Here is a 60,948-nt window from a genome sequence, read left to right on the forward strand (position 1 = left end):
CTTCCCCTCTCTTCCGATACGCGCAGAGCGCAATAACAGATGTAACGCCTCGAACTGCCCCCCTCCTCCGGGGCAACTTATCATTTGTGGCTCAGTAGCGACGCCTGGAGTTCGGTCGCGGAAGTGCAGGCGCATCAGCGCCTCCGACGACGCAAACGGCCGTTTATGCATTATTCATTATGTGAAATAAATGTGATTCTTGAGCATGGATTTATCTCCAGTCAAAGTACTGCTCGTATAGCTCAATAAAATGGCACAGTCTGGACGGTCTCTCTGGAATACACAGGCTGCCATGTCCCACACTGCCTCCTTTACAGGGATCTATTTTTATCGCTGCTATACACCAATTAGGAGCCGCTCTGGTGCAAAGCAAAGACATCTAAGATATGGGCTGATAGATACTGTGGCCCTTTAAGCGCCGCAAGCCCAGTGCCCTTTGGAGGCCTTTGGATGGCCCATCTGCGCGGCGGGCGCCCGTCCTCTGCTGTCACAGTAGACTCTGCGTTGAGCCGCACGCACCTGCGCGCCTCGGGCCCCGTTACCGGTGCCGAGTCAAACGTAGCTGCATCGCAGATTAATTTTCACTGAGCGTAATTACTTTAACCGAGACCCAAAAGCCCGTGAATAATGAGGTACACAGAAAGTTAGAGGTAAGGAAAGAAATGATACATAACAACTGTCTTAGAACATCTGGATACGCTCAAAGGTGATTGAATCTCAGAGAGGTGCAACGGGACATGTGTGTGGAGTAGTTACGCTCTTCTCGTCTATCGGTGTGTTTGGTTTGACCAGTACTGGCGGTCAATGCGTTGTTTGTAGGAGTTGGCTGTGGTGCGATGATGAAGATGTGTAAGTGGCTCACAGACGGTCAGTTGTTTATGGTCAGAGTGATTTTTTTTGGATCGACAACCAGCTGAACTTAATGAAAAATGGAAAATGTCTTGTGTGACGATTGACCGCTGATCAGTGAGCATTTTCTGTGTCCAATGACTGACCACTGGTCAGTGAGTATTTTCTGTGTCTGATGGCTGACCGCTGGTCAGTGAGTATTTTCTGTGTGCGATGAATAACTGCTGGTCATTGAGTATTTTCTGTGTGTAATGACTGATTGCCGGTCAGTGAGCATTTTCTGTTTCTGATGGCTGACCGCTGGTCAGTGAGTATTTTCTGTTTCTGATGGCTGACCGCTGGTCAGTGAGCATTTTCTGTGTGTGCGTGACGGTTGATGAGGAACCGCAATGAGATGCAGCAGAAGGAGGAAGATTCTTGTGCAGTATTTTCATCCGCCTTAAAAATGTCAACAAATAGAAAAGGTGTCCATTTACCCATTTTCTGCTACACACCACATTCCTTTGGCGTTCGCACTCATGTGACCTCATTCTACCCCGGTTGGACCTGTTGTTGCCAAACCAGACTCACTGAAACCTTTCATTTCCAGAACTCAACTCGCCGCACCAGCATGCCGGTCAAGTAAGAGAGACAATTTCCGCGATTTCCATCTGCTTCTGTGACATCGCAGGCGAAAAGCCTCCATGACGGAACTGTGATGCACACGTCCGAAATACGTCCACGCAACTGCAAATCATCGTCAAAAACATCCCTTTGTTCTTCATGACTTTTATTGTCAGTAATGATCATTTCCCAGCCAGGTCTTTACAGTATTTACAGTAGCTGTCATGATGGATAAAAGGAGCACGGCTCTGTAGTTCGCAGAAACGCACCTCGTCTTCGCCTGACTGGAGCCGTGCCTGAAACAGCTGTATTCTCACAAAGCTATTTTAATCCCTGACCGCTGATCAATATGACCGCAGAGTGACCACAGTGTGCAAACCAGCAGCTGCCGGTTGATGATGAGGGTGGCTTCCTTTTAACGGATTAAGAGCATGCAAATTGGATGTGTGTGGACCCCCGCTGTGTTTGCGGGGTCCTTTATGTCTCTTCACATCCCTTCATGTCCCTTCACGTCCCTTCATGTCCCTTCATGTCCCTTCTTGAGTTGACACAGCTGTTATGCCCATGAACTCCCCCTCTCCCCAAAAGGGTATCCTCCCACACTGTCCTCAGCAGTCCAAGCTTGGACCCTTACTGAGCAGTGACTGTCTACATCCACTGCGACAACGAATATGTAACTCCACCCTAATTATATTTACATGTATTCATTTATCAGACGCTTTTCTCCAAAGCGACGTCCGAATCAGGAAATATGTGTTCATTACATTAGGAGAAAGAGACACTTAGATGAAGACGTGTGATTCTTAAGTGCAGTTAGTTTCTTCCCACCGTATGAACCAATGTTCATCACACGAGTAGCTCCATAAAACTCAGAACATCGACGATTCCTGATCACCTTCCTATAATTTTTTATTTTTTTGAGATGCCCAAATATTAACTTGACATTACAGGTGTAGCTCCCTAAAGGTTTATCCGGGCATTATCTTAAAGTCATAGAGCATGAACATTTACACCTTACATGAACTTAAGAGGTGATGGGCAAAGTGAATCTGGAAGAGATGAGTTTTCAGACCCCTTTAAATGTGGACAGAGATTCAGCAGTTCTGAGTGAGAGGGGGAGCTCGTTCCACCACAACGGAACCAGAACCGAGAACCTCTGCGCTTTACCTTTCGTGGGTGGGACCACCAAACGAGCAGATGTGGAAGAGTGTAGTGGTCTGGTTGAGGTGTAGCGGTTGATCAAGTCTTGTAGATAGGTCCTCAAGAGTCCAAATCAGTTTGAGAACACGTTTTGGAAATAACGCAAATGAAAAAAAAAAATCACAACATGCAGTCATGAAGATCAAATACTTCTTTATAATCTCAGAAATACTCTTAAGTCCATATGGAGTTTTACTGCCGTTTTCAATAGTGAGATTTTGGGAGAAGATCACAGAGAAGGTACAAAATCCTGAAGAAGCCTTTTTGTCCGCATTACAAATATGCGAATATATAAAGGACACACACCAAGGTGAGCAAACAGCTGAGCGTCCAGAACGTGATCACGTTCTCTGGATTTCGGCCTGTCACGTGCAATGAATCCATCCATCTTGCCACGTCGACCGGATCTGAACGTTGGAAACACCAAAAACCCCACGTCCTGCAGTGACCGTTCGGAGAAAATGTGTAGAAGCAACAGCTTCCGCCTCTGGTTCGTGCTTCTCGGCCATTAAAATTGCCAGATGTTACTGAGGTGTTTTACTTTATGCTTTCATCTGTTTTTTACTACGATTTTACGAGTGGCAGAAAACATTTCCGGTGGCGTTTCGAGCCAACCGCTACTTTTACAACCCTCAAGTATCTCATACAAGTGATTATCTCTTACACCCCCCCGAGAGGGTGCTAAACTCCTCAAATTGTTTTTCCAACAAGGAAAAAATGGGCAATAATCTTTGCTTCGTTCGGATCCGGCCGAAGGCTTCCTTTCCGTTTCAATTTCCTTTACTTCTGATCAGCCTCCTTTCTCTGCTCTTTTGCTCTGCATCTCGAGGGGCCACCAGCACCGGGACGTTGTCTTCCCTTCTTTTGAATGCGTTTGAATAAAAGCGATCGCCTTCAGCGCTTCTTTTCCCCACGGGTTTATCAAGAGACGCTTCTCCGACACTAAGTGACGGCGAGATGTACAGCTGTTAGGTCAAGACGAGGAGGAGAGTGATCGAGGCCTAAATTTAGGTTTTCGACTGGAACCTTGCCGAAGACTGCCTCTCGCACCCCTTCCCTTATCTTCGCCTGCTTACCTTTTCACGTCGACTCCCGTCTCCCTCTATGTATCTATAAATGTCCATTGTGACATTGTTTACATCTCTACTCTCAGTGCAGTTCCACAGCTCTAGGTCAGACACCAAACATCTCATCCATCATTTCTCCTCTCTGAAGCTACACCCGTTATGCAAAACATAGGGAGCCGGGACGGCTGGACCCGAGCGCAGAGTCGTTCGTCCGGAGACGAAGGGTCAGTCGATCGGCGGTCAGGGTCAGGGCGAAGATCCATGAGCGAAGGCAGGGGACTTAGCGAAGGGTCGGTCGAGCGGCGAATAGGACGGGAACGAGGATCCGTGGACGTGGTCGGGAAACGAAGCGAGGAGTCGAAAACCGGAGAACGTGAACCGAGAGCGAGCGAAGCGTCACGAAAAAGGGCGGTTGTCCCTGACGAGATTCCGCAAAGGTATGGGAACTGAGGAGGGTCTTTTAAAGGGTGAGTGATCAATCAGGTGTAGGAGCATCATCGGGTGCTGTCGGTTGCGTTGTGGGCGTGGACGTGACAACACCTACTCTCTGCTCTGCTTTTTCCACCCCTCCCTGGGCACCCTAGGAGCTGATGGGTATCGGACCCACACCGGGGACGGGGTTAGACTTGATGGTCGGCGACTCACGGTCTCCCCGCAGGTCTAACTGTTGACGACCAGCTGCTGTCAGTCAGGACATAGTCAGCATGGACTTTTAAGCAGCTGGTCTGAAAACACAGGGAGGAACATGGGGAGTGTGTTGGCTGGGAGTAGCTACCCCCCCCCCCCCCCCAAGCAGGAGTAGGCCAGCGTTGGTGTTATTCTTGCTGTTTCTGTTACTTTTGTCTGGTTTTTTCTTCTGCGTTAAAGGGGCCACGTCCCCATTTTGTCTGGTTGTCCTCTTCCTTTGCCCCGCCCACGCAGCTACCTGCACCCCACACCGGGCCCCAACCGTTACCCCACCTTTACGCGCACTGCTCCCGTTTTCTCGCACCTCGTCCTCACTCAGCTTATGAATAAATGCAGCGCGCCATTTTTAGAACGGACAGAATCTAGAGAGGAGAAAGGAAGTCCGTGTAGAAACGCACCGCGCTCCCGTCTCCTGGCGCCGCTCATTTAGATGCTGCTATGCCTGCATGCTCCCTTTCCAGGGTCATGGTTTGGGTCACTTGTTCTGAACATTGTTATAACCAGCCTGCGCTTTGCCTTCCCGCTGCTGCTGCTGCAGGCCGCCTCATCAACACAGTATCTCTTTTTCCATGTGCCGCTGGAAGCTGAAATGCTTGACATCACAGCTTTTCTACAATCCGGCGAACGTCGGCGTGGCAGTGGACCGGTGGCACGTCCCGCTTTTCTTCCCTTGCTTCTCTTCCCCCGCCTCCCATTGCGCCATCCTTGTTTGCCTGTGTGTGCGCGCTCACCCCCGTGTGTGTTACACCGTCACGCCGTGAGTACCGGTCCTCGTTTTCCCGTCGTACATCAGTGACCGGTCACCAGCGTTCTGTGTATGTGTGTGTGTGTGTGTGTGTGTGTGTGTGTGTGTGTGTGTGTGTGTGTGTGTGTGGGGGTGTGGACATCGCAGCGTATTTACATGCCCCACGCGATGGGTTTGTGTGTGAACGCACTGGGCTGGAACAAATTCACCCGTCAACACATACACACTCACACACGGAGCGTTAGTGGAAGTCCAGCTGGTCTCTTGACCTCCCTGTGGCTTTCTCAGCCACATCTACCTCCATGGGTCTCCATAAATATCCTCATCTTCTCCTCTCAAAAAACCCAATTCCCATTGATTTAGTGACCTATATACACATCAGGCATCTCTCTCCCACCCTCTCACCGAGCTCTCCGCCTCTCCCTCCCTCCCTCCCTCCCCACCCCCCCCCCACTCCCTACACTGAGAGAGGCTAATAATAGCCTCGAGAGGAGGCTGAGGGAGAGTCTTTGGGAAGACGTGAGACATGGAGAATGAGGACAGAGACCGAGACAGGATAGGAGAAGAAGAAAGTACCTTCTTCGAGAGATCACCGTGAATTCAAAGGTGTTCCGTCACAGTTTGCCGCGTTACGTATTGAATCCGAAGGGCGTACGTACATGAGGACGGGATGCCGTCTGTGCTTTCCAGTCCCGTTGACTCGACAGTCACATTATCGAAAGCCTGTATCTTCAATGTCCTCCTACGTTGTGGTTCCTTGGGAAGGAATTGAAATGCGATGGATATTCGAATTTGGGGAAGGGAAACGAAGATCTCGAGCACGAGCTTTGACGCGACGCGTTTTCGGAACGGAACGGCCAGGATAGCAGGCGGCCTTTGGGTCGGTGCTGCACGGCTGTTTTAAAAGACAAACGCGGCGGACGAGGCTTTGCGGTGCATGGCGAACAAGTGCGTGGCGAGGTTTCTCGTCGATGTCGGCAGGAGCTGCAGTGGCCGTAGGAGGCTCCGCTTCCTCGATGTTCGATGAAACGCTTCCTGAGTGTCACGGTTCCTGTCGAGCCAGTTCTGGCGTCACTTTCCAGAAGCCTTCTGTTTTCCCACAGCATATATACAGTAGTGTCCAGTTACAGGTTGGATGACTTGTTGGGGGGGGGGGTCTCCCGAGGCAGCACCTAATGCCCGCAGTAAATCCCACTTGGCGCGAGCCCACGGGGGACTCTGTGAACGAGCTCTCTGTGATCCAGCCTTTCGAACCACCCAGGCTTTCTCCCTCAGCAGCTTGCTAAAGGCTCCTAGAGCTGGGCCTCCGAAGCTGGGCTCAGAAGATGCCACGAGAGGGGTGAGATGTGTTCTGCGGTGTGTTCACCCTCTAATCCTCCAGGAGAACAGGCCCTGTACCTGCACATACCTACGTAAACGCAGACAAACACGAGAAGGTGCTCCCCTTGTTCCGTCGGTAAACGTGAAAGCTCTGTTAGCTGTTAGTGTGAGTGCCACTAACTGCCAGATCTTAATAGTTCTGCCAGTGTCAGTGTCAGTGCCCCAGTATTCATGTTACTGAGCCTTGGTGCTTCCAGTAGCCATGTTACCATCACTGACCTAGTACGTATGTCACTAAGTGTCAGTGCTCCAAGTTCCTGTTACCATCACTGACCTAGTACCTACGTCACTAAGTGTCAGTGCTCCTAGTTCCTGTTACTATCAGTTATCTCGTACCTATGTCACTGTCAGTGCTCCTAGTTCCTGTTACTATCAATGCCTTAGTAGCTATGTCACTAAGCGTCAGTGCTCCAAGTTCCTGTTACCATCACTGACCTAGTACCTATGTCACTAAGTGTCAGTGCTCCTAGTTCCTGTTACTATTAATGACATAGTACCTATGTTACTGTAGCAGTGCCCTGGTACCTATGCAGCTAAGTGTCAGTGCCCCGGTCTAGTGTTACTGAGCTTTGTAGCATCGGTATGTCTTTTACTGAGTGTTAGTGTCCCGATTTGTCAGTTACTAAATGTCAGTGTCCTGGTAGTGCAGTTGCTAAGCATATGCCATGGAAACACTTACCCCAACAAATATGACATTGAGGAATTGTTACCAGATGTCCCATCGTATTGGTTCTCATCGCATTTTTGGAACTTATGAAGCCCAGAAGCTTAAGGGCAGTTGGAAAACAATGTAGAGTAATCTGACGAACATTACTGCACACACATTATGGCCACTCCCTTTCCAGGAACTCATTTGGAGCCCTGGACCTTTCATGTGGAGAAGTAAAGCCTGAGGCACCTTTTTACCCACTGGGGGGGAGGAGGACAGGAGACAAACCTGCTGTGGGACCTGCACGGGCCATTTACCTCGTCACCAAGGCAACGTGCGCACAATTATGTTTACAAACAGCGCCTGCCGCAGTCTGCTGCGCACACATGCGTTTAGCCGCTGATGGGAATGATCTCGAGCTGCGACAAGGTCACGGCGGAAATTTTGACACGTGCAACAACCGCGGCTGCAGCAGCGTTCCGGGGAGAGGCCTCACCGCCCCGTTAACGCAGCTGCTCCGCACACACAGGGTCCCAAATTAAAGAGAGCACTCAGTACAGACACTCAGCCGGGCACCAAACGCAGCAGAGCAGCACTAAACTCCTGTAACCAAGTGCTCTGTGCATAGAAACCGTTTTATTAGCGAAAGGTGAGGTCGCAGCTGCATTTCGGCTGTGCGGGAGCATGGCCCTGGGGAAGGTGAAGCTTGCGGAGGTCTGCTATCAAACCAGTATTCTGGGTGCTGCCATAAGTATCCTTGACTTGACATCGTACAAGAAGGCACTTTCATCAGTCACCTCTTCCAGACTCACTTCGCCCATGATCTCTTAAGTTCATGTAAGGTGTAAATGTTCATGCACCATAACCCTAAGATCATGTCCAGATAAACCTTAGCAAAAAGCTTACAAAGCTACTACTGTAATGTAAATTTTATATATAATCTCAGAAAAAAATTACTAGGAATGTGACTTGGAATTGGGGGGTGCGGTGGCGCAGTGAGTTGGACTGGGTCCTGCTCTCTGGTGGGTCTGGGGTTGGAGTCTCGCTTGGGGTGCCTTGGGATGGGCTGGCATCCCGTCCTGGGTGTGTCCCCTCCCCTTCCGCCCTGAGTTGCCGGGTTAGACTCTGGTTCCCAGCGACCCCGTATGGGACATGCGGTTCAGAAAATGTGTGTGTGTGTGCGTGTGAGTGACTTGGAATTGCGGACAGTTGGATAAAATTTTGTGCAGCTACTCGTGCGATGAATGTTGGTTCATATGGTGGAAAGAAACAAATCAACTGCCTCTCTTTCTCCTAATGTAGTGAACGCGTTGTATTTTCTATGAGATGTGTGTCGCTTTGGAGAAAAGAGTCTGCTAAATGAAAAAAATACAAATGTAAAAATTAAAAATTCAAATACACACACACACTTTCTGAACCACTTCACCCATACAGGGTTGCAGGGAGCCAGAGCCTAACCCAGCAACACAGGGTGTAAGGCTGGAGGGGGAGAGGACACACCCAGGACAGGATGCCAGTCTGTCACAAGGCACCCCCAGCAGGGCTCGAACCCCAGACCCACCGGAGAGCAGGACCCGGTCCAACCCACTGCTCCACCGCACCCCCCCCCAAGTCAAATACAAAGCGCAAAAATGTTAATTTGGACCCGAAACAAAAGTGAGGTATTCCATTACGCATCTCATTAATTTCACATGGGATGGGGTTCCTTTATTCACTCGCCTCCAAGTCCGTGCCAATTATGTCTCCATTAATGATGACCAGCTGCCCCTGAATAGGAAGGGATTTCATGACAGTACAGGAGGCAGCTTGTCAGAAGACTGAGGAGAGGACTGAGTAATGAGAGCTTCCCATGAAGTTTTTATGCGGCAATATGGCTACATTAAGCCGAGCAACATCCATCATGATTTTGGAGGATAATGCAGTTTTGTGTGCGTAAATCAGGACACTCGGCACAGGGCATGTATTCCAATGTCAGACTGATGAAAGTATGTCATTGTGAACATATTATAATATGTTAACATATCACACCTACGCAGAGGCAGCGTGACTGTAACGAGAAGCATTATCAGAAGTGGTGACACAATGTCCGGAGTCTCAACTGCTCCCGATGAGCTTGTGATGAATATCCATGTTTTCGCTCTGCCTGGGTGTTAGGAAGATGGAGCATTTACATATCTTTATTTAAATAATTTCTCACCTGGACAAGGGCATGATGGTCTAGGTAGGTAATTCTAACATGCATTTCTGAGGCCAAATGAGAACGAGAGGAGAGCGCAGATGTCGCCCAGAAATTTTAACCAGTGATGGGAAGAGGATTTAGTGCATGTGGAAGTTGGAGTTCGCTGACGTCAATCTGCAAATCTAGAGCTTGCATAGCGTGATATCATTATGATTGCACGATGGACTCGGTTTCGGTGCAGAAATGTGGCTGATTATTGGTGCATGTTGAACAAGAGACCAGAGAAATGACCACATATGAAGTGCTGTAAGAAAATGGCACAGCTGCCTATAGGTAACAGAGAATACTTTACTCTGACTCCTTGATTGCTGTTGGATCCATGTACAGTACATGAATATACACACACTGACTGAAACCCCTTGTCCCTAGTGAGGTCACAGTAAGCTGGAGCCTAACCTCGCAACACAGGGTAGAGGGCTGGAGGGGGACACACCCAGGACGGGATGCCACAACTGGGACTCGAACCCTAGACTCACCAGAAAGCAAGCATGGGCTAAACCCACTGCACCACCTCACCCCCAGTACCTGAATACAATAAAAAAAGAAGGTATTTTCTAGTTTTACTCCTGCCTGTTGAAAGACACACACGCTTTCTGAACCGCTTGTCCCATATGGGGTCACGGGGAACCGGAGTCTAACCTGGAAACTCAGGGCGTAAGGCTGGAGTGGGAGGGGACACACCCAGGACAGGACACCAGTCCATCGCAAGGCACCCCAAACGGGATTTGAACCCCAGACCTACCAGAGAGCGGGACCCGGTCCAGCCCACATGCCCCCACATGCCCCCACATGCCCCCACATGCCCCCACATGCCCCCACATGCCCCCACATGCCCCCACATGCCCCCACTGAAACACACACACTAAAACCAAATCTGTTTGTAGACAAAGATTCACATCAAGACAACAAAACCGCACAGAACCCCGGAGCCATAAAAATAGACATGTGCCATTACTAAATCAGTACAAATGTGCCATAATCAGAATTAATGGCAACAATGATGACAAGAGAAAATATCACGTATTCAATTATGTGTAACAATCAAACACAATCAAATAAATACAAGATTTCCCGCAGAGCTACATAAATGCATTTCAGTTGTTTCGCACTGTTTGGGAGTAGCTGTGTCTTAGGTCCAAAAATAATATAACCTATCGTTCGTTATACTGTAACACGTGAGTATCATATTTCTCCACAGATCTGAACATTTGGATAATGTGAGCAAATCACAATGAATATACATCCCAGGCTGCACACACGAGGTATTTCAAGTTCATTTCTAAATGTGCACAACTCCCCTAGTACCGACATCAGAGGTTTCGCACACCAAAAGCAAGGAATACAAGAACACAAAGGATATGAATATTATTAACAAGCTAAGCAGACAAAAAAGCTAATCTCACTATGGATTACATTTACACTTTGAATGAAAACATGGCAAGAATTGGCTCAGACTTTTAGCAGGTACCAAGAAATGTATTAATGGCAACTGCAGTAATAATACCCATTAAAATTACAGGACAAAAAATCTCTTCTTTTTATTGAATAAGACGTGGAGTAGCAACATAAGTGTGATATGAAATGACTAGTCGGGCAGTTATATTGCCAGTACCAGCATAAAAAAAAAAATATTCTTTTCTACTAAATATATTAAATATATTCCATTTATGGCTGCATCTTCTGCTTGGCACTAACATTTAGTAGTATCACAAAAGGTATTTATAGTAACTTGCAGATACCAGCGGCAACGTTCCTCCCTGTAAGTCATGAAATAAATATTTACATGTATTCATTTAGCGGGTGCTTTTCTCCAAAGCGACGTACATCTCATAGAAAATACAACGCTTGCAAAAAAAGGCATTTTTGTACAAAAAAAAAACAAAACGATTGTTCTGTTTTTGGTCTTGCACACACCAGACATCTGTGGAAATGCATATACTGTATTTTGAAAAATCAGTAATACTAACTGGTGGGATATAAATGGATTTAGGCTTACATGTTCCCTTTACAGGTAGGATAATAATTATCAAGAAAATGTACAATATTGGGCATAAACACAGCAAACGACCTGTATTTTATAACTGTAACACGTCACATTCAAATCTATTCGGGTTATTATAATCGCATCAAAGAAATCACATTAATGACCTTTCAAGTAAATGGGTTTACATAAAGAACTGCCTTCATACCATTAGCACAGGGGTTTTAAGATGAAAGGCACAATTGGTTTTGCACCATAATAATACATTTTGGCACCTCTTCTCTTAGCCAGTTACTCTTTTTCAGTGTCTGTGCCTCTGGATAATTCGCCCCAGAAAAAAAGAATGAGCTGCCGAGGGGCGAGTGAAATTTCCTCCCGTCTGAGAGCTTGTAGGTATTGGGCTCTTCAGCCATTATAGTTATCAGCTGAAGGTCAGTTTTCCCTACAGGTGCTTTTGTGCGTGGGTGCATTTTAACAGGTAAATGACCCCTCTGCGGAACACGCCGTTACAGCCTGCGCCCGCCTCCCGTTCCGGGACACGGAAACGTCAACCTCTATCCGGGTTCTCGAGATGTTTGGCATGGTCTGTCCCGTAATACACCAGCAACTCCCGGACTGCTCATTCGCACCTCCTTTCTTGCAAAGGTACTCACGTTGGCTAAATTTGCTTTCTTCCCAGTGAGCCAGAACCCAACCTGGCAACACAGGGCAGAGGGCAGGGAGACACACCTGGGACAGGACACCAGTCTGTCACAAGGCAGCCCAAGCAGGGCTTGAACCCCAGACCTGCCAGAGAAATATATATATATACACACACACACACACACACATCTTCAGAACCGCTTGTCCCTCATACATTTTGCCTAAACTAAACTGGATAGTTATTGTTTCCTTGGAATAATAGACTCGCTCTTCTTGACTGAAACCAAATGGAAAATGGAAAAACATAATGAACTCCATATATTTAATTTCATTATTATTAATAGGACTCTAATTTCAGTATTGTTATTTATATGTATCGGGGGTGCGGTAGCGCAGTGGGTTGGACCACAGTCCTGCTCTCCGGTGGGTCTGGGTTTCGCGTCCCGCTTGGGGTGCCTTGCGATGGACTGGCGTCCCATCCTGGGTGTGTCCCCTCCCCCTCCGGCCTTACCTCCTATGTTACCAGGTAGGCTGCGACTCCGTCTGGGACAAGCGGTTCTGAAAATGTGTGTGTGTTATTTATATAAATTATTATTACGTGGACTATATAGATCTAATTTCATAATTGTTTTTGTTGTTGAACTGATGCCTTTGTTCAAGGCAACTTAGTCTTGATGAGTTAAGGCTGCAACAACCTCCTATTTTTTTTAAACTGTTCTGTCCAGCTCATACGTAGTCAAAAGCATTTTTGTGTTGTACTGTATATGCATATGAACCAACAGCAGAACAATGCGTATAAACGGGAAGGACGAAAAGTTAGAAATCACAGTATGATTACAATGTGGCGTACATTGTATCCACAACTGCATATGAAATGCAATAAAAGCAATTATGCCTCCAACGGAAGCTCAGCTGGCATTTTCACATGTACTCAGACCTATTTAAAAACCAGAAGGTTGGGCACAGAAACTCTTTTGTATTAGTCACAGTTTCCTGTGGCTTCCGACGGTGACGGGTGGCAGAGCTACCCTGACACGACGTCACTCCAGGAACTCCAAAATAGCATGTAGACCTGCTTTTTACTTTGCCACCAAAAGAGGAGTGAGCCACACAAAAGTTATGTAATTTTTATGATGCATTATGATGTAAAACATAGAAATAACGATAAACTTTAACTTGTACTTCTCTCAATCATTAGCTTCTTCTTAAACTTATTCTTTATCAACAGTATCTGTTTTATCCTGTTCCTCTCTTTATATAATGACAATATACAGTATATTGTCATTATATAATCGGGGGTGGAGTTTAGTGTAGTGGTTAGAACACTCCTTTTAGCTCTAAAGGCCTCAGGTTCGAACACTGCCTGCTAGTGTAGTACCCTTCAGTGCGATACCGATCTAGTAAAAATTACCCAGCTGTATAAACAGGGTAGGGGTGTGGTGGCACAGTGGGTTGGACCGGGTCCTGCTTTCCAGTAGGTCTGGGGTTCGAGTCCTGCTTGGGGTGCCTTGCGACAGCCTGGCGTCCCGTCCTGAGTGTGTCCCCTCTCCCTCTGGCCTTACGTCCTGAGTTGCCGGGTTAGGCTCCGGTTGCCTATGACCCCGTATGGGACAAGTGGTTCAGAAAGTGTGTGTGTGTAAACGGGTAAATAATTGCAGATATTTTAACGCTGTAAGTTGCTAGAGAGAAAAGTGTCAGCTAAATAAATGTAATAATTCATAATTATCACCATCCAATTATCTTCCCAATGAACTGTTAAAAAAAGGAGGATGCAACAAATTTAGGCAGATGCTTTTCTCCAGAGCGACTTCCAATGAACTCTATGTAATGTTATCACCCCATAAACCTTATTCATCGCGGTGATTTACAGTGCTAGATACACTGCTTACATTGGGTCACTCATCCATACATCAGTGGAACACACACACTCTCTCTCTCTGTCACTCACACACTATGGGTGAACCTCAACAGCATGTCTTTGGAGTGTGGGAGGAAACCAGAGCACCCGGAGGAAACCCACACAGACACAGGGAGAACATGCAAACTCCACACAGACTGAGCGGGGATCAAACCCATATCTTCTCACACCACCCAGGTGCTGTGAGACAGCAGCGCTACTCGCTGTGCCTCCAGGTTAAGAAAAACAAAGAACATAATATGAAGAGAAGCTCCCCACCCCTTGAATGGTCTGTTATTTTTGGGTTTGCACACATCCAGACACCCTGTGGGGTGAAGTTGTCCCTCTAATCTCACAAAACTGCTGAGCTCTGCATCTTCTGAGCTCTCAGCACGTCCTTAATGGACACAGCAGAATCTTTTCTGCCATTCAACCGCCATCTGATAGGAAGTGCTCTGATTCCTACACCACTGGTACCTAGTGGCCCGTTACAGAATTCCACTGGTGTGACAGCATCTTCTGAGGAAGTCAACCCTGGTGTCCATCTGTGTCCAACTGCTGGGTGAGCAGTGTCCACATAAGACAACTACCTCCAAGCTCTATTAAGCTGGTAGTGTAGTGACCCAAAGGCCACAGGTTTGAATCCCATCTCCAGCTGTAGTACCCTTGAGCAAGGTACTTTCCCTAAATTGCTCCCGTAAAAAAAATTATTGCCCAACTGTATAAAGAATTGTAAGTCGCTTCAGAGAAAAGTGTAAGATAAATGAATAAATGTTAATGTAATCCCACAGAGACAGATGAACGGGGGTGGATCCAAAATGGGAAAGGAAAGAGGAAGATCAGAGGGTGAATCTGAATGTCTGAAAAGCTGACTGTGATGGTTGGAATATGCAGAGTGTGATGAACCAGGTCGAGGGATGTGTGGAAGTGCTGAGGGCGACATGCATAAATGGTGGAGGCCAGGGGCTGGATGGTGCAAAAAGGGATCCAATGACTCAGCTCTTGCTTCGGGCAGCCGGAGAAGAATATGGGTCTGAGTGAAGGAAGCAAGACTGAAAATGGGTGGATGGTTAAGAGTAGGTGGACTAAAAAAAGCCGAGATGGTACCACTGATGCCTCCAGCTCTGTCACTTAGGAAAGGTAATGCATTCTGCTGAGAAAATCTAAAAGATGAGAAGGGGATCTGTAGTGCGGAAGTATGGATGTGAAGGAACAATGAGATGGATTGAGTTTCAAAGGGCAGAAGAGTGGCAATTTCATACAGACATTGATGTGTGGAGACAGCAGGAGGGTTGAAGGTGGAGGACAGTTTGATGTCCTTCGAAGCTGGAGGGATCTGAGGATTTTAGAGTGCTCTTTCTGGCTTTTTCTGAGTGCAAGGATCGAGGAGAGGAAGGGAACAGAAGGAGCAGGCAAGGCGCTCTGAGCTGAGGTGAGGAGACAAGACGAGAGAGGACGGCGGTTAATGTTAATGAGTGACTGGGGCTGGAGAAAAAACATGAGGGAAGGAGGGAAAGGAGACACAAAAGTGTCATGAATCTGGAGCTACGTGACAGACGCGGCAGCTGGGAGGCAGCTCGGCGTTAACACGGCCCCGCTTTGTGGAAATGCGAAAGGTAAAGGGTGGAGAAGCGAGTAAACAGAGGGGTGAGGTGGCTTCGGGGTAGGTGCTAGAGTCACCAAGGAGATAGATGATGCCCTCGTCAGGTCTGTGGGGCCTAAATGACCTTGTACAGGAGCCTGTTCTGGAAACCCCATGAGAAATGATATTAATTCAAATCGTAAACATTCCTAGATTTGATTACCGTCATTCACAGTATATGAACTCTGCTTCATTGCATAAATATATGCAATATATGCAATATATATACAGAGGTGGTCCCCGACTTACAACGGGGTTACGTTTCACAAAACCCATCGTATGCTGAAAATGCATTTAATACACCTAATACACACCTCTTCGTGACAGACTTGGAGATGCGGATCGCTGCCGCTGCCCAGCATCGCGAAAGAGTATCACTCCGCATATTGCTTGTCTAGGAAAAAATAAATAAATAAATAAAAATTCAACATTTGAAGTACAGTTTCTACTGAATGTTTATCGCCAGCTCACTATCATAATGTTTAAAAAATTGTAAGTCGGGGAGCACTTGTGTATATATATATATATATATATATATAGGGGGGCGCAGTGGCGCAGACCGCAGTCCTGCTCTCCGGTGGGTCTGGGGTTCGAATCCCGCTTGGGGTGCCTTGCGATGGACTGGAGTCCCGTCCTGGGTGTGTCCCCTCTCCCTCCGGCCTTGCGCCCTGTGTTACCGGGTAGGCTCCGGTTCCCCGCTACCCCATATGGGACAAGCGGTTCTGAAAATGTGTGTGTGTGTGTGTGTGTGTATATATATATTTCACAATGCATATACAGCTATATCACACAATGTCCACACCCACTTGTCCTGAGTGGGGGTCGCAGCAAATCGGAGCCTAACCCAGCAACACAGGGTGCAAGGCTGGAGGGGGAGGGGACACACCCAGGGCGGGATGCCAGTCCATCGCAAGACACCCCAAGCAGGACTGGAGCCCCAGACCCGCCACACAGCAAGCCCTGTAGAGAGGGTCGACAGCTTCAGATTCCTAGGGGTCACCCGCATGGACTGAGCACACAGCATCAACCATCAAAAAGGCCCATCAACGTCTCCACTTCCTCAGGCGTCTGAAGAAAGCCCGGATGTCCACTACAGTCCTCACCACTTTCCACAGGTGTGCTGTGAAGTCCGTCCTCACAGGGTGTGTTACATCCTGGGGTGGCAGCTGCTCCATACAGGACAAGAAAGCCCTACAGAGGGTGGTCAAAACAGCTCAGGGAATCACCGGCACACAACTCCCAGCAGTCCAGGACACCTACACCACACGCTGCTTCAGAAAGACGATGCGCATCATGGAAGATCATAGTCACCCCGCACGGGCACTTTTCTGTCGTCTGGAAAGCGGCTGAGGTCTATTCGAACCCGCACTGCTAGGTACAGTGCCAGCTTTCATCCCACTGCTGTAACAGCGTACAACACTCGCCAGTGTGCCACCTTCTGCAACTAGAGTTGGACTGCTCCACCCAAGCACATCGGCACATTACTTGCATTGTCACTTTAAGTATTCTCAGTTTTAAGTACTCTGGCTGCCTGTTGTTATTTATTGTTACTGTTATTTATTGTCACTGTTACTGACATTATTTATTGTTTTGTTTTTGTGCAGTACTATCTATTGTTTTTTGTTCACAGTCTGTGGAGAAGCACTCAAACAAGAATTTCATGGTACTTGTACACGGTACTTGTACTTACGACAATAAACCTTGAACCTTGAACCTTAAACCCGCAGTGCCACCGTGCTCACCTATAGCGCTGTATATAGATTTTAAAAGAGAACTTTAGGTTTAGCACCTTGCACTGGGCTGCAGTCAGGATTCATACTTGCAACCAGCGGGTTATGCACCGATATTCTCAATGTCAGTGTCACTTGCTTTAAAGAGATTAAAGTATTTGGTTAAAGTGAAGGTTAGGGGTAAGATAAGGATAGGGTTAGATAAAAGTGCAGGGTTAAAGTTAGGGTTACAGATAGGAATAGGGTAAAGTCGAGGTTAGGAGAGGGTGTGGTGCCACAGCAGGCTTGGCTGGGTCCTTCTCTCTGGCAGGTTTTGGGTTTCAGTCCTGTTTAGGGTGCCTTGTGATGGACTGGCGTCCTGTCCTGGGTGTGTCCCCTCCCCTTGCAGCCTTATGCCCTGTGTTGCTGGGTTAGGCTTCAGTTTACCGTGACCCCGCTTGGGACTAGGGGTTTCGGCCAATGTGTGTGTTAGGGATAGGGAAAGGAATAGGGTTGAAGTTAGGGCGAGGGACAGACAAAGGGATAGCAAGAAGGTTAAGGTAAGGATTTGGAATAGGGATAAAGACAGGGTTAGGGAAAGCAGTAGTGTTAGGGTTAGGGAAAGGGATAGCAATGGGGTTAAAGTTAAGGTTAGGGTTAGGGATTACTGTGCCTGAGTCAGATTAACCAACAGTAATGGAAACTATCTGAGATGACTAATTTCATAACATAAATTTAGTCTTCACAAATTTCAATTGTGAAAAACAACGTGAACACCCTCAACAAAGCGGCGACCCCCTCCAGAGCGTACCCTCCTCAGCCTTGCACCCTCCGTCTGGACCGATTGGGACGAGCGCTTGCTGACAGCCAGGACGTACCGTATTAACAGTACAAGTATAAGACAGACGGTAGTGTGAGATCAGAACCTAAGGATTAAAGAACAGTAATGTACGATCCATTTTAACGAGTCCTACTTATTGCGTAATGATCGGCAGCTTGTTAACAAAAATAGAATTAATTGGACGCACAGCTGATGCAAATACAAAGGAAAAGGAAGATAATAAAAAAGTAATGAGTTCAGTCGTCTTCGGTAACACTTCGACAATTCAGAATTGGCGCCGGAGAATTGCAGCTTTCAATGTTGTCTTTAGTAAGTGCAGTTCAGTCAAGATTTAGGGAGCGATTTCTTTCAACGGTCGCTCTCCGAAAGACGAAGGGACGTTCGGGGAAAGTCGAATTTCCGACTCCGGATACTTCGACGATGCCCATGTTGCTGGCGTTCTCACTTCTGCGAACCCCTCTGTCATCCACTTCCTCGGCAAATTCGCTTTGCACTTTTTCTCTGGGAACCGATTTCAGTAAAAGATGCTCTTGGCAAAGAATAAGTAAAGTATATAGTCGACTACTGGAACTGAGCAATTTCCAGAGAGTCTCAGCTCGCGCTGAGTCTGTGAGATTCCTCTCTCGTAAGGTCAAAGGTCATGCAGGCCTTGCACATGACTCAGTCAGGACTATTGGCAAGAAATATTGCCCTTCTTCTGTCTCTTCCTGCAAGAGGACAAACAGATATAAAACCATCTGACATGTGTTGGGCATTTTGGGTAAGGGTTGGGGTTACAGTTAGGGTTAGGGTTAGGATTAGGGGGTTTAGGGGTTTGGGTTGGGAGTTAGGTAGTTAGGGTTAGATTTATAGTTACAGTTAGGAGATTACGGGGTTGGGATTAGGGTTAGGAGGTTAGTTTAAAAGTTGGGGTTAGGTTTTTAGGGTCAAGGTTAGACTTACATTACTATTTAGGAGGTTACAGGGTTGGGAGTTAGGGTTAGGTGGTTAGGATATTGTTAAGGTTACAGTTAAGAGGTTAGGGAGTTAAGGTTAGGAGCTTAGTTTTAGGGTTAGGGTTAGGAGGTTACAGGGTTAGGAGGTTAGGGTTACAGCTAGGAGGTTAGGCTTAAGGCTAGAGTTAGGGTTACAGAAGATATTTTGAACTCCTGTTTCCTGAAATTCTACTGGCTGATATTATATTTTATGAACACAAGCTTAAACGTCCCTTTATACTCCTAACGTCCTAATGAGACTTGGCTACATATAGAACCATTCTTGGCTTTATGAGCCCAGATTTTTCATGTCATTAATTCTGTCTACATAAAAGTATGGTGACACTATGTACTGTCCTGTGTGTTAGGGTTAGGGTTAGGGTTTGGGTTACAGTTAGGGTCATACTTCCCTGACTGCCACTACAGAAAAGAGATTTTCACTCTTGTTCAGCTTAGACGCTGAATATGACGAGTACAGTTTAGCTCCAAAATGTTGTGATAAACCTTCGATATTTCTCACATTTATGTCTCAGATTCATGGAAGAAATCAAGGAAATGGTTTTAAATTCGATGCATTCGGTTAGCAGAAAGTTTTCTCGGAAAAAAACACACTTTCGTAATATTGCCAGAAATTTGACTTGAACTCTTGTTTGTAACCATTGCGGCTGATGCATTGCGGCAAGTGACATTTTATAATTTTCTGGAGATACTTATTCTTCTAGAACTTCCTCCCTTTCCCTGCTCTCATTCGTCTTGGCTTTTCTGCAGCATTTAATACTGTCCAGCAGCAGATCACACTTGCCTCATTAGAACAGCTTGGAACACTCTTTTCTATTTATACCACTTCTCTTAGCTCTGTCATTGTCCCGCTCGCCTTCTCCTATCACTGCTGTGCCGAAGATGCACAGCTCTTCCTCTGTTTCACCCCAGCTGGCACAGATGTGTCTTCTCGCATTGCCATCTCCTGCTGGATGACCAATTACCATGTACTATGCAGCCTTTCGAAGAACAAGATCCTCTATCTCCTTGCTGGCCCAGACTCCTGTCAAGAGCTCTCTGTCAAACTGGACAACTTGCTCAGCTCATCCGCTTCATTAGCGAAGATCTCGGACGTCACGGTTGACTAAAGTCTCTGATTCTCCCAGCAAACTGAAGGCATAACGCACAGCGTTCATGGAATTCACCCATACGCCACGCCGCACCGCACTCTACCCGGGTGCTGGTGCAGGTTTACCGCGTTCTTTGGCTTCCGCCATCAAGACTGTGCAACTAATCCAAAGAGGCACGGCATGAGATGTTTTGGACCTGCTCGAGTGTTCCCATGTGTCTTCCATCCTTGTCTGTCTTCAGGAGCTCCCTGTAGCTGCCCGTGTCAAGTTCAGGTTATGTTCTGATTAACATCTACAAAACGTCCAAAGGGTCAGGTCCCCAATACCAGCAAGACCTGATGGTTCCTGCGCCCCAGCGAGACCATTGCATTTCTCCACCTCTCACCGCCTGGAAGTCCCAATCACAAAGGGTGCAAAATCAGACATCTGTTGTTTCTAGGTTTTAGCCCCAGCATTGCTGGAATGAGCTCCCTCTCCTCCTCAGAACTGCTGATTCCTCCCCAGCATCCAAAAGGGTCTCAGAACCTTCTTTCAGACCCATTTTCTCTCTCTCTCCTACATAAGTTTGTTCAAGACCAACTGTTCTATGTATTTACTGTCTGATTCTCACTTTTGTAGGCAACCGCTTAGGTAATGTGTACCTGCAGAGTGGAGGTACGAGACCAACAACCTGTGCTTTGGTTATCAAGTGCCTGCATATAAAGCTCTTACCCTGCTGCTGAAGGCACTGCAGTTTACTCTAAATTGTGTGTCGCTTTGAAGAAAACCATTTGCTTAGTGAATCAATGTAAACTCATAGTTGCACACAGTCGCATAGTGCAGTTTCAATTTAAAAAAGCCTTTTCTTTATTGTAAAAATTGTATGCTGCATATATCCATATCAAAATACATTTCATTGTTTAAATTAAGGGTGCGGATGCAATTCTCTGCAAAAAAAGATGTTATTTTCATTTTGGAACCAAACATTTTCTTACCGTTGTGTCTGTACAAACACTATATTTATAATTCTGGAAATTATCTTTGGGTGCTGCTTCCAAACTGTGAATATTCCTATTAGACCAGCTGACCATGTGACAATGTTTCAACACTGGTAGAAAAACATATAACGGTTTTCCTAGTCGACCAGAAGACTTAAGACATATCAGAACACATTGATTTATGGTTTTCTCCTCATCTGCCTGCCTTCCTTCACTTTAGAGTATCGTTAACCTTATAAAAGGTATTAATTTAGGTGACATGTTTCTCCAAAGCAACTTACAATGTTAATCTACCTACAATTACTTACTCATTAATACAGCTGGGTAGTTTTACTGGAGTACTTTGCTCAAGGGTACTACAGCTAGAGGTGGGATTCAAACCTGCAACCTTGAGCCCCAAGAGAACAGCGCTGACCCTTACACTACCATTGTTCCATAGTCACCAATACTGAAAATGAAATTTCTGTTTTAGAAGATAAGAAGACCGTCTGCTCCTGATTTTACTTTGCATCACTGTGTTTTGCACTCTGGTTGTCTTCACTGTCTACTCACACACTGAACCACTGGTAGATCCACAATGAATCATCCAGAGTCGTACACGTTCCCCTTCTCGATTCCTCAGCCCAGCGGTACGTACAGCGATTCGCCTCCACGTCACAATTATTTTTATATTCCATAAAACTGATTTTTTTTTTCGAAGAAATAGGTTTAACTGCTCATTTGGCTTTGGGTGATCTGAAGCGTCGAGAAGTTTCGTTCAAAGCTTTGCGAGATCTTTTTGTTCGCTCACCCACTTGATGTCCTTGTGTTGTGAGGCTGGTTTCGCACTCATTATTTCCAGGCGTAACAAGAAGCGAGCAGCGCTGAAGTAAGTCGGCTCTTCCGTACTGACTCACTTTGTTAAAACAGCCATCAATCCGAACTGACATTTGATTTGCATAACAATCCTAACGAATTTCGAAATATGTGGACACCCTTCCGGAAGTTACTAGAAAGTGCTACATGATCATACCTGTGATAATCTTTAACCTCTTGACCCCAAGTCCTCGCTCCATGAATGTGGACATATTTACTTTTTCTCAGTGTACTGTTTTCGTACGCTGTTTTCACCATGTGCTGTGCATAAAACTAAGACACACACACACACACACACACACACACACACACACACACACACACACACACACACACATTTTCAGAACCGCTTGTCCCATACGGGGTCACGGGGAACCGGAGCCTACCCGGTAACACAGGGCGTAAGGCCGGAGGGGGAGGAGACACACCCAGGACGGGACGCCAGTCCGTCGCAAGGCACCCCAAGCGGGACTCGAACCCCAGACCCACCAGAAAGCAGGACTGTGGTTCAACCCACTGCGCCACCGCACCCCCCTCATAAAACTAATATTTTATTTTTAAAAAAATCTAAGAAAAAAACATCCATCCCACATGCTGGGCTCTAATCATCATGATACTCTGTTATACTTGGCACATTAAATGCAAAGGCGGGTTGTAACGAGGTAAATTTGTTCTGCTGCTTGCACATACCTAAATTCCTGGAGAAATTGTACTTGTCACAGTAATATTTGGTACTGACAATGTTTACTTTAACTCAGGTACATCTGTGAAGAAAAATGTGCTTTTAGTGCTTTTTCGCACACCGAAGCCGTAACCAAGTCTTCCAGACACTCCTCCGGGATACTCACGAGAGGTCAAAATTCTGCAGATTTTCAGGTTTTGGACCAATGTGGTGGAATGAGCATCTTATCTCCTTCAGAACTGCTGAATCCCTTTGAGTTTTGAAGGAGGGGTCTGAAAAGAGACCACTTTCGAAGCCCCTTTGGACACACTCCTCTGCTGATCTCCTGGATACATTCCTATCATATCAGTGGTCATGATCTCCGCTGTATTTCCTGTCAGACTCAGTTCTGTCGGCAGTTACTTGTGCAATATGTGTCAGAAAAACTGCTGAGTCATACAAACTTTCTGTTTTTCCCACAATTGTAGCTCTTCCTCTAAAGCCTCGTTGCAAAACTCACAAGTTCAACTCAATGTCTAATTTTAATAGCACCACATATTTAATGTACTGAAAAACATAAATAGGTACTTTTCATTGAGTCCAGACTGTATGGACTAACCTACTCTACCCTACCCTACCCTACTCTTCCCTACCCTGCTCTACGCTACCCTACCCTACTTTACCCAACCCTTCCCTACTCTACTCTACCCTACTCTACCCTTCCCAACCCTTCCCTACTCTACCCAACCCTTCCCTACTCTATCCTTCCCTACCCAACCCTTCCCTACTCTACCCTTCCCTACCCAACCCTTCCCTACCCTGCTCTATGCTACCCTACCCTACTCTACTTTACCCAACCTTTCCCTACCCCACTCTACCCTATCCTACCCTTCTCTACCCTGCTCTACGCTACCCTACTCTACCCTACCCTACCCTACTCCACTCTACCCTACCCTACCCTACTCTACTCTACCCTACCCTACTCTATCCTACTCTAATCACTTTTGATTAAGTAACATTAAGCCAAATTTTATTTTTGACTGAAGCTGTGAGGGTGGTGCTGGTGTCTCATAGTACAAGGGTGGCTTGGGCACAGGTTCAAATCCCCTCTTAGTCTACGTACTGTTTCTGCTTGACTGCTGACTCTGAATTGTGTTTCTGGCTACCCTGTGATGGACTGGCATCCTGTCCAGGGTGGACACCCACCTCCTGTGCTTCTAGGATAGACTCCAGACTTGGATGAGCGGTTAAGGAAAGCGGGTGAGTTAGTTAAAGCTTCAGTTGCTTAAATCCTTTACAACTATTGCAAAATTAAGATAAAAATGTAACTCCCACTTTGCAAAAGTTCCCGAATTAATTTCTCCAAGATCTCTATATGAAAATATGGTTTTCCTGGTCAAATAGTTCATGCATTTCTGTGGGTTTGATATTTAGTGTTCGGTATGTTTTACTGGGGGGGCTGTTCTGTGATGGGTCTGAGGTTCGAGTCCTGCTTGGGGTGCCGACCCCGCTTTGAACAAGTGGTTGTAGACATTGTGTGTGTGTGTGTGTGTGTGTGTGTGTGTGTGTGTGTGTGTGTGTGTGTGTGTGTGTATCTTTCACCATAAAGAAGAAAGAAAAGGCTCCCTTGGAGTTTAGGAAAAATAAACGCAAATTGTCACCAAGTTTTATTGGAACAATTTTATTCCAATCATCTTGTGTTTAAGTGGAGTTTGTTAGAGTTTTGGGAGATTAGTACTAGACCGAACCCCAGGCCAGGCTCAGCTGTCAATCACACACAAGACGTATGAATCAACCTGCACGGCCCATGTGCGCTGTTTCCCGCAAACCCATCTTTACACCGCCGTCTCTTTTCGAACAACGGTTCCCATTGTGCGGCCCCCAGCAGGCTCTCCGCCCACACGGAAAAAACACCAAGCGCCTGTCCAACAGAGAATTGGGTGAAGCAGACGCAAACACTGCCTCTACTTTCCAACCCCTGCTAAGAGGAAAAAGTGATGGAAGCAAGTCATTGCCCTTGACATGATTTTATTCATTTTCACCATGAAAATAATTGCTACACTTTGTACCCAAAAGGGATTTAAATTGGTTTTAAAGAGGTCGGAGACACTGTACGCAGTGCATTGCAATGAATCAAGGGGCTGCAGATGAAGGAAATGTATGACCTGCAAATTCGACCACTTTGTTTTTCCTACCAAAACTGCCTTCAACGATTGATGTTAAAGCACAAAATTCTGGCCGAGCTGAATGCAGAGGAGGGTAACAGCAGTGGCAGCAATGGAGAAACGGTTAAGGACGTGGACTTGAATGCTGCCAGTTAATGCAAGAAAATGGGAAAGGAAGCCAACAAGGGGTTAAAAAGTTTGAGGGATGCACCTTTGGCATTTTGCAGCGGAGGAGAAAAACACACAACTTATGTGGTCGCGTTGCAGAGGAATATTTTTCGCTCGGCTGCATCGGGGGCCTGAGAGCAGGAAAGGTTCATAATACGTGTACGTGTATTCATTTAGGAGACGCTTTTCTCCAAAGCGACGTACATCTCACAGAAAATATAATGTGTTCATTACATTAGGAGAAAGAGACACTTAGATGCAGACGTGTGATTCGAAAGTACAGTTAGTTTCCATCATATGAACCAATCTTCATCACATGAGTAGCTGCATAAAACTATCAGAATATCAATGATTCCTTATAACCTTCCTAGTAACGTAAACGGTTATGTTACATTACAGGAGTAGCTGTGTAAAGGTTTATCTGGACATGATCTTAAAGTTAGGGTGCATGAACTTAAGAAATCATGGGTGAAGTGAGTCTGGAAGAGGTGAGATTTCAGACCCTTTTTGAATATGGACAGAGATTCAGCAGTTCTGAGTGAGAGGGGGAGGTCGTTCCACCACAGCAGAACCAGAACCGAGAACCTCTTTCAAAGCAGTTTAAATTCCTTCAAAACCCTGGTTACTGTGGACAAATGCATCAATAGAACTGCTCCCGGCTATTTACAAGACTTAATCAACCGCTACACCCCAGCCAGGCCCCTTCGCTTGTCTACTTCAGCTCGCATGGTGGTCCCGCGCACGAAAGGCAAAGTTCGGAGGTTCTCGGTTCTGGGTCCGTTGTTGTGAAATGACCTTCTCTTCTCACTCAGAACTGCGGAAATTCTGTATATTTTCAAGAAGGGTCTGAAAACCCACCTTTTCCAGATCCACTTCACCCAAGATCTGTCCTGCTCATCGATGATGTAACTGTCCACGCATCATAATTCCAGAAGCATCCCCAGATACAACCTTCATTCAGCCACTACTCTGGCACTGTACTTGCTTATTTGTGTATCTTATAACATTTCAAAAAAAAAAAAAAATTGGTGGGAGGGTATCAGGAGTCGTCTATCCTATGTTTTACGCACCTAATCGAACGATGAACCTCGGTGCGGCAAGTGGTAGGGAACAAACCAGGTTTGCCTGAGACTTTATGTCTGCAGCTATGTCTCCTTCTCTTAATGTAATGCATAAATTGTACTTTTGCTGAGATCTACGTCGCTTTGGACAAAAGCATCTGCTAAATGAATAAACGTAAATGTAAATGTAACCTTTGTGCTTTACCTTTCGTGCCTGGGACCACCAAGCTGGCAGAAGTACAGGAGCGTAGTAGTCTGGTCGGGGTGTAGCAGATGATCAAGTCCTCTAGATATCTGGGAGCAGTACTAGTGATGCATTTGTAGGCCATAACCAGGGTTTTAAATTTGATCTGGGCAGCTATAGGAAGCCAATAATAATAGGCTGGCACGAATGGACAGCGCGCTTCGTGTCCTCGCACACCGTCTCGCCGCCTTTCTCTTCCCTCTGCAAAGTGACTTTACGTAAACATTACACATTATGCGCTTTCTCTCTTGACGCCAGCGGGAAAAAAGGTGCAAAGAGTGTGGTTAGGGGAGATTAAACACCCGAGTATAAATAACAGGTTACATAACATACAGCTTTTATCGCTGTGTTTCCAGGCACGGCCCTCGCGATCGCTAAAGTCCTCGGACACGGCAATTACGCTGTGAGCTAGGCGCTTTTTTAGAAACGGCGCTCACCACGCTCATACACCATCCAGGCTTGAAGCTGAACACACACACAGTCAGAAACCGCTCGTCCTAAGCAGGGTCACGAAAAGCCGGAGCCTAACCCGGCAACACGGGGCGCAAGGCTGGAGGAGGAGGGGACACACCCAGGATGGGATGCCAGTCCATCACAAGGCACCCCAGGTGGGACTTGAACCCCAGACCCACCAAAAAACAGGCACAGGCCACACCCCTGAGGGCAAACAATTACATTTATCTATTTATTTATCAAAGGGGGGGGGCACGGTGGCGCAGTGGGTTGGACCGGGTCCTGCTCTCCGGTGGACTGGGGTTCGAGTCCTGCTTGCACATTACTTACACTGGGTCACTCATCTAAATACATCAGTGGAACACACTCCCTCTGTCACTCACACACTATGGGTGAACCTGAGCAGCATGTCTTTGGAGTCTGGGAGGAAACCAGAGCAACCAGAGGAAACCCACACAGACTCGGGGAGAACATGCAACCTCCACACAGGCTGAGCGGGGATCGAACCCATGCCCTCTCGCACCACCCAGGTGCAGTGAGACAGCCGGGCCGAACAAAAAAACCATTGTGCCCTTTGGGTTTCGCCAAAGTCGCGTGCAGCACGTGGTGCTGGAGGAGCGTGAGACGATCGAGACACATTGGTCTTGCGTGGGCCGTGTTGCCCGAACGCTGCTGTCAAGTTTAAATTCAACGCTCAATAACCATCAACTGTATTAGAGCAATATTTTACCTCTTTAAACGAAAAGGCTGCAGCGTAACAGCGTATTTCCTTTGTGTCGAGTCATTTTGTGAAGGAACCCGTGTGTTGGTTCAAATACGGGGACAGCTGGTGGCGTAGCGCTCAGCGCTGTTGGCTTTGGACCCGAAGGTCACAGGTTTGAATCCAACCTCCAGCTGTAGAACCCTTGTGCAAAGTACTTACCCTGAATTGCTCCACTAAAAAAATTGCCCAGCTGTATAAACAGGTAAAAAAATTGCAAGTATCACAACATTATAAGTCACTTTGGAGAAAAGCATCACCTAAATGAATAAATACAAATGAAGAGTAAGTGCTTTGGGGTCTGGCAAATTTATGATCTATTCCAACTCCACGGCCCTATTGCCAAGGATTAAATGACGTCAGAGAAACATCCTGTATTAAAGTAAATCCCAAAACGTATATTGGAGTCATTGTAGGTGTCCAACTGAACGAAGGGCCCCCGACCTGGAGCATGAGCACCAGGAGCAGTCAGTGAAACCCGGAGCTGGGCTTCTTAACCGCTTCTATGCCAAGGACCCCTTCGGCAGTCTGCTGAGGCCTATGGACCTCTTAGAATAATGTATTTAAACGCATAACACAAAACACATGGGAAAACAAAGGAACCTAATTACTACAGTTATCAAAATACTTTTTTCTTGAAGGAAATCCTCAATTCTAATTAGAGGTCAGCTGAGATAAAAGATTTAAATTTTTTTCCCCCATCCAAGTTGACGGATCCCCTGAAATCCGGATCCCAGGGTACGAAGCCCTGCTCTAGAGGATGCCGTCGTGTTTAACGTATGACATAAATGTTATTGTTTATAATGAAGGGGGCGCAGTGGGTTTGGCCGGGTCCTGCTCTCCGGCGGGTCTGGGGTTCGAGTCCCATCCCATCGTGAGTGTGCCCCTCCCCCTCCAACCTTACACCCTGTGCTGCCGGGTTGGGCTCTGGCTCCCTGCGACCCCGCATGGGACAGGCGGTTTCAGACTCTGTGCGCGTGTGTGTTTATAATCACAGTTGTAGTTCATCACCGGCAGGGGAGGAAATGTGAGCGTGCGCTGAACTTGGAACTCCGAACTGAAACGATGATTCCTCGGGGCGGAATGAGGCGGACGAGCGGTCCAATAAAGACACGACGACGCCGAGCAGCACGGTCGTTAAATTTTATTGAACATAAATGCGTGTCCAGGGATCACCACTGTTATTTGTGTTCCATTTCCACTCTTTGCACGGTAAACATTGACGGCACGAGTGCAGTGCTCCCGATTCACACACAACTGCCGAGGGCCCCCTCCCCCACACAGACACACACACACACACACACACACACACACACACACACACACCTGGCTGGGAGGGGGCGGGGCTGTGTTTTAAAGTGCTCTGATGCACAGCTCCACTTTTGGTCTTCGCTGGTGCGAATAAGACGGCCAACGGCGAAGCGATGATACGTCGTTACCCGGGAAACATCCAACCAAACCCGATCGACGAGATTCTCACTACCGACTAGCCTAACGTTGGTCATCGTAGCAGAGGGGAGTACATTCTCTCATCTAACTTATCGTTTCGAAAAACACGGCCGTCACACAGAGGTCGATATCGATATAATACAGTATATATTCTACAGAAAAAGCGCCCGGTGAAAATGCCGACAAAAATGACCGTAGTGCAGTGCGGTGAGCTGGCGTCCGACAGGTGGCGACAGGTAGAGGCCGCGAACCGGCTCTCCGCACCGCGGTACCGCGTCCCGCCCCGACTCGCGCCGAACCGCTCCTTGTGCTTCTTCTTCTCCGACTTCATTTTCCCTGCGTTTCTGTGGATTTTTCCCACCGCCGTTCGGGTGTTGGGTTTTTTTTTTTTTTGTTGTTTCGCTCAGAGAACGCCGGAGCGAGACGGAGGAGCTGGAGAGACCCAAGGACGAACAGAGCAAGGACGTCCACCTCCTTTGTCGAGCCCAGAGCACAGAATTATATAGCAGCACACGCACGGGCGCGCACACGGCACTCACAAATACACCCATGTAGAGCGACACCTTCACAAATTCTGTTCACGTTCACAGGCCGGAAAACGAAGAAAAATGTTCGTCACAATATTGGGCCACGGCCCTGATGTATAAAGAGCTCTACGAAGAATAGCGATACCGACGATGAGGTGAGATCGTAAGCGGAATGTTGAGGGAGGAGGAAACGGACGAGGTCACTCGGAGGTCCCGGCCGTTGTCCGATTCTTGTTGCGATCCCGGGGACCATAGGAGGGATGCGAGCAGCGCCACCCCCCCCCGCACACACACCCCACCGCATGACCGGAAGAAGAGAGCGGCTGGTTCGCGTTCGCAGCTCGGCCGCCCAAAGCAAGGGGACGAAACCGAAGCCGCTTTGTAGCCGCTCGGCCTGAAGGCCTAAAACCATCCCTCAAACTCTGTGTACGGGTGGGGGGCGGCATGGTGAGAGCGAGTAGTGCTGCTGTCTCACGGCACCTGGGTGGTGCGCGAGGACGTGGGTTCGATCCCTTCTCAGTCTGTGTGGAGTTTGCATGTTCTCCCCGTTTGTGTGTGTGGGTTTTCTCTGGGTGCTCTGGTTTCCTCCCATACTCCAAAGACATGCTGTTCAGGTTCACCCGTAGTGTGTGAGTGTCAGAGAGAGTGTGTTCCACTGTTGTATGGATGAGCGACCCAGTGTAAGTAGTGTATCTAGCAGTGTAAGTCACCACGGTGAATAAGGTGTGTGGGCTCATAACACTACATAGAGTTCACTGGAAGTCGCTTTGGAGAAAAGCATCTGATAAATATGTAGATGGGGCTAAACTGGTCAGCGGCCACGGCCAGTCATGCGGCAGACGTTTCGTGTCGCGGCGTCTGAGGTAATGGTGGAGGGCGACGGGGGAAGGGGACCGGGGCCCCGCGCTTCTCCTTGGGGTGCGCAATCGAGAGGACGGAACGACAGCGGCTGTGGACGACACGCCGACAGCTCTCTGGACACACTCTTAGTCCAGGAAACAGAAGGGCATCCTGTCCGACGCGCACCGCCTTGGGACGTTACCCGGGAGAGGGAGCAGTGGGACACTAAACAGACAACAAGGAACCGCGGTAACGCCGACGTCAGTCCGCACCGTCTCCATGCACATTGGACACAGGGGACACGCGGAGAAAGGCGGTCGACACCGATACATAACGATATAGAGGAGAACTAAGAGGCCGATTGGTGGAGGAACTGATTTTGCTCCGCGTGGTGACGGGGGGTTGCAGAATTGCACTTCTTCATAACCACAATATTACGGTAAAAGCGGCGTCTCCTCCAGCTGCCGGAGCAGGACGTGGGTGTGACTGGACTCGCGGTGACAGCAGCAAGCGTGCAGCACAACGAGCCACAGCAGCTTCCCTTCGGAAAGATGGAGGCATCCTGTCGCCGCGCGGAACGCCAGTTCGGTCGAAACGGAAGGAGCGAACGCTCACGTCTGCCATCGAGCCCCCCCCTACAGGCCAGCGGCACCGTCGTCTCACCCGGTGGACCAAAGACCGGTGAAATCGCAGCGGCGTTTCTACCGCCGCGGTTACGCTCACCTCCCTGAAGGGCTTTCGTTGCCGGGCGCTCGCAACCAGGTCGCCACGCGGCTCACGGTCGAGGTGTGGCAGTTCGCTTTGGTCTGAGCAGAGTTCACCCTCGCGTGGTGAAGGCGGTCCACGGAGGACCGCAGAGAGACCTGCATAAACCATAACCCTACGGTCTCATTGCACATGTGCTTTGACTGCTCCGCAGGCTTGCTGCGTTCATCATCATCATCATTATTATTATTATTATTAATTAGTTCCTTAGCCATCTCTTTTATCCAAAGTCACTTAGAGTATTTAGCCCATTCACGCTGCTCTGAATTGCACTGATTTTATGGTAAAGTACCCCGCTCCATGGTATTACAGTACAGAAGTAGCAGGGAGCGGGGGCTCGAAGGAGCATCAGTAGACGACCGGTCATCTACAGAGACCCTTCCGAAAGAGCTGGGCGGGTTCGAACTTCTACACGCTGCAGACCAGAGGCGGAGTTACGCAGCGGCGGTGATAACAATACACACTTGATGGCTTACGGGAATAAGGTGATGGGGTAGAAGGGGGGCAGAGGGCAGGTTTGCAGACGCTGCAGGCTCCTCCCCCCCCAGGAGCCCCAGCCCCCACCTGCAGATATTCCACTAGAGTCACTCGAAAAAAACACAACATTAAAAAATACACTGTTACACGGATCTGAGCTGGTCTTCGGTGCGCTGGGCCCTCTGAGGCCTCCTGGGAAAGGGGACCCAGCTGGTGCATTGCATGATGGGACCGGGGAGGTACGGGTTAGTTCTGCCTTTTGGGTAGGAGGCCCAGGAGGAACTCTCCCACGCCCAGGAAGTAGACGACCTGCGCGATGCCGAAGAGGGGCGCGATGACCAGCGCCCGGCAGTACGCCCCCTTCAGGAAGGCCGTGGGTCCTTCGTGCCGCAGGATCTTCCTGCGGGGAGGACAGGAGAGAGGGCGGTCGCAGCGTTCGCACTTTACACTTTCGGAGCGCGCTCTCTCTCGTCCGTTTTTACGGTCGCCGTGGAGGAGCGCCCCGACACGCCGCACGGACGCGGGTACGAGGCAGGCGGGCTTACCTGATGCAGTCCGTCACCCCGCTGTAGGTGTCCTCGTGAGTCCCGCGAGTCAGAGACTGCAGTCTGGTCTTTATCACTGCGGAGGCAGATCAACGCGTCCGCGTTCACGTTCACGCGCAAACGCGTACGGTGCAAACGCACACAAATGACACACATATGTATTCAAATACATTAATGCGGCTAAACGTTCATATTGCTGCTGCCTCGTGGAACCTGGGCTGTTCCGGGATGGGTTCGAATCTGGCTCAGTTTGTGTGGAGTTTGCAAGTTCTCCCTGTGTCTGTGTGGGTTTCCTCCAGGTGCTCTGGTTTCCTCCCACAGTCCAAAGACATATGGTTCAGGTGAACTGGTCTTTCTCACTTGCCCATTGTGTGTGTGTGTGTGTGTGTGTGTGTGTGTGTGTGTGTGTGTGTGGGGCTACCCTTTCAATGGACTGGCGTCCCATCCAGGGTGTACCCCCCCCTCCCCCAGGCTAGCTCCCAGTGATTGCGGGATAGGCTCCAGACCACCGCCGCCCTGACCATGAGAAGCAGTTAGGGAAAGTGAGTGTGAGTAAAAGCCCATTTTTACAAAAAGCAGCCTTGGCAGAAATGTGTGTGAGCGCCCATGTTTGCACGCGCACAGACACACGGCAAGCATACTGGCGCACGTGCGTAAAGAGGACACGGCGCAGAGCAGTAACAGCAGCGCGCGCGCACACGGGGGTGCACAGGGAGCAGTGTGTGTCCATAGCAGAGCGTCACGCCCAGCTCACCGTCCACGGGGTTCACCGCCACGGCCGCCGTGCTGCCCGCAATGCAACCCGAGACAAAGGACACGTAGAAGGGGGCGGTGCCCTCGTCTCCGCGGCGACCCAGGTTATTGAGGTTGGCGAAGAGAGGGAAGTAGATGATGGAAAAGGGCACGTCCCTGAAGGGCAGGAACAGTTAAAGAGAGTCCCGTTAGACTGCCAACCCCCCCTCGACAAAGGATCGGGCTTATGCTGCTGCGAGGGTTCGACTGCAGGAACGACACAGCGAAATCCAGAAAGCGCCACAAGCACACACACACACACACACACACACTCGTCCGTCACACAAACACCTACGAACAGTGGCCAGACAGCCAGTGTGACTGATTATAATCAATAAATAATACTGTTTAAAGATAAATATTAATATATAATACTATACATTCTTAAAATAGTATACATTAATATTTGATATATATAAAATATTAATGTAAACATATACATATTGTTTTATATAAGACTAATAAATAAAATTTAATTAATTATTATAAATAATTATTTACCAACAAGGAAAAAATAATGTGACAAAACTGAAATACATAACAGGGTTCGTTTGTACTGTGAAATCACCCCATTAGGCAAATTCCCATTGTCGGGGGGGCAGTGATCATTAGTTCTGATTGGAAAAAAAACGAAAAATTTGTCAGCTAAAATTTAAATTTAAAAATTAAATTTGTCAACTGTGAATTTCAACACAAAATGAAATGACCTTTTTTAAACTGAGAGTAATAACACCAATATAATTTTTTACATGTTGGTCTTGTGGAAAAAAAAGAAAACACTCTCATTTTAACGGTACATTTTACTCATTCATTTACTTTCAGAAGCTGGTAGCCTTGCGGTCAGTGGTATTGATTTCGGGCCAAAAGGTTGTTGGTTTGAATCCCCCCTCCCGCTGTAGTATTCTTGAACAAGGTACTTACCTTATATTACCCAGGTGAACAAATACATAAATAACTGTAAAGTAGCTTAACATTGTGAATTACACACACACACACATTTTCAGAACCGCTTGTCCCATACGGGGTCACGGGGAACCGGAGCCTACCCGGCAACACAGGGCGTAAGGCTGGAGAGAGGGAGGGGACACACCCAGGACGGGACGCCAGTCCGTCGCAAGGCACCCCAAGCGGGACTTGAACCCCAGACCCACCGGAGAGCAGGACTGCGGTCCAACCCACTGCGCCACCGCGCCCCTCTACATTGTGAATTATTTAATAAAAAACTTCTTAATGACAAGATAAATGCGAAATAACATAAAATGCGAAAGAATGTAAAACGCTGGTAGGAATGGAGTGTCGCGGAGGTCCAGAGCCTAACCTGGAAGTGCAGGGTATGAGACGGGATGTGGACGCTTGGACAATGTGGCTCACTGCTCTCGATGAGCTAGAGGGCGGCACAGTGGTGCAGCAGGTAGTGATGTTGCTTCACAGTGCCTGGGTGACCCAACACATTGTGGCTTTCATCCCTGCTCAGTCTGTGTGCAGGTTAACATTCTCCCTGTGTCCGTGTAGCGCTGCTCTGGTTTCCTCCCACAGCCCAAAGACATTCTGTTCAGGTGAATAGGACACCCTAAATTGTCCTTAGTGTGTGAATGAGTGAGAGACCAGTGTGTGTGAAGCTGCTCTGCAATTTAAATGTTCGTATTCTTAAAAAAGTGGTGTGCTGACCGGTGTGTATCCTGCCTCACGTGCTGTGCTTCCAGAACAGGCTCCAGACCGTGGCGACCCTGCTCTGGACAAGTATTTTGTGGGAATGAATGAATGAATGAATGAATGGGCAGCACAGTGGCACAGCAAGTAGCTCTGCTGTCTCACAGCACCTGAGTGGTGCGAGAGGGTGTGGGTTTGATCCCTGCTCAGTCTGTGTGGAGTTTGCATGTTCTCCCTGTGTCTGTGTGGGTTTCCTCTGGGTGCTCTGGTTTCCTCCCACAGTCCAAAGACATGCTGTTCAGGTTCCCCCATAGTGTGTGAGTGACAGAGAGAGTGTGTTCCACTGATGTATTGATGAGTGACCTATTTTAAGTAGTGTATCTAGCAGTGTAAGTCTTTGGGTGCTCTGGTTTCCTCCCACACTCCACAGACATGCTTTTGAGGTTCATGCATAGAGTGTGAGTGACACAGAGAGAGAGTGTGTGTTCCACTGATGTATGGATGAGTGACCCAGTGTAAGTGGTGTATCTAGCAGTGTAAGTCACCGCGGTGAATAAGGTGTGTGGGCTCATAACACTACACAGAGTTCATTGGACGTCGCTTTGGAGAAAAGTATCTGATAAATAAACAAATGTAATGATGGATGGATGGATGGATGTGGAGGATCTGTACCTGAGTAGCGTGGCCCCCAGCCCCTTATAGAGCCCTGCAATGCCTTTGCTCTTCAGCAGATCACGCGTCAACTGCATGGCTGTGGGTGACTTCTCCACCGCTGGTCCACCTGCCACCTGTGGCATCAGCTTCCTCTGGGCAGCTAAGGGTGACAACGGGGATAACCTCATCAGTACAACACAGTCAAGGCGTGGCGGGCAGGTCATGATCAGGGGGCGGAGTGAGACAAAGGAGGCAGAAGCACAGACGGGACATAAGACGGAGGGAAAGAAATCGACAGATGAAGCACGTCCACCGACAGGAGGACAAACGAGCGAAACAAGAGCTTACGGAGACACACAGTGAGCAAGGACAGAGCAACAGGCAGGCAGGCGAGACACACATGTCCACGGGTGAGCAGACAAACTGAGACAGTCAGGACAGAGAGGAAGAGGGACAAACTGCAACAATTATTCTGTGCACAATTCTGACCACATGAGGGCACCATTTGCACATGAGTGTAATATTCCTCTTAGTTTGCATCCTTTCCTTTCACACCCCTCCCTTCATCTCTCACCAATTCGTCCAGCATCCTGCAGCTGGATTTTCAGCATCTCCATAGGAGTCGTGATAATGACCTGCGACCAGAAATAGTGATGCATCATTTTAATTTTTTTTTTTTAAGTGTTCAGTGTTAACAACACATGTAGCAGTACATTCCAGAGTCTTCTGTCACCTTGAGCTATTTCAATTGGCATCTATCTATCTATCTATCTATCTATCTATCTATCTATCTATCTATCTATCTATCTATACACCCCTCCATTCTATCTATCTATCTATCTATCTATCTATACACCCCCCATTCTATCTATCTATCTATCTATCTATCTATCTATCTATCTATCTATCTATCTATCTATCTATCCATCTATACACCCCTCCATTCTATCTATCTATCTATCTATCTATCTATCTATCTATCTATCTATACACCCCTCCATTCTATCTATCTATCTATCTATCTATCTATCTATCTATCTATCTATCTATCTATCTATCTATACACCCCCCATTCTATCTATCTATCTATCTATCTATCTATCTATCTATCTATCTATCTATCTATCTATACACCCCTCCATTCTATCTATCTATCTATCTATCTATCTATCTATCTATCCATCTATACACCCCCCATTCTATCTATCTATCTATCTATCTATACACCCCTCCATTCTATCTATCTATCTATCTATCTATCTATCTATCTATCTATCTATCTATCCATCTATACACCCCCCATTCTATCTATCTATCTATCTATCTATACACCCCTCCATTCTATCTATCTATCTATCTATCTATCTATCTATCTATCTATCTATACACCCCCCATTCTATCTATCTATCTATCTATCTATCTATCCATCTATACACCCCCCATTCTATCTATCTATCTATCTATCTATACACCCCCCCATTCTATCTATCTATCTATCTATCTATCTATCTATCTATCTATCTATCTATACACCCCCCATTCTATCTATCTATCTATCTATCTATCTATCTATCTATCTATCTATCTATCCATCTATACACCCCCCATTCTATCTATCTATCTATCTATCTATACACCCCTCCATTCTATCTATCTATCTATCTATCTATCTATCTATCTATCTATCTATACACCCCCCATTCTATCTATCTATCTATCTATCTATCTATCTATCTATCTATCTATCTATCTATCTATCTATCTATCCATCTATACACCCCTCCATTCTATCTATCTATCTATCTATCTATACACCCCCCATTCTATCTATCTATCTATCTATCTATACACCCCCCATTCTATCTATCTATCTATCTATCTATCTATCTATCTATCTATCTATCTATCCATCTATACACCCCCCATTCTATCTATCTATCTATCTATCTATACACCCCTCCATTCTATCTATCTATCTATCTATCTATCTATCTATCTATCCATCTATACACCCCCCATTCTATCTATCTATCTATCTATCTATACACCCCTCCATTCTATCTATCTATCTATCTATCTATCTATCTATCTATCTATACACCCCCCATTCTATCTATCTATCTATCTATCTATCTATCCATCTATACACCCCCCATTCTATCTATCTATCTATCTATCTATACACCCCCCCATTCTATCTATCTATCTATCTATCTATCTATCTATCTATCTATCTATACACCCCCCATTCTATCTATCTATCTATCTATCTATCTATCTATCTATCTATCTATCCATCTATACACCCCCCATTCTATCTATCTATCTATCTATCTATACACCCCTCCATTCTATCTATCTATCTATCTATCTATCTATCCATCTATCTATCTATACACCCCCCATTCTATCTATCTATCTATCTATCTATCTATCTATCTATCTATCTATCTATCTATCTATCTATCTATCTATCCATCTATACACCCCTCCATTCTATCTATCTATCTATCTATCTATACACCCCCCATTCTATCTATCTATCTATCTATCTATACACCCCTCCATTCTATCTATCTATCTATCTATCTATCTATCTATCTATCTATCTATACACCCCCCATTCTATCTATCTATCTATCTATCTATCTATCTATCTATCTATCCATCTATACACCCCCCATTCTATCTATCTATCTATCTATCTATACACCCCCCCATTCTATCTATCTATCTATCCATCTATACACCCCCCATTCTATCTATCTATCTATCTATCTATACACCCCCCATTCTATCTATCTATCTATCTATCTATCTATCTATCTATCTATCTATCTATCTATCTATACACCCCCCATTCTATCTATCTATCTATCTATCTATCTATACACCCCCCATTCTATCTATCTATCTATCTATCTATACACCCCCCATTCTATCTATCTATCTATCTATCTATCTATCTATCTATCTATACACCCCCCATTCTATCTATCTATCTATCTATCTATCTATCTATCTATCTATCTATCTATCTATCCATCTATACACCCCCCATTCTATCTATCTATCTATCTATCTATACACCCCTCCATTCTATCTATCTATCTATCTATCTATCTATCTATCTATCTATCTATCTATACACCCCCCATTCTATCTATCTATCTATCTATCTATCTATCTATCTATCTATCTATCTATCCATCTATACACCCCTCCATTCTATCTATCTATCTATCTATCTATACACCCCCCATTCTATCTATCTATCTATCTATCTATACACCCCTCCATTCTATCTTTCTATCTATCTATACACCCCCCATTCTATCTATCTATCTATCTATCTATCTATCTATCTATACACCCCTCCATTCTATCTATCTATCTATCTATCTATCTATCTATCTATACACCCCTCCATTCTATCTATCTATCTATCTATACACCCCCCATTCTATCTATCTATCTATCTATCTATCTATCTATCTATCTATCTATACACCCCTCCATTCTATCTATCTATCTATCTATCTATCTATCTATCTATCTATCTATCTATCTATCTATACACCCCTCCATTCTATCTATCTATCTATTTATCTATACACCCCCCATTCTATCTATCTATCTATCTATCTATACACCCCTTCAATCTATCTATCTATCTATCTATCTATCTATCTATACACCCCCCCATTCTATCTATCTATCTATCTATCTGCGTATATGTGTACTGTATATAGACAGACAGAGAACGCTGACCTGACAAGTTCCGGCTCCACAACCTGCCAACATCTCCTTAAACAAGGTGAGTTTCTGACTGAAAGGGGAGAGAAAGCAACCATTTACTGAGCACGTTGTCTCTTTGGTTTGTTTAAATTTAAACATCTTACCCTCATTTTTTAACCAACGCATTCAGTTTTACTCCATTTTTAACCTGTCTATTTCACTCTTGATCGTGTGTTCGCACTCATTCAAGGAATCAACACTACAGCGTCGCCGGCGTTCCAGAACTGTCTCAGCACTATAACAACATTTTTACTTCGTTCTTTGGACTTAGACACCCATAAACACCATGTGGTGTCACGGTGTCCGAGCCTTGTTTGGACACCAACCACCCCACGTGGTGGTACCCCTGTCAGTGTACACAGGCCATGGGACACTTTCTGAAAGTCCAAGTAAATAAAGTTAATGCCCCTTTTTCCAATTGTATAACTGGAAAAATCTGTGATTTTTAACAAGAACAGTGACTATTCTCTATACTGCTGCTGTTCTTACACAGAGATTTACATTTATTCTTTAGGCTGATAGTCCCAAGCGGGGTCACGGCAAACCGGAGACTAACCTGGCAATGCAGGGCGCTAGGCTGGAGGGGACACATCCCTGATAGGACACCAGTCCATTGCAAGACACCCCAACTGGGACTCGAACCCCAGACCCACCAGAGAGCAGGACCCGGCCAAACCCGCTGCGCCACTACATCCCCCCCTTATGACATTAAGTTGCTTTAAAAGCATTCAGAGCCAGGTAATTTCACTAGAGCAACTTCAGAGTAAGTACTTTGATCAAGGGTATTCTAGCTGCAGGTGGGATTTGAACCTGTGACATGTGGTTCTAAAGGAAGCACCTCTAACCACTACACTACCAGCTGCCCGGTATCCCCTATTTCCAGGATGGACTGTGGAGGGAAGTGACCCCTCACTGGGACGCTGAGTGAGTGTCTGAAAGTGGACGACAGTCCTCTTAATGTACATGTTATAAGGAGCAGTAGAGGTGATTATTTGAATTGTATTTTAATAGATTTGTCCAATGTCGATAACTACTGAGGAGGGTCATGGTGATCCAAAGCCTATCCTGTAAGCCCTGGGCACAAGGCTGAGGGGGGTACACTGTGGACAGGACACCACCCCATCGACACACTGTCACTCACCCATTTAAGGCAATTTACAGTCCCCAGTTTATGTAAATTGCTTGAAGGGTGGGAGGAAACCAGAGCACACGCACCCAAACACAGGAAGAACATGTACAATCGACACAGACTGAGAGGGGATCAAGCCCACATTCTCTCGCACCACCACCCTCATACCCACCCGTGTTGAAAAGATGTTAATAAATAATTTCCAGTACAATGTTCCAAACATACGTATGCAGATGTGTATGTGTGTGTAGCGCCTTCTTTCTTGCAACGCACACATTGGGAAACGCACCGCTGACCTTGACCTGTGGTTTCTTACAGTTTTGCTTCACGCTGAAAATGATTATGCTGAACACACACATCTTCACACCGCCTTGTTTGTCATCTCAACCATTTTTTTTTTTTTTTTTTTTTGCACGTAAGCATTTTCACATCCAGTTTTACACGTGACTTCGTGCTGCAAGCGGTGTCAGGCTCAGGCAAGAAGCCACCAAACAGATGTCCCTTCGAACCCGAGGACGGGGTCATTAGTTAACTCCTGTAGTGGAAAATCTGCAGCGTTCATATTGCGGCTCGCACATTTTTAAAAATGCCCTATAAAAAGCCCCAACGTGGCTCCTTCACTCCTCCCTCTACAGCACCGAGACACACACCTTGACCCCTAAACCTGGTTCATCCCTCTCTTTCTGGCCCCTCCTCAAACATCTACACAACCCTAGCTTTAAAACTCAGCGGCTAACCCTAAACCCTAAACCCTAACCCTAAAATCCAATGGTTAACCCTAAACCCTAACCCTAAAATCCAGTGCCTAACCCTAAACCCTAACCCCTAACCCTAAAATCTGATGCCTAACCCTAAAATCCAATGGCTAACCCTAAACCCTAACGCTAAAATCCTAAAATCCGATGCCTAACCAACCCTTACCTTAAAATCATGCCTAACCCCAAACCCTAACCCTAAAGCCTAAACCTTAATCCATAAATTTATCTTGCTTCCATCCCCCACTCTCACTGTACTGTATTACTGCATATTGTACCTTTTCTAAGCAGCCGTACTGGCCACACACACACACACACACACACACACACAAACGCTGTGTCTCCAGCTCTGGAGCATATTAATAATTCACAAGCTGGTCAGGCCAGAGCAATCAATAATTTAACCTTGCAGGGCTTTCATCATCGCGGAGAAGGACGAAACACAATGTACAGTTCGCGTGGGCGACGGCAGAGACGCCGACAGGTTGACCCTTTGCGCAAAGCCGGAGGTTCAGAACTCGGACGTAACGCTGCCGTGACGCCGCTTGCATAACCGTCTTTACACAACAGCAGCACAACATCTGCGCGCTGTTTTCGCCTCACCTCCGCTGCGTGACGCACATTACAGCTTTTGTCTAAAATGCGCCAGCGCTGCGGCGGCGACGTCATCGCGCGATGGAGGGTCACTGTTGTTCTGGCACCAGAGTCATTTACCATGTGTACTGCAGCCCATGCGGTAATTCTGTTGGACGTGCGGTGTGATCGTCTCGCGGAGTGGGGTAATTTTACTGGAGCAATGGGGGGTAAGTACCTTGCTCAAGGGTACTACAGCTGGAAGTGGGATTTGACCCAACAACCCTTGGGTCCAAAGATAGCCATCCATCCACCGTCAACCCAAGCAAGGTCATGGCGAGCCAGAGCCTTGCCTGGCAGCGCAGGGGACACATCCAGGGTGGGATGCCAGTCCATGGCAGGACCCCCAAAGCAGGGCTCGAGCCCCAGACCCGCCACACAGGTAGTACCGGCTGAACCCACCGCACCCCCTCCAAAGATATCCCTCTTCGGAAAATGTGCAAAGCAGTAACAGCTGCATGACAAACGACAGCATTTTGAGCTCAGTGTTCTTCCAGAAGACTGAGCAGACGTTTGACGGCTCGGTGCAGAACCCAGAGGTGGGACTGGTCCTGAAACCCAGCTGGCGACTTTACCAGATGATCTTCCATTTGTCACGCAGAGATGGCGCGTCCTGATTTGCAGTGGTGTGACTCAAAGGGCAGAGCGCCGGCAGAGCGCCGGAAGGCCACGGGGGGCCGTAAAGCACAGCTGACAGCCACTGATCACAAATCATAAAAACAGACCAGGTTTTTTTTTAACATCTGAAAGGACAAAAGTTCCTGCAGTTTTAAGGACGTGAGCCAGAAAAAACACTGAGATCATTTGTGGAATGAAAAGAAACTGACACCATATATTTATCTAATGTGCGCCCACACACACACGTTGTCTGAAACTGCTAGTCCCGAGCAGGGTGGCGGCGAGCCGGAGCCTAACCCAGCAGCACAGGGCATGAGGCTGGAGAGGAAGGGGACGCACCCAGGACAGGCCACCAGTCCATCGCAAAGGCAGCAGCTCTAACTACCACTCTGCCAACAGTCATTTTGTAATCTTGATAATTGCTTGTCCTGTGCAGGGACCTGGTGGTGCGGCGCCTATCCTGGAAGCACTGGGTGCAAGGTTAAGGGGGTATGCCTTGGATGGGGCGCCAGGATAGACCCCCCCCCCCCCCCCCCACACACACACACACTAAGCACTAAAGGCAATTTAGAGGCACCAGTCCACCTGAACTGCACGCCTTTGGACTGTGGGAGGAAACCAGAGCGCCCAGAGGAAACCACAAGAGGACAGTTTAATTAAATTATCTTGTGAAAACGTTGAGTATCACTGTGGCATAAAGGAGCGCGGCCACATTACCCTCCGCCATTATTGTCTAAATGGAGTATGACGGGACAGGGCTGCGCTGCACCCTGGAGCTGTTCCTTGGCGGGGGGTGTGGGTGGATTCCATTGTTCACAAAGGTCAGCCTGTGTTTTATTGTGTGTTTTTTTGCATTTTTTCTTGTTTTTTTTTAAAAAAACTAAGTCCATCCCAAACTGCCTGGTCACCCCCTAAAACCTGGCACACCTGGAATACCCAGAATTCCCGGAATACCACAACCAGTGTCCCCGACATTCATCCCAAACACACAGACACACACACCGAAAATGTGCTTGTTCCATACAGACACACTCTGCGCTCTGCTTCGTGTGTCAGTGTGTCGCTCAGTGTGTCGCTCAGTGCGTTAATGAGAGACACATGATCCCAGTTTGGCCGAGAGCATCCGCGTCGCAGCGTCCGCGCATCACACGACATCTCAAAGTCCCTCACCCGTCTTTGGAGAGGTGATGCCTGAAGAAGTCGTTGGCAGCCAGTTTGATGGCTTTCTCCGGAGTTACCAGGGTAAGGTTCACCGCGGCCCCTGAAGGAGGGCGAGAGCAGCGGCCTCAGCGGAAGGAGACCCCACATGGCAAAGCGAGACAGGAAGATGCCGCCGGGGGCCTCACCTCTGTACATCCCAAAGTAACCGTCCGATCGGATGGTCTTGATGAGGCAGTCTGACCTGCGGGGGTAAACGGTCGGGCGTCAGTGCGTGAGACGCGAGACGCGGGGGGGACACAGGGGGCCACGCGATCCATCGATTCCTCGGCCCGTCGGACGACCCGATCAGCGCCGACTGCGGAGCGGCGAGGAGCTAATGAACCTTCCAGGTTCTTCTCCCATCACCAGATCAATAATTTCCTTTCAAAGGACAAGGACGTGACGGGCAGGTAATACAGCGGCGCCGGTTTCCGAATCGAACCCAAGCAGCTCGTTCTGGACCGACACGTCTAACAGCGGTTACAGCAGTAACCGGGAACGTAAAACAGTTTAAAGGTACGGTAAAGCAGCACGAATAAGCCCGAAAAGCCCCAGGTGAGATGATGCTGACCACGGGGTTGAGCTGAGCGGCGTGGTTCAGACACACACACCCGCGCGCGCACACACACACACACACACACACACACACACACACACTGAGCTGAATTTGTTCTGGGTTTGCGTGACATCAAGGAACCAGACAGAATGAAACCCAGACCGCAGTCCAAGCTGTGCTCTCTGAAAACAGCAGACGGACAAAAAAAACACTCGGCATGTAGAAAATTCTAGACTTTTTTAGGATCCATCCATCTTTCATCCATCCATCCATCTCTCATCTATCTGTCTCTTATGCATTCATCCATCAATCTATCTATTCCGCATTCATCCATCTCTCCATCCATCCATCCCTCATCCATCCATCCACCCCTCCATCCCCCGATTCCTCATCCATAATCCATCCCTCAACCATCCATCCCTCATCTATCCATCCCTCATCCATTCATCCCTCATCCATCCCTCCATCGCTCCATCCATTCACTTTCAATAACTGCTTGTCCTCAGGAGGGTCACGGTGATCCGGAGCCTATCCCAGCAGCACACCTGTACGGGACACCAGACTTTTTTTCTCAGGCATTATTAAAGAAAAGAATTGAAATCGACTCAGTTAATTAATTTTTAAACTGAAATCAATTTAACGATTTAAAGAGACGGTCACGGGCCCGGCTGTACATACATGCTCGTGTACATGCGGGATCCGTTCTGCTGGTTCTGGAGGCGGGTCTTTGCCAGGTCTATGGGAAAGACACAGGTGACCCCGATCAGTCCTGCGATCCCTCCATTGATGAGCTTGGCAGGCAGACTGGGAGGGGGGAACAGAGCGGATGGAGCAAGATTACTATTCACCGTGAAAGCAGGTGGCATTTTACCCTGTTTTACATCGCCATTTCAAATAGCCCCTGCAATGCCACCTTCAGCCGCATTAGAGAGGGGCAGGTAGTAACAGTAGTAGTAATACTGCACTGGACCATGATAACCATGTTTTTGGAGTCCTGTGATGGAAAAGCGGCACGGGTTCCGAACCCACACAGGACAACCCAGAGTGGATCTGTCACTTGTCCTCTTTACCCACTGTCATGATACCTGTGGACCAGGTGGTGGAGCTGTCGGCGCCCTCTCCTCCGGGTGCTTAAATCGATTCCTCTAGGCAACACCGTTCACTTACCACGTCATGATAGCAACAATTTACCCCTTTATACAGCAGGGGTTTTTCCAAAGCAGTTTTGGGTTCGTACCTTGTTTAAGGGTACTATAGCCGGGATTTAAACCTAGAACCTCTAGGTTCAGCAGCGTTAACCACTGTGGTGTCAGTCGTCCCGGTAACCAAAGTGTAACTCGCTACAGCCACCTCCTTGTCTGCCAGCTTCAGTTTTTAATCTCATTTTGTTTCAAAATTTTATTTATGTTTTACTTAAGCGAAACTTGACTGCATCTAATAATGTAATAATGTAATTAATGATAATCAATTGCCTTTCACTTTTTAGAAGAGGTGAATCAGGTAAATGATACAGATGTGACATATGGAGCTCTAATAACCATGTCGGCACTTTGTAGGCACACGTAATGAGCTCCATATTCATATTTATTTATCATTACACTTTTCTCCAAAGTGAGGTTTCAACTATAAGCTGTTTGTAATGGGCAGCTGGGTATTTTTTACCGTATCAGTTCGGGTGAGTACCTTGCTCAAACGTAAGATGCGGGATGGGGTTTGAACCTGAGCCCAAAGTGCAGTGGCTCAAACTATTACACCATCTGCTTGATGCTATCTGGACCCTTAGATATCAATCACTTTCTGAAACTGTATTGATTAAACGGGTAAAAAACACGTTTTAATGTTTAATTCCACTTACTTTTCTAAAGTACACATTAAAAGTGAATGCTTTATAAAGATGAGCTGGTAGCGTAGTGTACTGATTAGGATGGATTTTCTACACCTGAAGGTTGTAGGTTCAAATCCCACTCTAGCTGCATTACCCTTGAGCAAGGTACTTATAGTAAACTGCCAATCTGTGTAAATGGAAAAATAACTAAGATTAACTTTGGAAGCATCATCTGAATGAACAATTAATGAGCATCAGTTATTATTGTGTGTGTGTGTGTGTGTGTGTGTGTGTGTGTGTGTGCGCACATCAAGGTCACGACAGCCCAGAGTCTCTCCCGGAAGCACTAGGCCGGGTAAACCCTGGACCGGACCCCACCCCCATCACAGCACTGGAGAAATTCCTTTGCTTTCGACACTTTGAGCTCATATTTCAGAGCAGAACTGAAGACACTTCATGGTGCGAATCTTCCGGTTTGGTTCGCAGCCCAAGAGGAAAGAAAGCGACACTTGTGACCCTACAGTACGTTCCTGTTTCCCTACATTCCTTCCTGTTCGTGTTCCACTTCCCCGAATCGCCCCCCCACACCCACAAACCACCAAACCCAGCCTCTCTGTCCTTTGGTCCCACTAATTAACCTTACCTTATCTGTTTGTCCGCCATTTATGTGGAACCTTTGCTGTGGGTGTGTATGTGTGTGTGTGTGTGGGTGTGGGGTTCAGTGTCTGGCAGTGTGTCTGCTGGGGGTCCTGCAGTGTTCTGAGGTCAGTCAGTAGTGTAGATAGGGTGCGTCCGCCAGTCTTTCGCTGTGCATTCGGGTCCCGCGCCGGATGGTTTGTGGGTCGGAGCTCCTGGCCGAGCAGCAGCTGCCTTATGGAAATCAGCTCTGACGTCTGAAAGAGAGGAAGAAAGAGAAGTTAGACCCTTTGTCCGGATGTTTCCTTATGCCACTCTCTACTCGCGGGTTCTAAGAGCCATTCGGCATCTGACCCCCCCCCACCAAAAAAGACACCCCGGGGTCGCGTCCCCATTACTGGTACCATTGCTGCAAGAGTTTTACGGACCGGTCCTCTTAGACAAAGCTAACTGTGCTGTTGGCTCTTTTTACTGCCCAGCTTTTAATTGCCCGACTGCACGAAAGGGTAAATCACAGTAAATAATCTAATACTGTCACTTACCCCAAAGACTAGTGTCAGTAAATACGCTGTATATCAGTCATCAGTATCACTGATACTGTATTTAGGTAACGATTCCAAAATGTTCTGGTGTCGCAGTGCTTGGGCTGTTATACAGGGTATAGGTCCAAATCTGTGTCAGTGTGTGGAGTTTGCATGTTCTGCCTCTGTGGGTTTCCGCCGCATGCTCTGGTTACCTCCCACACACCAGAGACATGCAGCTGAGGTTGACAGGTGACACCAAATTGCTCGTGGTGTGTGATGGCTCTGTGTGTGGCTACCCTGCAATGGACTGACGCCCTGTCCAGTGTGTACCCCCCCTACATTGCACCCCCCCGGTGCCCAGTAATTCCGGGATAGGCTCTGGACTGCCATGACCCTGACCAGGACAGGTCGGGGGGGGGGGGTTATTTCATGCTGATGGTTCAGTGTTACTGGAAGACCCTCAGATTCTGCTCTGCTTGTTCAGTTTCCAAAGGACCCAAAGGCTGCAGGTTCGAATCCCACCTCTAGCTGTAATACCCTAGAGCAAAGTACTTATTCCAGTAAAATTAGCCATCTTTAGAAAAGGGTAAATAACCGTACATTTCTCTGGAGAAAAGTATCAGATCAATGTAACTGTACACTGAGAGCGGCGACACGTGTATCTGCAGCTCCGCGGCCCAGGGATCGCGTTGCACGGCGGTTTGGCCGAGAGCGCCTCCTGCAGCACCCACACCTTCTGTGCGCGCGCTCTTTTCCTGTTTCCTGCCTTTTCCGCCCCTCTCTGCACCAATCGCGGCGCGGCCTCCCTGCCTCCCTGCCTCCCACTCCACACACTCGCGCGACTGTTGACTCTGGCGTCGCGCTGCGCTCCGCCGATAAGCATGTTTTCTGCTCGCCGCGGAGACCTTTGGATCTCAGCCACCGTTCACGGCGAAAAATGAGAAGGATGCCGCCTTGCTGCGTGGACCTTGCGTTTGTGCCCTCGGGTTCGAGACATGGAAGAACCTCCTTGGGGATCGTGATCATGTCACATTTGAGCATTAACTTCCCCTATAGCTCATGGTTTCATGTTACATCAGTTTATTCTTGCCTGGAACCCTGAGAAATATTCCTTTGGAATGACTAAAGACACCCCTTCGCCTCTCCGTCCTGGATGTCCATATGTTGGACACGTTTTCAGTGGGCGTCCCTCACCTGAGCAAGGTTACAGTGGTCTGGAGCCAATCCGGGGAGCATTGGACGCATTGGGGGGGTGCCGGTCCATTGCAGGGTGGCCATACACACACACACACACACCAAAGGCAATGTACAGTGACCAATCCACTGGAACTGCATGTTTTAGGATTGCGGGAAGAAACCAGAGCACCCCAAGGCACCCCACCCAGACACCAGGCAAACATGAAATTCCGCACAGACTGAGCAGGGATCGAACCCATGTCCTTTCATGCCACGCGGTGCTACACGTTGCGCCACCGTGCAGCCTGGGACCAGGACAAAATGGACAATATCGATTGTGAAAATTAATACCAGAGTAACAAGATGACTTTAAGTCAAGGCCCCAACTCAACACCAGTGAATCTTTATTTCCCAATATTTCTCCACTGGAATCCTTTTCCTAGTTCTGTCCAAAAAAAAGACTCCGGCACTGTGAGTAACTACTGATCCTAAGGCAGGGTCAGTGCTATCTGGAGCCTATCCTGGGAGAAGAGGGTGCTGGTGAAGGTACATCCAGAATGGGGCAGCAGTCCATCACAAAGCAGCCACACTCACACACGCGCATACACGCGCATACACACACACACACACACACACACACACACACACACACACACACACACACACACACACACCCGGAGTGTGGGTGGAAACCAGAGCACCTGGAGGAAACGCACGCAAACACAGGAAGAGCATGCAGACTCCACATTTGCTGATAGGGCAACGAACCTACACCCGACTGCGCGGTGCAGACACAGTGAGCCACCTGTCCCCGGGTGAACGGAGGGACGCGTCCCATGGGAAGCAGAGGGGGAACATTCACTGAAAGGCCTTCATCACAATAAATTAAGTCATACATTAAATGTATCACCAGACATAAATTTTGGAATCCACCAGAGGCTAAATGAGGTGTCGGAACCATCGCTTGAACCGTGGGCCAACCAGCATGTTCACTGAGGGATTTACTCTGAATCGCTCTAGTAAAGTTACCGTGCTCTGTAGGTGGGGAAATAAATGTAGGTGGATTAACATTGCAAGGGACTTTGGAGAAAAGTGTGAGATGAGTGTAACCGTGAGGAGGAGCGAACGGCATGCAATCCTTAAAACACACACACACACACACACACACACACACACACAGACAGACGCATGAACCTTTCACCCCCAGGGGCAGCAGAGCCATCAGAGCAGATAGATCAGCACCTTCCCAGGAATAACCTGTGCACCACCTGGTCAGGGTCCTCTGGTTATCTCCCCCGCCCCTCCAGTGCACTTGTGTTGCGCAACACTCCGGATGTTTCCGCCTCCTCGGGAACAGCACATGGAGAACGCACTTAGACCTTCGGTCAGTTCAAGGGTCAGCGATAAACCCTGAGAAAGCGGCACATCTCCTCCTCCCAGCAGACGGTCCGCGGCCTCCTGCTTCCCACAATGCACTTTGTCTCACCCTCACTGCAGGGGAGTGGGGCAAAGCTGGGGAAACGGCAGGAGGCACGCTGTTCACACTGCTCCCTTCAACCCAAAGGACCTGGGTTCGAATCCCACCTCCTGCTGCAGCACCCGTGATCGATGTGCTTCCCCTGAATTGATCCGGTTAAAATTGCTCTGCTGTATACACTGGGAAATCGGTGTAAGTTGATTTGGAGAAAAGCGTCAGATAAATGCAACGAAACACTCTGACCGTCCTACGCAAATTGACACGTGCCCAAGGCGCGAGAGCGGATTACACGCACCTCGTACCCACGCAGACTCACACTCGCCAACTGTCTGCTTGCACCCGTCTCCTCTAATTACACTGTTGTTCTGGATGGAGGGACAGAGACAGGAGGGATTCTTTTTAAAACCGGAGCCATGCTTTGGGCCTAATTGCGCATGAGAGAGGGAGGCACAGGGGGCGGGGCCTAATGAGACACATGGGCTTCCCTCCCGCACGGCGCCTTCCAGTGCCACACCGTCTCTGACCGCACGGTTCGAAGGGCAGCCAACAGAAGCCCTTCAGCAAGAGCCAAAGCACTGAAGCAACTCCGGCGACCACCCTGCGCGCAAAGGACCCGGGTTCGAATCCCATCTGCTGCCGTGGCACCCTGGGCCGACGCACTTACCGAGCCGAAAAATCCCCGCGTGGTATAAATCGGTGCGGGTCATTCTCGAGAAGAGCACCGGCTGCGTAAATAAACGTGCGTCCATTTTCGCAGAGAAGGTCCCGACCCCCCCCTAAAATGTGGAGTCCAAAAAGTAATCCTCCCACGACGAGTCCCTGATCCTGTTGACTCTCCTGGATTCGTCACGCGTTCGCTAACAGATCTCACCCGTTTCCTGCGTTCGCTCCCGTGGTAGGTTTGTGTGACTTTTACACGGACTCTGCGCGCGCGTGTGTGCGTGCGTGTGTGCGTGCGTGTGTGCGTGTGTATGTGCGTGTGAGATTACTGAATTATGAATGGTCGGTCACCAGCAGTAAAAACAGAGGAAGAGAAAGGCCGGGTTTGGTTACGACCGGACCGCGGACACGCCGATGCCCCACCCAGCTCTTTTCATGGGGGGTAATGAAAAGGAGACCCAAACGCACACTGAGGACACAGCAGCGGCACAACGAGCCAGTGTTTGCTGTGCCTTTGATGTGCGTGTTTACTCGCACGCGCAGCCAGACACGCACAGCCCTCTCCCTCCAATGCTGTCCGTAAACTCGAACCCGATCCCAAATCTGAACGCGGTGCCGAAAAAAATCCCGGGCCGTTCCTCGGGTTCGAATGCGATGCGGAGCCACCTCTCCGTCCTTCCCGACTCCATGCCCATGGCAAAGCGGTGGAGACCTCGGGTGCGAACACGGCGGCCCGGTGTGAGAGTCCACTGCTTTTAATATGCGGGCGGAGAGCAGCGCGACAGGAAGGGGGTGAGAGAGAGGGGTCCGCCGCAAATCTGATTACCCCCCTTCCCCCAATGTGGTGGGATTATAACTCTAATCCCAGCCTGTTTCAATCTCACATCCATCCGGGGTCATGCGCTCACCCTGTTGCTCTCTCTCTCTCTCTCTCTCTCTCTCTCTCTCTCTCTCTCTCTCTCCAAATGTCTGTGTGTGTTAAATGTTTGCACTTTGAGTTATTCTACATCGCAGCGTTTCACACACCACTGTAACTGACACAACTGCCCGGCGTGTCCGGAGTTGTGCTTTCGCGGTGTGTTGGAAACCACAGAGGGCCAACAGGTGCTGTGGTGATTAGAGCCACTTTCCACTTGAAGGACTCGGGTTCGAATCCCACCTCCTGCAGTAGTACTCGAGTGAGGCATTTACCCTGAATTACTGCGGCACAAGAAAGACAAGGATATTTCAATGGGTAAATAATTAACATCGTAAGTCGCTTTGGGGGAAAATGTGTGTTAGTTCCAGCTGGCGTACCGCGGTATACCCACACTCATAACAACGGTGACCTCCCACACAGTGAGACGATAAATCACAGAAGGAATAACTTTTCTCGTGACTGTTTCCTGTTGGCCAAGAGGGGCCGGGTTTCTCCTGTCCAGCGGTGGGATTCGAACCCTCTTACGTGCCTGTGATGACCGCCGGTACCCCCCGAACCGCAAGCCCGGCATCACCCCAGTCCATGTGATCTTGGCCCACTGCGCTGGTCTGCACAAGCCATCTGGAAACCATTCCTCAGCCGCTGCGAGACAGGATGAGATGTGCTCCTCCCGCACTCCCAACCCCCGATCGGGGCCCCCGCGGACGGGAGCTCCACAGACGACCCCAGGCTCCGCCCCCTCCGCTCGTTCCCTGGAGACACATGCTGTACCTGCCCGCAAGTGCCGTCTCTTCCACGCATGTACCTCCCCTCCACTTCACTAGTCTCTCAGTTCAGAGTCAGCACAGTACGGGAGGTTATCTAGGCCCCGCTCTGACTGGCTGGCTGGAAAAGGGGGCGTGGCCACGCCGTCATCTCCTCGGGCTGCAGTAATGTATGCGCTCGTGTGTGAGATCACCTATGAGAGATAAGTAGGGAGGTCGTATGAACGAACGACCGCGGTACTACAGCTCACATCACACTCCGCACGGACTATAATGAGCATTCCGCTCTCATTTACGTTCTTTCCTTTAGCAGACATACTTTCATTTGCCCCAAACGAGGTACAGCTCAGTGCAAACAAAAGTACATTTCTCTACTCTCCTCTACTCTTTATACACCTGGTTGCCTGTACTCTAATAACAGCCTGTGATGTATAGTACAGTATAATAATCTATGTTATGTACTGTGGTAACCAACAGCCACGTATGGTACACAACAGTTTACAGTACAATACTAACAGCTCTCCCTCTATGGTATACTATTGGACGCTGTACCGTGGTAACAGCCAGACAGGTTTAGTATACCAGTGTAGGCTGTACTGTTGTAACAGCCAGGCCTGTAAAGTATACCACATGACACTGCAGTGTAGAGTGCAGTAGGTGTATAATAGCAGGGCTCAGCTCTCTGCAGTGTGTGAGTGTGTGTGTGTGTGTGTGTGTGAATGAACAGAGACTGAAGGTGGGGAAGATCCCTCACTGATACTTCCTGTCCACAGGATGGCAAACCCTAAAAAACAGGAGAGACGAGAAACCAGAGACACTCAGGCACAGAGAGGACAGAATGAGAGCATATATTCCTGCGTTGTACCGTGTTTTACATCTTACTATATGGTTCTCTGCCATACATTGTCTTTGCAGATCTTTTGCTCGTTTGTCGTGACCATTTCCCCCATGAGACAATCTTACCCTCATATACATGTACATTTATTCCTTTGGCAAGAAACTTCTTTGAAAGGAAAAGCAAAGGCGTATTTCAAAAAAGACAAAGAGCTTTAGATAAAGACACACAATCAAAGGACAGTTTGTTTGCTGTGCGCCGTTTTGTTGGTACGCGTTACTCAAGTTGCTGCTTACAGAAGTGAGATTGAAGCAGCATATTTACAGACAATCATAGCAGACTGATGACATTTACGTATCTGCCAGGGTATTTGGATAGAAATGGGTCTGAAACACTTTGTGAATGCAGGGATTCAGCAGTTCTGAGGGAGGGAGGGACTCATTCCAGCAAATTGGGGCCAAGACTGAGAACTTTCAACTTCATACCCCTTGTGAATGGGTTAAGCAGACAGCCAGAGGTGGAATGGCGCAGCACTCTTGCTCGGGTGATGGGATCGAACAGATGTCTTCACAACAAGTGGAAGGTCCAGCAATGAAATGAAAGGTCTCAAGTCTTGAGCTGGAGATGGTGATCAGTCGTCCTTTGCAAAGGGCATGTTGCAGTGCGAGAGGACATATAGTAGCTGCTTCTTCTGGGGGGAAAAAGAGGAAGGGCTGAGTGTTGTCTGCACAGTAATGGTAAGGGCAGCCATGAGAAGCCATGACCAAGACAAGAGTGCGGTATAAAAAGAGAAGAGAGCGGGACCCGGAACAGAGCCCTGTGGAACACCGCTTGAGAGAGACTGTAGGACAAAACCACATGTTAAGATGTATCTAATATTCAAACAACTCCACCGATGATTCTTTTATTGCAAGTTGTACGGTGATGTCAGAAGGTTCCCATGGTTAACACGACAAATATCCAACCTCGAATCCAGAATGGTCCAGAACATATAAGATCATTCTAGGTAACAAATGCAGATAACTGGTCATAATCTGAGTCTTCAAATTCGATAATGCAGATAAGAAGCAACCAGAGTACTGTGAAAAGTTAAAAATCGATTAAATAAAAGGAATAAATTAGAGGGAAACGGTCACCGAAAAGGGAGAAGACATGGAATCAAAGAAGAAGCGGTGGTTCAGTGTGAGAGGCGGGTTCCAGAAATGTTAGTCTTGGAGAATCCTGGGAATCTGGAATGGACAGAGGGGCCTTCTGTGGAAATTTTTGCGAGCTGGTGGGAGGTCCAATGCAGGGCAGGGCGTGGGAGCATCATGATGGACAGCTCCCAGCAACCCACCCCTGGTCTCACTGAATAATGACGGCCATCTGCCGACACTTGAGGGCCCAATTCGGAAGACTATAAAGGCAGCTGGCCTGAAGAGCAGGTTGATTGTGCAGTCAGAGGAAAAAAAAATGCAGTTTTGGTTCAGTTTTGCTCAGAAGGCCCTGTTTTGGTTTACAATTAAGCATCTTTATGGTTAAAGTTCTGCCGGGTCCACCTCTCCCCACAAAAAGCCACAGCTTGCATGGTGGTGGCATCGATTTTTGCCTGTAAAAAATGAGGAAAAATCTTCAGCCTCAAGAAAGACAAGGAGAGATGAAAATGTAGCTGCAGGTTTGCTGGGATTGCAGAAGGGACACATTTAACTGTCTAATATTTTGTCTTTTAGGGCTGTCAAGTGTTTTGAACAAAATACCATGCTAGTACATACCTTTTATAGCACACAACCATATGCTTTTTTCCACAGCAGATGTTTCCTGTTGCCTCCTGCTCCCAGGTGTTCATTCACCGTGTTACGATAACGTAGGCACAACATCCCAAATAATTAAAATGTACAGCAATGCAGTAATTGTTACTGCTCCACATATGGCTTGTCTGACATGTGTGCTGTTAGTATTTTTCTTTTTTTTTGCAGTGTACATTTACACTGCGTCCCAAAGTTTTACATTTCCTGCATATTCCTCCTGCATATCTTTAAGAGCGCTGAAAGCAGCCCCAGCAGAAAGACGAAAAGCTCTTTATGTCCATATCGACGACATTTTCCATTATTTCTTATGGGGAAAAATAGTCCTAGCATAGATCATTTTGCGATGAGCAGGAACCAGGTGTATTGCATTGCAGGATATCCCATCATATGCATATAAAATACAAATACATCATATGATACATTCTAAATGTCTACACTATTATGTGCTTGGGGGTGCGGTGGTGCAGTGGGTTGGACCGCAGTCCTGCTTTCGGGTGGGTCTGGGGTTTGAGTCCCGCTTGGGGTGCCTTGCGATGGACTGGCGTCCCCTCCTGGGTGTATCCCCTCCCCCTCCAGCCTTACGCCCTGTGTTGCCAGGTAGGCTCTGGTTCCCCGTGACCCTGTGTGGGACAAGTGGTTCTGAAAGTGTGTGTGTGTGTGTGTGTGTGTGTGGCATGACTACAAAAGACTGGTCCAAACCAGACTGACATGAATGTATATACCACAAAAAGGTTACAGTTTGAGCTGTATCATTTGCCAGAGGCTGTAGTTTCCATGACAACAGAAGATATTTGGCACTGCCCTGTTTGGACAAGTCCAGGGGCATCTCAGCTGTCCACTGTATAAGCGCCACCCCTGAGGACTCGCTCTGAGGTGAGAGATGTGTCACTCCAATGATGAGACCCCCGTTTACAGCAGTGTGGATCTCAAATGCACACACACACACACACACAGACACACACTCTCTCCTCAGGGCTGTCGGCCACCCAAAGCTGGGGTCACGATTGCTGCTGCCAGGAAGAAAGTGAGAATGTTCTGGAATTGAGCATCCAAAACCAATGATGTTTGGCCCTCCCTCTGGTTCACCTACAGGTCCGTGTGGCATTTCCGTAGCATTTCCAGGTAGCGCTTAAAGAGCATATTTACTCTGTTTTGCCCACCAGTGTGCAGTTCAGGATGACTCTTCGAGAATCATGAACGAGGGACAGAAAGGTCACCGGGGTAAAGCTGATCATCCCACCGAGATGTGACACCCAAGGTGACGTCATGGCAACCGACGGAGCTCTGTACCAGGTCAAGGCCTCTTTACGAAGCGTTTCCCAACCCAGGCAGCTGACGAGACCAAATGCAGGTAACGGACATGGTGGACACATGATCAGGACCCCGGACGGCACGGCGGCGAAAGGAAAGGGCTGCGTTAACGTGCCGATCGATGCACTTGTGTATTTTTGGTAATGGCGAGTCCCTCTGGAGAAGAAGGTCTAAGAAAAAAAAGTCAAATACGGAAAGGAACGCACGTGGAAAGACTCACTTCACCCCCCATGAGCAAGTGAAAATGCAAGAGAAGACAAAGGAGCGGAAGAGGAGACGTGTGTCACATGATAAAGGGAATGTACTTCTCCTTGTGGCTTTCACTTCACAGTCTCACTTTACTCTGTCTCCCAGTCCACTTGTCTCACCCTTCATTCTGTCTCAGTCCCCTTCTCCCTCTGTACTCCAGTGACAACCTTCACTCTCTGTCTCAGTCCCCTCAGCTGTCCCCTTCACTCAGTACATTTGTTTATTTAGCAGACGCTTTTCTCCAAAGCAACTTCCAATGAACTCTATGTAGTGTTATCAGACCACACAGCTTATTCACCACGGTAACTTAAACTGCTACATACACCACTTACACTGGGTCACTCATCCATACATCAGTGGAACACACACACACTCTCTCTGTCACTCACACACTGTGGGTGAACCTCAACAGCATGTCGTTGGAGTGTGGGAGGAAACCAGAGCACCCAAAGACTTACACTGCTGGATACACTACTTACACTGGGTCACTCATCCATACATCATTAACTCTTACAGCAGTAACTCTTCTGCTTGCAGTCTATCCCGTCGCCTTCGCTGTCTCCCAGTCTCAGTCCTATTTTCCCAGCCTGGACCCGGCTGCCACCTAATTTCACTGCACACTCACTCACACCAACCCATCCACTGGACTGTCCTCATGCGGACAGGTAACGCTGAATAAACAAACTGAAAAAGCCCCCATTTTTAGGCAGCAGCAGAGCAAATCAAACAGCGCATAAAGAAACGGGGGGGAGCTGACAGCATGGTAGTTAGAACTACCACCTTTGGACCTGAAGGTTGCAGGGTCAACTCCCATGTCCAGCTATAATACCCTTGAGCAAGGTACTTACCCTAAATTGCTCCAATAAAATTACCTAGTGGTATAAATGAGTACATAATTATATAATACATTAACACATTAAGTTGCGTAGGAGGAAAGCTTCAGCTAAATAAATAAATGTAAATGTAAGGAATGGTTAAGGGCACAGAGCAGGAGAACTGAAAGCTGTGGGTTCATGTCTCAGGATAGTGTCCACCTTAATACAGAAAAAGAAAGTACTCAAATGGAACTACTATCCAGGTAGAAGAGCATTTATGGATGTGCAAACTTTAGTATAAATATTTTAATGATAAAATAGTTTTCCACTTCATCTATCTATCTATCTATCTATCTATCTATCTATCTATCTTTTTATTTTTGTGGTTTAAAGCACAGAATATTTTCATGGATTAAATAAATTAGAATTTCAATAATTACAGTACTGTTTATTTTCAATGAAAGTCAGCTTTGCATTACGTGTTTCTTTGTCCTGTTCACTTGAATGTTTCATATCTCTCCTTGTAAGTGGCCTCATAGTAGTATTACTGAGTTTACTGGCAAAATATTTTTCTGTAGAGAATCGGTACAGCACAGAAAGTGTAATAAACATGTTATTGTGCTCTCACTATTGCATGATGTAATTACTGTACAAAGGTGTCTGTACACTTGTCTCAGAGTTATTTTCATTCAGTGTGGTGTTGGAGTAAATACATTGTTTAAGTGTTCTACAGCAGCAGGGGAGATTTGAACCAGCAACCTTCTGAGCTAAAGAAAAAAAGCTAAAACCATTATGCTACAAACCTCCCCAGCTTGTTTACTTTTGTATATTTACTGTTGTACTCTGGTGCGGTTTTCTCTGGAATTAGTTAAACGTCTCACTGTCCATGTGAAGGTAAACAAGTTTCAGTTCAATAAAATAAATAAATCAGCGCAATATTTTCTCAAAGCTTATTTATGGATATTTTTCTATGAGGGCATTGGGCTTTCGCCATTTTCTTAAGGGGTCTGTGGCCGAGAAAAGGTTAAGAACCTTTGATCTAGTTTAGTTTCAAGCGAAACACTTATTAGCAAAGAAACAGATATACCGCAGTAATACCACATTAAAATATGAACTAAATTAAGAACATCCTCGGCAGTTAGTTGCACAGCCCAACAGAACGTGTGCTGTGTTACTGTTTAGTCCAGGACAGGGACTACAGTTTGTGGGGTTGAGCCCCACTCCCTGCTCCTGCCGCAGTACCCTTGAGCAAGGTGCTTACACTGAATTACTCCAGTAAAACATGCGGATCTATAAATGGGTCAGACATGGAAAACTAAAAAAGCATCAGCAAAGCAGCAAATTATTAGTATACATTCCTGTACTGCCAGCCCATAATCAGAGGGCCAGTAAGAATAACCAGGTAACAAAAACAACCTTGCAAAATGAAACAGAATAATCCGGTTTAATAATACTATACTTTTACAGTATGTCATGCATTGAGATTTGAAATATGTTTCCTCCGAGTGCTCTGGTTTCTTCCCACAGTACAAAGACAAGCACTTCAGGCAAACTGGTGAGTCTAAATTGCCCAAAGTGTGTGTTTGCGTGTGTGTGTGCACGTGTGTGATTTCCAGAGCGGACCCTGCCTAGCCCAGCACCCTGTGCTTCCAGGATAGGCTCCACACCATGGCAGCCCTGCATGAGGACAGGTGTTCAGCTCAGTGAGTCGTTCCATTTTCGTTTTGAATCGCTACATCTTTTCACTTGCAATTTCCCATTTTGCATGTTAGCAGTGTGTGACGCAAGCGAGTTCACACAGACGGCTAACGGAGACACACTTCAGGCCATACTGCACTGCAGCGACAACAGACCTTGCAGTATTGCACCATAGTAACTCTGATTCTCCAGAGTACAGTCACATCATGGAAACACAGTGTGAGCAGATGCAGCAATGTGGCCAGCTGGGGACAGGATACTAATTATTATTATTATTATTATTATTATTATATTATTATGACATCAGCGGTAGCTCTATAATAATAAACTGCAGGAGCCACACAGTATCTGTGCTCGAAAAGCAGTGTGTGGTGAGGTGTGTTTGGTAACAAACACATCATGATTATGATCATGATGATGATATGAGCGCTCATTCAGAAAGCCGGCGGTTCAGTGTTAGGCCTGTGTGTGTGTTCGAATCCCTTTACCACGGTAATCAGAGTAATCTGCGCACATCCGTCCAGCTCCTGTCTCGCGCGCACTTTCCCCACAATAACATTCGCTCTGTTCCACCCTCCGCCGCTGCGCCGCTACACGTTCCGCCACCCGTCGCTGCGGATCGCGCGCGCGCGCGCCCGCGACCGCACGCGCACGCGCACAGCTGGCTCTCGGAGAGCCTCGCAAGTGTAATTAATATCGTCTGATAAGCGCACGGGAGGGCGCGCTCTTTCCGCAACCAACGCACGCGCGCTCATCAACACACACACACACACACACACACACACACATACACACACACCGGCCCCCGCCGACTCGGTAATCCCGACTAGCCGCGTGCTAACTGACAGTCCAGTCCATTTAACGGAGCTGCTTCGCCCCCCGTGGCGAAATGAGCGCCTCCCGTCACCTGGGAAAGTGACGCGGTGTGATTGATCTCGAGCAGGCGCGCGCGCGCGAGCATTAATTTTAATAATTACAGAAAAAGACAGAGAGAGCGGTTTGAAACGCGCGCGGCCGGCAGGCAAGCAGCATCGAGACACTTGGGGTGTAAAAAAAATGACCAGTTTTACCCTGTCGTACAGCAGTGGACACGCAGCGAGCGCTTTCGTGACGGTCGCGGGGAATCAATGACAGCGCGGCTCTCCTTATTTGTCACCACGCGGACACGTAACGGGCGGCGATCGACCCACGTAAATAATTTAAATCGTACACACCCTGCATGCGCAGGAGACTGCGGACACACACACACACACACACACACACGTCGTAGCGCTCGCTCGCTCGCTCGCGAACACACACAGCCAGCCGGCCGCCCATCATCATGCCATGGCAGCACTGTGTCATTCTAAGAACGCGATCACAAATTACTGTGTGTGTCCGCACGCGCGCGCGCGCCACTAGCGGAAGGCGAGATAGACGTTAATTCGGCGATATATGGTCATGTAGAATATGGTAACAATGTGTATCCATACCGTAGTGCAAGGCGACGCTCACTCGGCTGTGATGGATGGAGAGCTGATATTATTAGTCACCGGTCTTTTCCGCCGCCGCCGCCGCTATTGTAGCACGAGCTGCTAGCATTGTGTGTGTGTGTGTGTGTGAGTGTGAGTGTGTGTGTGTGTGTGTGTCAGTGAGCGAGAGAGGAGGGGGGGGGGACGGGACGGGACGGGTGGAGGAAGGTGAGGAAGATGGAGAGAGAAGAGGAATGCAGCGCCTCGCAGTGTCGGAAAAAAACGGGGGAGCGCTGGGGTCCCCTGGCGGTGCGAGCGCGTCATTGCAGCGCCGAGGCGGAATGCGCGCGTCCGCGGCCGGGCGACGGCGACGGCGGGCGTGTCAGTCAAGGTGTGTGGCGAGGAGGCGCCATCGCGACGGCCGGCTGCTGGAAGATGACCTTGGAAATAAAAGAAGACATAAAAACGGATGCGATACATAAATTCGCGCGGCGGCTCGAGTATTAAAGCGGCTTCCCGCTACATTCTAAATAAAGGTCGCAAAATCATGATTGTACTAGTGATGATTCACCTACAAGGGCCTCAACTGAATGTTGTGCGCTGTTTTCCCTCTTTAATTTGCGTCTCCACATTAAACAAAAACCTATAGGCATATTTCACTCTGGCAGTCCTTTCCTGCCTGTCGGATTTATTTATGTTTCAACTTCTTATGTGTATCTGGGGACTGATTGTGTGTACTGTATTCAAGTGTTGAAACACAAAGGCCAGCACTGGGTTTTTCCATGGTATAAATAGTAAAATATAGTGCATGGATGGAGGGATTGCAAATAACTTACCCATTATGTTTGTCAGGGAAAAGAAGAGGCACTAAGTA

General features: G+C 47.7%; 1 protein-coding gene across 6 annotated transcripts; it reads right to left on the reverse strand.

Annotated features, from left to right (window-relative positions):
* Positions 1–30,262: 30,262 nt before the first annotated feature.
* LOC108941174 (mitochondrial glutamate carrier 1-like) lies at positions 30,263–60,218 on the reverse strand. Of its 6 annotated transcripts, none has more exons than XM_018763795.2 (13): positions 60,096–60,218; positions 53,249–53,454; positions 51,936–52,712; positions 46,416–46,665; positions 44,626–44,751; positions 43,538–43,593; positions 43,362–43,452; positions 39,030–39,087; positions 35,832–35,892; positions 35,276–35,417; positions 32,916–33,070; positions 32,162–32,237; positions 30,263–32,016 (listed from the first exon to the last, which is right to left on the reverse strand). In XM_018763795.2, exons 4-13 carry the CDS (start codon positions 46,433–46,435, stop codon positions 31,863–31,865), a joined length of 939 nt encoding a protein of 312 aa, XP_018619311.1. In that variant the 5' UTR covers positions 46,436–46,665; positions 51,936–52,712; positions 53,249–53,454; positions 60,096–60,218; the 3' UTR covers positions 30,263–31,862. The 6 variants fall into 6 exon arrangements, with proteins under 6 accessions (XP_018619311.1, XP_018619312.1, XP_018619313.1 ...); XM_018763796.2 differs by lacking the exon at positions 60,096–60,218 and adding an exon at positions 59,694–59,817; XM_018763797.2 differs by lacking the exon at positions 51,936–52,712.
* Between the last annotated feature and the right edge of the window lie 730 nt (positions 60,219–60,948).

This window comes from Scleropages formosus, chromosome 11 (assembly GCF_900964775.1).
Source record: "Scleropages formosus chromosome 11, fSclFor1.1, whole genome shotgun sequence".
Taxonomy (NCBI): Eukaryota; Metazoa; Chordata; class Actinopteri; order Osteoglossiformes; family Osteoglossidae; genus Scleropages; species Scleropages formosus.

Bases quoted from the DNA above. Each gene is read 5' to 3' on its own strand.
- LOC108941174 (XM_018763794.2), bottom strand. From the start codon at position 46,435: ATGGCGGACAAACAGATAAG. The intron at 43,594-44,625 runs GTATGTACAGCC...TTACCCCCGCAG, and splicing joins TCCCGCATGTACACGAGCAT to GTCAGACTGCCTCATCAAGA. The intron at 32,017-32,161 runs GTAAGCCCGCCT...TCCTCCCCGCAG, and splicing joins GGGGTGACGGACTGCATCAG to GAAGATCCTGCGGCACGAAG.